The sequence below is a fragment of the Tursiops truncatus genome, chromosome 6, assembly GCF_011762595.2.
Source record: "Tursiops truncatus isolate mTurTru1 chromosome 6, mTurTru1.mat.Y, whole genome shotgun sequence".
NCBI lineage: Eukaryota > Metazoa > Chordata > Mammalia > Artiodactyla > Delphinidae > Tursiops > Tursiops truncatus.
Genome location: NC_047039.1, coordinates 23,953,537 through 24,025,625, shown reverse-complemented (window position 1 = coordinate 24,025,625; position 72,089 = coordinate 23,953,537). Strand labels below are relative to the sequence as shown.

General features: G+C 43.9%; 2 protein-coding genes and 1 pseudogene across 2 annotated transcripts; all 3 read right to left on the bottom strand.

Moving 5' to 3' along the window:
* Positions 1-6,741: 6,741 nt before the first annotated feature.
* On the bottom strand, positions 6,742-11,168 carry LOC101325350 (NUT family member 2F-like; annotated as a pseudogene).
* An 18,090-nt stretch (positions 11,169-29,258) lies between these two features.
* FBXW12 (F-box and WD repeat domain containing 12) lies at positions 29,259-50,157 on the bottom strand. The gene is given in 7 exon segments (XM_073805698.1): positions 29,259-29,368; positions 37,013-37,119; positions 37,509-37,714; positions 40,189-40,307; positions 40,755-40,918; positions 47,472-47,509; positions 50,059-50,157. Coding segments are annotated over 5 exon segments (465 nt in total). The 3' UTR covers positions 29,259-29,368; positions 37,013-37,119; positions 37,509-37,669.
* A 2,865-nt stretch (positions 50,158-53,022) lies between these two features.
* CDK20 (cyclin dependent kinase 20) lies at positions 53,023-60,774 on the bottom strand. Its single transcript, XM_033857751.2, is given in 9 exon segments — positions 53,023-54,020; positions 55,506-55,661; positions 56,107-56,230; positions 56,966-57,028; positions 57,219-57,340; positions 57,590-57,778; positions 59,900-60,019; positions 60,022-60,054; positions 60,376-60,774. Coding segments are annotated over 9 exon segments (1,080 nt in total). The 5' UTR covers positions 60,451-60,774; the 3' UTR covers positions 53,023-53,822.
* Positions 60,775-72,089: the final 11,315 nt, after the last annotated feature.

Below are 72,089 nucleotides of genomic sequence, written 5' to 3'. Positions count from 1 at the left end.
GCACTCACCTGAAAGCCCCCACACATCACCAGGAGCACAGAGAGCACACAGGCCATCAGATACACCTGACCTCAATTTCCTCCTGAGAGAGCACTCAGGGGCCTCCCTGGGATTTGGAGGTGTCAACAATTCACTGCATTGTGGCTTATGCCACAGAGCAATTTTGAACAAAGATTATAGTACCAGTAAACTTTAAGCACTGCTTTAAGTCCAATCACTTTACGTTTAAAGAGAGAGGAATTGGGCCTTCCCTGGTGGTGCAGTGGTTGGGAATCCGCCTGCCAATGCAGGGGACATGGGTTTGATCCCTGGTCTGGGAAGATCCTACATGCCACCGAGCAACTAAGCTCCACAATTACTGAGCCTGTGCTCTAAAGCCCATGAACTACGACTACTGAGCCTGTGTACCACGACTACTGATGCCCGTGCGCCCTGAGCCCCTGCTCCGCAACAAGAGAAGCCACCATAATGAGAAGCCTGCTCACCGCAACTAGAGAAAGCCTGCGCACAGCAACGAAGACCCAACGCACCTAAAAACAAATAAATAAATTAATGAATTTAAAAAAAGAGAGAGAGGAATGGAATATTTTAAACAGAGACATATGAGCCCTTTAAAGGGCAAAAAAATGTTGCTTGCAGCTTTTCAAATGGGAAAGGAAACAAAAAATGACTGGGTTTGCTGTTTTCCTTGAATTTGTCTAGTACTAGCACTAGATAATATTGATGATCTTCATGCTTGATCACAAACAACATGATGCTGTAATATTCAAACTGTTGGTGAAACTTTTTTAATCTCATGATTTACTCTGGAACAATTGTGTTGACATAGGTACTGACGGTGCAAAAGCAAAGGTGGCAGAAGTGCTGGCACCTTAACCCAAATCAAGGAGTGGCACCAAACTGTACTACTTGGGCTTCTATTCACTATCATATACTTGTATTAACAGTGCCAGTTCCAGTTAAGAATGTTCTGTCTTCAACAGTAAAAATGATTTATGTTAGTAAATCTTGACCATTGAAATTGAATATTTTATAGTATATGATGAAATTCAACATACAAACATCACACATCTGTGTATCAAAGTGAATGGGAAAAAGTTAGATCAGATACTGATAAAGAGGAAGTGGACGACATGGATAATAGATGTGAAAAATTAGCTAAAATGTAGCACAGAAAAGAAACGGTCAGAAATTATGAATGAGAAGTTTATGGACCTAGAGTCTGCTGGTGGCTTGATTTTGGACTTTGCAGCCTCCAGAACTGTGAGAAATAAGCCTCTGTTGTTTAAGCCACCCAGTCTGTGGTAGTTTTTTATAGTCCCTTGAGCTAAGACATATTTTGGTACCAAGAAGTAGCAAACATCTAAATATGTGAAAGTGGCCTTGGAATTGGATAGTAGGTAAAGGCTGAAAGAGATTTGAAGTGCATGCTACAAAAAAGCTGAGATCACCATAAATGCCTTTCAGCCCTTACCTATTAAAAGTGATTCTGGCGATGGCTCAGAAAGAAAAGAGGCACACTGGAGAGAAAATCTCCATCTTTGTAGAGAATACAGAAATAATCATGAACAGATAGAAATATGGACGTTAAAGGCTATTCTGGTGAGGTCTCAAACAGAAATGAGGAACACGTTATTAGAAATTGGAGGAGAGGCAATTCTTATTATAAAGTGGCAAAGAACTCGACTGAACTCTGTTTTAGTGTTTTTTGGAAGGTAGACCTTGTGAGTGATTAAACTGAATATTCATCTGAGGAGATCTCTGAACAAAGTTTGGAAGAAGTAGCTTGGTTCCTCATCACCGCTCACAGTAAAACACATCAGGAGAGAGAGAAATTGAAGACCAAATTGTTAAGCAAAATGAAATCAGAACTTAGAGATTTAGAAACTTCTCAGTCTATCCATATTTGAAAGTGAGAAAACTTGTTCTGAAGAAAACTCGAAGGGTGTAGCAGGTGTGCTATTAATTTAATTAGTCATCTCAGCAGAGGCCAGGAATAGAGAAGGATTAAACCAGCAGGGACACTGCCAGTTTGAACTCGCAGGGGACAGAGAAAGCCAGGCAGAATGAGGGAAGGCTGTAAGAATTCTTGGGTTCTACAGAATGGGAGACTAGAGCAATTCGGCTGTGAATGTGTACTCCTCTTGAAGAAAAGGGAAGAAAGACCCCAAAGGTGATTCCGAGGTCATTGGGTCTGTCAATCCCACCACAGGCCCAGGGGGCCTCAGTTTAAAAATGTGATATTGTCGCCCTCACAGAGAGTCATGGTGTAGGTGGAGGCCCTACAGAGAGCTGCAGTGTGGGTGGCACCCTACAAAGCGGAAGGAGTGGGGCTGCCCCACTGAGCTGTGGGGATGATGTTTCCACCCCAGTGGGACTGGGGGGCAAAGCATCAAACCAAAGAGGATTACTCTTATACCTTAAGATCTAATGGGATTGGCCTTGCTAGGCTTTGGACTTGCTTAGAAACTGTCACCCCTTCCTTCTTTCCTATTTCTTCCTTTTCGAGTAGGGATGTCTATTATATGCCAGTCCCACTATCGTATTTGGAAACACTTAACTTGTCTTGGTCACAGATTTACAACTACAGAGGAATTTTGCCTCAGGATGAATACTACCTCCAGTCTCACCCATATATGATTTAGATGGTGTTTAGCTCAGACTTTGGACTTTAAATTTTACAGTTGATGTTGGAATGAGTTAAGGCTTTTGAGGCTGTTGGGATAGAATGAATGTATTTTGTATACAATAAGGAAATGAATTTTGGGTACCAGGGGCAGAATGCTATGGACGTATATCCCCCCCACCAATTCTTATGTTGAAGCCCTAACCTTCAATGTATTTGGGGATAGGGCCTTTGGGAGGTAATTAGGTCATGGGAATGGAGCTTTCATAATGGGTGTAGTGCCCTTAGAAGAAAAGACACAAGAGAGATCCCTCTTTCTCTCTGCCACGTGAGGACACAGTAAGACAACCATCTGAAAAGTAGGAAGAGAGCTCTCACCAGGAACTGAATATGGCACCTTGATCTTGGCCTTCCAACCTTCAGAACTGTTAAGAAATTACATCTGTTTTTCAAGCCACCAGGTCTATGGCATTTTGTTATAGCCGTCCAAGCTGATGAAGACATAGAGAATATATAAGATGGTCTAATATACATATATCCAGGGTTCTAGAAGTAGAGACAGGAGAGAATGAGTAGAAGTAACATTTGAAAAAGATAATATTATGTTCTGGATGAGATGAAGAATGTGTATTATCAGTTAGTGAAGCAAAATAGATTACATGGAGGATAAATTTTTTTAACCTGAAACTAATCACGTGTCAAGAAACTGGAGAACACAAAAGAAAATCTTAAAAAAAACAATTAGCAAAGAAACTGATCACCCACCATGAAACAGTGTACTGATGGCATAATTTGAAAAAACAGTAACAAAAGCCATATTCGATGGAACAAATATTCAAAGTTCTGAAAGGAAAAACTTTTCCTCTGGAACTGATTACCCTGTCACATTATAATTTATAAAAGTTCACCAACAAGGGAACTGATAAATTATTTTTAATGTATGCATACAATGCAAAATTATAAATAATTAAAAAATTAAAGAACATCTAATATATCAATTTTTCTTAAAGTAAGAATGTTAAAAGAAGCCAAAGGCAATATGATTTACATGACAACATATATAACCAAAAATATTATTATTATACATAATTTTGATTATCTACAGCTGTGCTGAAAGCATAAACATTTTTATAAGATGGATATATACCAAGTTCTTGATGGTGGCTATCTTTCTTATTGTTGGTGAGAGTGTAAAATGGGACAATACTTATGGAAAACAATATGATGTTTCCTCAAAAAATTAAAAATATAACTACCATGTGATCCAGCAGTCCCACTTCTGGATTTGTATTCAAAAGAATTCAAAGCAGGATCTCAAACAGATATTTCCACACCCACATTCATCATAACATTATCCAAAATACCCAAGATGTAAAGAAACCCAAATGTCCATCAACAGATGAATGGATAATGGGGTCTATAAATACAGTGAAATATGTCCTTCCTTGAAATAAAAGGAAACCATGTCTCATGTTACAACATGGATAAACCTCTAAGACATTATGCTAAGTGAACTAATCCACTCATAAAAGGACATATCATAGCCACTCACATGAAGTATCTAGAGTAGTTAAAATCATAGAAACATACAAAGGTGATTGTCAAGATCTCAGGGAGGAGGAGGGAGAATTAGGGAGTCTCTGCTGTCCCAACCCCGCCTGGGTCCTGGGGAAGGAATCAGAACTCAGAAGCAGAAGAGGCTTTGGCTAGCAGGGAAGGGGGGGTGAGGCCCCGGGCGGGTTCACAAAGGATCAGAGCATCTGAGTGCATTAGGAGGAAGGAGCTTCAGAGGTGGGCCAGCACAGGCCATGACGGGGGCTGAGCAGACTGGGGGGGGGACAGTTCGGGGAGACAGCAGGGGTCTGCTCCCTGCCCCTCATTGTTTGCTTGTCTCACCCTTATGAGCGGGTCATTTCCCCTGCTCTGATGATTCGAAGTCTCTGCCGGCACCCACAGGACGATGACTGAGGCCTTCACACTCCTCTGCACGGATCCCAGCTCCTACCCAGATCTGGGGCCACAGACACCTCTCCCCCAACCCTGTCTGCCCCTGTGAGCAAGCTGTTCTTGTGAAATGCGGTCATAGTTTGTTAGGAGGAACTGTTTTATATGGGAATACAAATCAGTGTTGATGCCAATACACACACATGTCCAGCCATGGGTGGAAAGGGAAGGGACAGTAGTTCTGGGGTGTCTCTGCACACCCATAGGCCCCTGAGGCCAGTCTCCACAGCCACAGCCAGATGGGTCCTCCTCCCTCAGTTGAATGAGATGCTGCTGCACAGAAATCCCACAAGTTCCACAAAGGGGCCCAACTGTCATTACCCTTATACACACGTTTCACGGGTGCTCCATGAATTTCCCCGCACCCATTCCCCTTGTTGCATCCTCATTGGGATTAAGAGGTAGCTGTGTCCACCACTCTCCACATTGCAATAATCCCAGTGGGACTAGAGGATGCTCCCGCTACGACGAGGCAGACAGTCCTGTCCCCATGGCCAAGACTTTCCCTCTCTGGTCACTCCACCCACACAGGAAACCCTGGATGAGCGGAGGGTCATCCCAGCGTCGTCACCTGGCCACTTCAGGGAAGCAGAGAGAAGCTCCATAATGACAAGGGCTGTCTCCAGGCTCCATCCTAGAAACTGGTGAGTGTCCAGAGGGCTGAAAGGCACAAAAGCAGCTCTGCCTCCCCAGAAGGTTCAGGGATGCAGAAGATGGTACAGAGGCCCCAGAAGGCCCCTAGCCAAGCAGGCTTTAGAGAAGGGGATGATGAGGGGGTCCCTGGGGAAAGTGAGAGCTGTGGGTTCCCAGGGCCAGCCTGAGGAGTCCTTGTCTATGTGGAGGAAAGGTTTGGCCACCTGTAGATCCAGAGCTCCTGTGACCGCCCTCATCCTTCCTTCCTCTCTGGATCAGCTCCCCTCTGTGGAGCAGCTCAACATGAACAAGATGACAGTGGCCTGAGAGCATTTCCCACCAAAACTATCTTTATTCACAATTTATATACATCACTCCAAAGGTCCTGCTCCCACCCACACCTGGCCACACCCACCTCTCCCACCTCCCTAACCTCCCACAATCCCGCTCCCTCCCCCCACCCTGGTGGTCCTGCCCTCCCTCCCTTCCTCCCACATCATCTAGGATCAGCACTGGGATGACAGGGAGCCCCTAGGCTCCCCTGGGAGCCACCCTGGAGGGCCGGCCCAGCTGTTCCCTACTGGCTGCAGTGCTGCTTCTCTTCCTACTCTTCTCTGTGACACACGGGTCACGCTTTCTCTTTCTTGGCTGTGAGGGGAGAGCCGGCCCCAGAGCCAAGGCTGGCCTCCCAGACACCTGCAGGCCAGCCCCGGGGATGGGCAGCTTCTCAGCAGTGGCTGGGTGTCCAAACAGAGCCTGCTTCCTCGACTTGGGTGCGGCTGGTGGAGCTGGGCTGAGGCCTCTTCTCTGAGGGGAGGGGGCATGGGGAGCACTCTGGGCCCCCCAACCTCCAGGGGAGGCCAGGCCTGAGGCATGGGCAGGACTCTGGGACACCCAGCAGAGAGCAGAAGAGGAAGGCCAGGCTGGGGAGCTCCTCCTCGTCCTCACCGGACCCGTCCCTGGGCCCTTGGGCCTCCCGAACAGGAGAGGCCTCTCTGAGCATAGACGCATCCCTGGGTCCCCGTAGAGGGCCAGCGTGCCTTTGACCCTGGGGAGGGGATGGAGAGACCTCCTGACGTCCTCGAGAGGAAACAAAGTCTTTGGGCCTGCACAGGCCAGTGTCTCTTTGGATGAGCCTATGAGGAGCCTCAGAATCAATCTCTGGTGGGCAGGCTTCATCACTGACCCCTAGATGGGGGTCTTGGTCGTGCCTCTGGGCACCTTGGCCAGCGTCGGACTCAGAAGGACTTGAGCCCATTCCAGGTGCACTGTGACTCGGGGCTGCCCGCACACCCTCATCCTCTTTCAAGGCCAGGAGTTGTTTCTGCATCAGCTGGTAGGAGGGAGGAGGACAGTGACGGACAGTGACTCCAGGACTCGAATCCAAATACAGACACTGTGGCATTCCTGCCATCCTCCTGCAACTTATTCCCAGCTTTGTGCCCTTCCCTCCCCTCCCGGCTCCCCATCCTCTCCTTCCTTTCACCCTGCACTGCACCCACCCCAGAACAGGCACTTCCCCATGCCAGACCTCCCAGGCAGGGGAGGGATGGACAGCACCAGGTGACCCTCCTGTTCTGGGGCCCTACCTCTCCCCTGTTCACTGGGGTCCCTCCGTGCCCTGGTCTTCCTGGGTGTCCCTTGTGTCCCCTGTTCTACCGGGGATCCCTCCCTCCTCTGGCCCCCCTGGGACATCTGGGTTCCCCTGTCCCCTGGATCACCTGGGGTCCCCCTCCTGTGGGGTCCCCTGGCTCCCTGAGTGTCCCTCTCCCTCCTCTGGCTCACTTCTTCAGGAGTGAGCCCTTCCTCCTGCTCCAGCTCCTCCACTAGGTCCAAGAGATCCAGCTGTGGGTCTGGGGAAAGCAATTCTGCCAGGAATCAAGGGTGAATGACTGCCTCCACCTCGGACAGAAAGAAGAGGCTGTGAGCATCCTTGGCCAGGAGTGGCCTGTGAGACAAGAAGACCCAGAGGGAAAGTGAAAAGCAGAGACCCACCTCACTCTCCTCCACAAGGCGGGGATGGTCAGCACACACACAAACACACACACACGCACATACACACACAAACATGCACATACACAGTCACACACAAAAGAGCACATATACAGAGGCACATACACAGACACACAAAGGCATACACACAAAGAGACACAAACATGTACACACATACATCTGCGTAAACCTCCCCTAACACCTGGTTCAGGAACAAGGAGCTGAGCTTAAGTCCCAACGGCCTGAGCAGAGCCCAGATCTTGGGTGCTGAGTGTTCCATGCCCTGGCATCTTGTAGACCCCAGGCTCCATGCCTATCCTACCTTGGTGACAAAGTCCTCCTGGGAACACAGCTTGTCAATGTAGCTCAAGAGGCCCGGGTCCGAGTAGGTGCCATCCTCTTCCTGCTTCAGCTCATTTCCGTCCTCTCCACCTTCTGCATCTGACTCGCCTGTGGCTGAGTGGACGGGCCCCACCAGCGCCTCTGTGATGTCCATATACTCCCTCACAGCCTCAGGGGGAATCTCCTTGGGTGCCTTGGGCTCTGGGGGCCGCTGGGACCTGTGTGGCTTTGGGCGGGAGGGCTGGGCCCTGGGGCTGGACATCCTGGGAACACAGGCTGAGACAGAGCAGGAGGAAGGGAAGGAAGGTGAGGGACTCCCGGTCCACCTCCTGACCACCAAGCGCACGTTGGTGAGGGCATTGTTTGGGGGACATTGATGTGGGTGTGGGGGGGGTCAGGACCACCTGAAGCCTCATGCACTGTTGGAGAGGGGAGGTAAGGGGGCATCTAAGAGAGTCACAAGTAAGGAAGTGGGGAATCTCCAATTTTCTAGGGGTCTGCCCATCAAGCCCACTTCCTAGGCAGACTTTTTGTGGGGTCCTTTGACAGGGAGGTGTGAGAGGAGTTACAAAACTGACCAAGTCAATACCCCATAGTGACAAAGGGCAGCTGAGACCCCATGCCCCCACCTCCCGCCTCGGTGGCTGTTTTGGTTGAAAGACCAATGCCCCTGTCTTGAAGGAAAAGGATCCACGTGGGGACAGTAGCCAACCCTAGGCCCCTGTTACCTGTGCCTTCAACTCCAGTGGGAACCTGGGTGCCTGGCTGAAGGCCCACTTTCGGGGCTGGGGGCCCCCGAGGATCCAGCTTCGGTGGGGCTGGAGGAGGCAGGTCCTGCGCACACTGCATCCACTATAACTTCTGAATCTGCATCTCCTCCTTGGCCTCAAATTCCATGAACCTGGGGGGTGACGGAGGCATAGGCCACCCTGAGGAAAAGGCCTGGGTTCTGGAGCCCAACAAAGGCAGCCAAGAATGAGGGATTGGGAGAGGATGTGCCTTGAGGCTGTCAAGGCCCTGTGAGGTGCTGTCCACAGCAGAGAGCTGCTCCTGGAACTGATACAAGATCTGGGACCCTTCCTGCCTCACCAGCACTGGAGGCCATTCAACAGCATAGACCCAGGTCGCTTAATTGAACCAGGTCAACGGGACACGTGGCTGACCCAGGGGGCACCCTCCTCATGCCCCCCGACCCCATCCAGAACCACATGAAGGGCTGACAGCCAGAGGCTGGAACAGGCATGTGTTCCCTACAGCGGTCCTTGCCCGAATCCAGAACCCTGGGCTGGGACTGAGAGTCCTGGAACATAGACCTGGAGACAGGGCCCAGGAGAGGCTGGGCAACGCGGATGCTGGGCTCAGAGGAGAGGCCTTCCTTTCCTCTGAGAGGCGCTCGTTTGTTTGGTTTTGTTTCTTAAACCAAGGGGATTACCATGGAGCAAACACTGCAAGGGCCGTTGACCCTTGGGTTGATGACAGCTGGCTTTCCCAGCCTCTTCAGGGATGCCAGGGTACCCACTCAGGCCACTTTTCATGAGGAGAGGGGGTCCCAAATCTATGTCAGTGGCCGCCAGCCACCCACCACTAAAGAAGCAGCAGGCTGGCGGGTGGAGCTCTTTCCCCGGCCCAGCCCATATGGCCGGAGTTGGACCCCTACTGGACTCACAGCTTCACCCTGCGCCGTCCTGAGACCTTCATGTCAAGGCAAGGGTAGGTCAAAATCAGGGGAGGGCAGAGCTCCTGGTGGAGGAAGGACAGAAGACCCAAACTCTCAAGGTGAGGGAGGGGTTTCTGGAGGACAGTAGGGCCTCTGGGCTGCGGGGCCCCTGTTCTGGGTGACAGCCCTCCTCCTTTGTCCTCTCTGATGAGCACCCCCATGGCCAGACCCTGCCCTTACCCACTCGCCTCACCCTCCATGCAGCCCCTGGGCCCAGGACGCTGACTCACTTTTCCGCCATCTCGTAGTAGATCATCTGGTCAAAGTTGCTTCTGCACTGCCATTCCTGTACAGCCCTGCACAGTGCCTCCTCCAGCGTCATGGTGGGCTTCAAGTGGGCCAGGGATCAAAGCACTGGGCTGTAAGCCCTCGGGGTCAGTCTCCGTGCCCAGCCCAGCCCCCACCTGCCTGACCCCACTGGCCAATGTGGACCACACATCACTCAACGCAGCATGACTGAGCAACAGGAGGGTGAGAGGCAGGTATCTGCGAGGGCAAAGACAAGCCTTCCCGGCTACTGCTGTCACCGCCTCACAGTCACTCGAGGATGACCATCCACTCCCAGGCTACAGCTGGGACACTGTGCCTTGGGGAGCTCTTTTCCTCTTCAAGGTTGCCTTTTCATAATAAAAATCACTATCATCAATAAGGTGTGGCATGTGCCAGGCCATCTATGAAGCTAACACTTCATAGATTAGCCCAAGGAGTTTTCTGCCCAGTCCTCTGAGTGAAGTGTGATTGTCCCCTTTTTACGAGGGACCGGAGGTTTAGGATGGAAATGCCTGCCAGGCTCACAACTCTAGTGGGAGAGAGCCCACACCCTTAGGAGAGCTCTACCATCACCCTGTTCCTAGTGGAATTCTCCACAACAACAAAGTCGAGGCGTGCATTAAGTGCTCTCCTGGGCCCCGCACTCCTCCCCCTCCTGCGAAGTGACCTCTCCTGGCCATGTACATCAAGTCCTGTACGAAAGGAGATCTCACCACAGGAGAGTGCGGCATTCACTCCTTGGCTCCTCACCTTACACCACGACCCTCTCTGACTGCAAGTCTTCAGTCCATATTACCATGAGAATCATGGAAGAGCAAGTTGGCTAGACTCTCAGGGTGGTGGGGTCAGTTGAGATGAGGCACATTTCAGTCATGATGTCATGGACTGGCAGGCTCACCCATATGACCGACAATGTGCCTTCTCATAGCATGGACATCGCCCTCAGACCTTGCTTCCAGTATCCCTAGAAATCTAACCTGCGAGTCCATCCCCAGGTCCTCTTTATCTAAAAGCTCCAATAAGCTCATGACCCCCTGAGCGTTCACTCACATGAGAAAGCAGGAAAGAGCTTCTGCATCAGGACTCTGGGGAAGGTGTCTCCAGGCCAGTGGTTTGAGGCGCTGCCAACGTCGGAAGTTACTGTACACGCTCTGGGGGTTAGAGCAGTCACCGTGCGAGGCGTAGGACTGGTTGGTGGCCAGGCTGCCCTGCCTGGAAGTGCCATGTGGCCAAGGCCCATAGTTCACTGGGCGAATGATAGGGGCCAGCTGGGCAGCTAGTGGTGGAGCTTGAGGAGGAAAGCCTGGGGTCCAGCCTCCCTTGCCAGCCTGAGTAACTCCAACAGCTGGAGCAGTCACAATGGTCTCCATCACAGGGGTTGCTAAGAATATGGATGCAGGACATGCAGCACTCCCGCTGAGGGCCCCTGGAGTACTCCAGGTGAGGGGGCCTTGGGTAACGATAAAGGTCTGAGTCTGGGGGGGCCTCCACTGGACTCCCTTGTGACCTGACTTGGACAGTGAGGTTGCAAGCCCCAGGGGCACTGGGTCCACGGCCACCATTAGCCACCAAAGGCATCGTGGGGAATCAACCTGTCATCCTTGCTGCCATCCTTTCTCCATAGCCAGGGCAATTCCTCTTGATCCACCTCCAATGACCCCTCCTCCCCAGTGCAGTCTCAGGTTTCTTCAGGCTCCCTAGTCTCCCCAGCTGAAATGTGCTTGTGTTCAGTGCTCTCTTCTCCCTCTACTTCAGTCCAACTATGTGCCCACAGTGAAGTGTCACATGTGAACCCGAAGGATGTGAGAGATGGCAGGGTCTCTGAAAACACACCCCCAACCTATAGGCTTACCTTCTTCTGAAGCCATCCTGCAGGCTTGGGCACGGACTACTGCTGCCTGGTAGCCTCAATGAGAAAAGTCAAGACCAGGACCCAGAGAGTGACCTGGTTCAGCAGTTGCTCAGGATCCAAGTAAAGGAGGGACAAGTTTGAATCTAAATAGTAGAATGTGGGCTGAAACTTTCTGCAATGGAGGAGGGGCAGAGGGCACATGGGTCTGGGTGGGGTGGGGTGGGGGGACATTTCACGAGGGCTCTGGCAGGTAGGCAAGAACCAGAAGTTCCTTCCACCTCACACAGTGGCAACACAATTGGCGTGTGCCTCTTCAGGCAGTTTATAAACTGTTTTTTTGATTCATGGCACCGAGGTTGGACATGACGGTCCCTTCCTTTCACGTCTTTATCCATCAACCTAGTTTTGTGTCCCTCAACACATTCTGCTTCCTACCAGGCTCTTGACTTACTTCAACAGAGACTAGACTTTCTGAACAAAATACCCAAGTGTTAGTCTGATAAACACTTGGGTATTTATGGCCACATGGAACTGAGTATTTGAAATTAGGATTGTCTCAGCAGATCCAGTGTCTTTGACTGCTGTATGTACATCACTCCTAAGGAAGTGGTCCTTGTGCTCCAACCAACCTCCAGCAGGACCAGCCTTACTAATGATCCTTTGTGTCGGAAAGCCCCCGTCCATCAAAAAACTGTCATGCAGCCCCCATGTCCAAGAACAGAATTCACTAAATGTCTTTCTCATAGTATTCCATGGTTGTTAAAGATTTAGTTTTTTTACCTTTTAAATGATTTTAGTATAATATTTTAAGCAAGTAACACCTTCTCATGGTTCAAAATTAAATTGTGCAAAATGGAATATGCAGTGGCAAGTCCTCCTCCCACCTCTTTCCCCTGTCAACCCAATCCTCTTTCCCAGAGGAAACCAGTGTTATCTGTTTCATTAAAATCTTTCCAGAGATATGCCATGCAACTAAAAATGAAGGCAATCTATTTTCATTTTTAAAAATGCCTTCATTGTTTTTTCTAGTTGAAAATTCATATATGTTCCAATATATCTGAGGATATTTCCAATGATTGTCTTTGTACGGGTATCGTGGCTCCTCTGTTTCTGCACTAGATTCCTGGAACAAGAATTTCTACAGTCCCTTAAATTTCAAAGTACCTGAAAGAATAGGGTGGCTCGATCTAGCAAAGAAAAATAACAAATGCCTAACTGAATTTGGTTTTTGAACTTCACGTAAACAATGAATTTGTTTTTAGTATAACTGTGTCCCACGCAATATTTTGGACATACTTTTACTGCAAATTCTTTTCCTGTTTATCTGAAATTTACATTGAACTTGAAATCTGTATTTTATCTGGCAACACTACCAAAAAAGTATAACATACCAAGCTATTATTAGTTACTCATCCTTATGAGAAAGAGAACTTGGAGTAAAGAGACTCAAGTGTGCATCCTGGCTCCAACACAAAACACAATTGTAAACATACACAAAATCTGCAGGCTCTTCAGATGAAATGGATTTGGAAGAGCCATCATATAGCATTGAACATCTTGGCTTAGTAGGGGTAAGGACAGAAGTAAGGAACAAGAAGGCGGAAAATCTTCTCTTTCCTTATGTTAAAGGGACTAAACATCCTAGAGCCCTGGTTTTTCTAGGTGTTAAAAATCCACTACCCATGAAATGGATGTGCACCCTGAGACAATGCCAAGAGTTCATCTACCAATTTCCAATCCCCATTCATACAAACTCACTTCCAACTAAATCCTAGCCTGCAAGCCCTGCTTACAAGTTTGTTAATTTCCTGTCTGCATTACATACCCTTGCTCTTTAGAATCTAGGCCTCATCATTGCATATGGTCCCATCTGCATGGGAATCACGGTAGCATTCCTTTTAAAAAACTTGTTTGATTTTTTTTTCAAATTGAGAATCCATGTCAGTCAGTTTACCACTATCAAAATATGAAAGAGTATTTGTGTTTTGTGTTGTGAGAAGAGAGGCCTGTTAGGAAACTTGTCAAGGGAGATGAAGGGTGAAAACCTCAGAGGATTGCAACCCAATATCTTGGGAGACGAGATTCACTGACTGCTGTAGCAGCAGTAGAACTCCTACTGATTGTGGGGTGTTGGGGAGGGAAACAGAGGTTTAGAAGGACTGTTCCACAGTGTGAAAAAGACTCCTGTTGGTGCTTAAGAAGTTCCTTGCCCCTTGTCAGGAGAAATTGACTCAGAAGAAGATGAGAAGATAAGGTGAGAATATTTCAAGCAACATCATGGTGAACTTTATATCTAAAGAAACTCCTGTTGGGGACTGAAAAAAATAAACAATTTGGGAATAACACTCAGTACTGGAGCTTTTATAATGAAGGAAAACTTAAATGATTTTCAACCAATAACTTCATACTAGAGGGATGGTGAGGCAAAATATTGTACCCAGGCACTCGAGGAAGGCAGGCTTCCTTGTTGCTTCCTCCCCTTGTTCAGTCATTGAACCAATTATTTACAAGATTCTCACTCATAATTCTGATACAGTATTTGAAGGAGTCTTCTCAAGGCCACTGATACAAAAATTGCACTGTGCAAAAATTAGCCAGTTCCAATTCTGCAATCACTTTTGTAATACTTCAAAATCCTACACCCCAGAGACAGAGATAATCAAATTAGCCCAAATGTAATTTGGGAAGACCAGTCACAGAAGGGAGTATCTAAAATTCCTTTGGATCATGATCTCTGACTATTCCTGCACAGAGGTTGGGGGCAGGCATTGACTACTGAGAAAAAACATCTCTGGACACGCATCACAAGCCTCAGAAGACAGTTCATTTCCACTCAATCACGAAACATTAAAGAAACGAAGAGATACCATGTTTGTGTCTTTTCAAGTCTGTGCACTTGGAGGCGCATAGTGCTATTAGGTGTGAGGGGTCTTCAGAGGCATCCTGTTGAGTGAGAAATGCTCTAATCTTGAAATTGACCAGAGAGAGGATCTGATGATTGAAGTTTCTTTGGGAAGTATTAAAAAATCAGGTCAGTAAGTTGATCCCGCTACTATTTTTGTTGTTGTTGTTGTTTTTATTGCCAACTGAAATTCTGCAAGATATTACAAAAAAGGAGGGAGGGAAAGTAAAATTGTTCCCATATTACCTGCTGTGTTGAAATTGGCCCAGATTGTCAACTCTTTCTCAAAGTTATTAAAAAAAAGACAAAACCGTACAAAGGAAACACCTGTGAATCAACATTTATTGAAAAACCTCCATGTATTTAATACACTAAGAAAAAAAATTCTATTACTGTAAATGCGTTTGGAAAAAACTCTAGGAACGGAGTCAGGAGACAGTATTTTAAGAGTGTTTCCCAGGTCTGAAATTCTTTCCTAGAATTGTTCTTTAATGGAAACTTCAGGCTTGCTAGGAAAAAGGACCTACTGTTTTTTGAAAGGCATAAACAAGAACCAAGGAACTGATGTCCAAAGGGCTTAAAAGCACTTGCCCCAACTTGAGGCTACTGTGCTTAGAGAGGAGCTCTCCAGAACTCTTTGTATCTAAGTGCATGGGTTTCACGTGTGCAATATAAAAATCACGAGTGCACATCTCACAAGAGCTGGTTTTAAGAAGAGAGCGTCACGAAGGTTCCCGGCGAGGAGCGTCGCCTGAGAAGTTCCGCAGCGTGCCCGACCCTTCACTTCTCTCCTCTCCTGCAGAGACCTTCTGGAACAGATGCCCGCGCGCCCCGCGCCTGCACGCCTGCGCACGCCCACTGGGGCGGGGCTCTCGGGCACGTGGACCGCCGTCCTCCAACTGCTCCCGGCGTCTGTTGGGGCAGTTTGCTCCGGAAGACAGGAGCGCATGCGCGAGCACGGGGGGCGGGGCCCCAACGGCCGTCGGGGGGGCGGGGTGTCTCATGGCGGCCTCTAGAGTCAATTATAGGAATCCTGTGGTAAGGGGTACGGGGACTTTTCACCCCTCAGGTGTCACCGCTATGCGCTGTTGTTCACCCTGTGGGTTATTTGTGCCCTTGTCCATGTAAGGAGACTCCCCCCACACCCCCATAGAGCTCGATTCCCTTGAGGTGTTTACCCCAGGGTTACTGGCACCACTGGGGAGCCGGCTGCATGAAGGGTTCAGTGATTGCGGGACCTACAGTGCGGGATAAATACTGTGTGCGAGCTATTAAACAGGTGCAGTTCTAGTCTGCGCGTTCTGAAGAGTACAAAAGCTAGAGGGAAGTTCTTGCGAGTTGAAAACCCTCATCTGGTTCCAAAGGTGTAGCTCAGGTCACTGGAATATGAGTGAAGAACTAGCGAACATCCTCATAGCTTTACTAGTAACTTTTTTTTTTTTTTTCGGTATGCGGGCCTCTCACTGCTGTGGCCTCTCCCGTTGCAGAGCACAGGCTCTGGACGAGCAGGCTCAGCGGCCATGGCTCACGGGCCTAGCCGCTCCGCGGCATGTGGGATCTTCCCGGACCAGGGCACGAACCCGTGTCCCCTGCATCGGCAGGCGGACTCTCAACCACTGCGCCACCAGGGAAGCCCACTAGTAACTTTTTAACATAAAAATATCAATCAACACTTATGTTCAAACTGTACTCTTTTGTCAATGAGAGGAGTAAATTTGCTGAATCTAACAATAAGCATTTATTCGTAGTCTGATACTCTCAAATCATGACGGAATTGCAAGCCTAGGTTGGCTGGTGATGCAAGAGTTCAGCAAAAATCAACGAAAGCATTAGGTAAGAATCAATTCGGTATATAGAATTTACAGTGAAGAGTAGTGTACATTTTATCTTATTTGTAAATTATGTGCACACATCTATTATATCATTAAAATTAATTATATGGTATATATCTCCACACTTCTTTAGGGAGTGCTGATTCAGGTTATTAAGGCTTTGCTTCATAACACACCACAGCAGGTGCGTATGGGGCTTAAGGTAGTTTATGTTTGTATTCTGGGGTCGTGAAAGTACTGTGTGGGTGTGTTTGTAGTGTGAATTATATATATGTGCGTTTGTGGCTTGTTGGAGTTCAGTGTCTGTATTTAAGGATATTAAGAAGTTACATCCTTGTTTTTGGCAGTTGGGGAGTTGTGGGTGTTTATGTGTATCTGGAAGTGTCATGTTGTATATGTGTATTTGTAGATCTTCCAGGGATTGTAGGACCTCATGGGCAGTGGGTGGTTTTATGTATATCATTATTTGGGAGCCTATTGGGAATGTGTTTCCATGAATTCCTGGCGTAAGGTTTATTTGTGTATTTATGGAGTTGGTGAGAATCTGAGTAGTGTATTTGTATTTGTGGGTTGGTGATGTCTGTGTGGATATTTGGGGTTAAGTGGAAGACATGAGTGTGTTGTTGTGAGAGTGGATGTATTTGAGTTTATGTAGAGGGTTTGAGATGTAATTCAGATGTACTCTAGTTGTTCGGATTATGTATTTGTAGTGTAAGACTTTGGGAATGTGCGTTTATGTGTGTGTTTTCTCCCAGCATGTTATAAATGCGTGTCTGATGGTGGGTTTTGAAGGGTTAGCTGCATGTACATAGTGGAAAAGTTGGAAAAAGTACTTGTGTTTATTATTTTTGGTGTAGGGTTGTGTGTTTTGCTTATTTTTGAAACGTAGAGGGATCATTTGTATCTATTCAGGGCATGCTGTATTATGTGCGTTTCTTTTGGTGGTTTTCAGGAATTGTGTGTTTTGGGGTGTGTGAGGGAAGGTGTATGACTGTTTTATGGGACTGGTGGTATAATGTATATGTGCATATGAATGTGTTGTGTGGTGTGGGGTTTATATGAATCTGTATTCTGGAAGCAGGTGGTGTTATTTCAGTGTGAGTATTTGGGAGTGTGGGATTATGTATATGCAGATAGTGTGAAGCCTCATGTCTATTTTTGGTTATAGGTTGGTACGTTTCCATATTTGTAGTATGCTGAGTAATTGGGGGTATATTTGGGGCTTGTGGTGAGAAACATATATGTTGAGTTTGTGTGTGTATTCAAAGAGCGTAGCAGATTAGATGAATATTTTCTAGAGTATGTGTTTGCATTTTTCACTGGGGGTTATTTGTATCTGGAAGTAAGTATTTTTGTGTTGATATAGTAATGGAGTTATGTGTATACAGGAGAATGGGAGAATTTATTTGTACTGGAAGTATATGATATGGTTCTAAGTAAGTATTTAGGGGTATGGAGGTTTAAGATGTGTAATTTGGGATTTGGAAGGGGTTTTATGTGTATTTATATATGATATGCTGGAGATGTGTCCGTGTCTTAGGAGTGTGTACTGGTTTGTGTGTATATCCATCAGGGCATGGGTGAATTCATAGGGTTTGAGGTAGTCAGAAATGGTTTCCTGGAATGCTGGGATTTTTGTGTTTGGAAATGTTTGGGGATTGTGGTGGTAATGTTGGATTCTGGAAATGTAAGGATGATGTATAGTGTTTTGGGGGATATATATATTTAGAGATTGGGAATATTTGCTGGTGTGTGTGTCCATGTGTGTGTGGGGGTCATGAGTGTATGTAGCTACAGTTGAGGGATTGCTGGTGTTTTTGTGTCTTTTATGTATCTGAGCATGAGGGGTGTATGTTCATGGTTAGTTTATGAGAGTGTGCATAAGGGCTTTGTGTGTGTATTAAAGCATTCAGGGATCCTCTTGTGTCATTTCTGGAATGTACTGGTTGAAGAACTTGGTGGAGTTGCTTATATATGTATTTTCAATGTTTGTGGGATGGTCCTCTATATATTTGGCAAGTTTGGTTGTTTTGTGCCTGTGTGTGTGTGTCTTTAGGTTCATGGGGCTTATGGGGTGTGTATTCTGAGATACGGGAGAGGTTCAGTGTGTGTATTTGGAAACAGAGAGGCTGTGTAGGTTTGTGTTCAGGAATTGTGGAGTATATGTATTTTGAGACTGTGGTATTGTGTGTGGGTATTTTTTGGGTGGTTCATGAAACAACTGTATACTTGGTGTTTTTTGAAAGCCTATGTATCTACAGGTTATTTGTTGTGAATATATGGGTAGTGTGTTGGTTGCATATGTTGGTATTTGAGCGCATTCAAGGTGAGTGGTTTTGTGTAAAAATAAGGTAGTGAGAGGTGTTTTGTATGTACATTCAGGTTTCAGGTAGCAGTTGTATGGGTGTGTTTAGTGTATATTAAAGATTGTATGTTCTGAGATATGTTCTGGAGATATGTAGTGTGGTTTTCTTTGTATATCTGGGGTGAGAGTTCAGGGTGTTACTCAGGGTGCAGTCAGACTGTGTGCACATATTCACATGAAAGGGGATGGGGTGCACTGGAACTGGCTCATACTAGCTTGGTATAGTCAATGGTGCATATCTCTTCCTAGCTCTGTGATGTCAGGTTGAAATTAGTCATGCTGAGAATAGTTACACCAGGTAAGTTGTGAAGCTCCGTAAATCAAAGCTTTCCTACCTACCCTTGGAAAGCATTTTATTAAGCATTCATCAGCATTTATCACTGGTGAGTGTGTGCATGTGTGTGTGTGTGTGTGTGTGTGTATGTGTGTGTGTGTGTGAAGCAAGAATATTCAGGCATCAGTGCGTACGTGTATGGGAGACTCTGAGAATTTTGAGTGGGGCATTCAGGGGTTGTGGGCCTTTGTATGTGTGCCTTGACCCTGGTCGATCAAGTTGGTACATTCTTTTTTTTTTTTCCTTGCCCATGTACTTTTAATGTTACAAGTACATTTTGTTTCAATTCTGACATATTATTTTATGCTATAATTGATATATTTTATTTACAATAAATGTAACAAAATTTTCTTTTATTATTTTATTTGGTTTTTAGATTCTGTTTTGTTCTAAGTACTCTTTATATGTATACCTGTTACAGTGCCCTTAATTTTCCTTTTTCTTAAAAAATCTTTTGCTATCTAGTCTGTCAGTTTTAAATGGTACTCACTGACACTCATATATACAACAGTCAGTTACCTTTTTCAAATTTCACTCTTCTCCCTCTCTTCTCATCCCATTTTTAATGGAATTCTTTCCACATAGTCAGAACATGTAACAATTAAACACTATTCTCTCACCCATTACCCTACTTTTGTGTTAGTATTTGATTTACAATTAAATATATTAAATAATCACCAGCAATCATTTACCAAGGTTTCCTCAGTGTGTGCTGTTTACATGAGCTCATCCTATAGTAGATTCCTCATGAATGACTCACCTGCACAATAGTCCCTGGGTTCTTGCACAGTCGAAACTGTTTACTTATAGACTTGATACGTTAAAGGCAGCTTGGCTGAATATAAAAACCTTGGGTGACTTTTGTTCTATGGAATATTTTGAAAATGCTGTTCCACTGTTGCTTTGCATTGTATGTTGCTCTTGAGAGGCTGGTGCTAGACTAATATTCTTCTCATTATAGGTAATTTGATTATTTTGTTTAGAGGACCTGATGATTTTTTTCCTTAGAGTTGTTTTACTAACGTATTTCTCAAAGTGATTTGTTTTTGAATCATTTTCCCAGGTACAAGGTAGGCCCTCTCAACATGTAAATTTAAGTTATCTTTTATTTCCAGATAGTTTTCTTGCCTTACAGATTTAAATATCAATATTTATTTCTGTTGTGTTTCTTTTTCTTTTCTAGTAACTCTAATTATATAAAGATCAGATTTTTTTTTCTTGCCTGCCTGGCATTTCATCCACTTTCTCCTTAAACTTTTTTACTCTTTGTTGTCTTCCTGCCTTTCCTCAAAGTCCCTTATTAAAATTTTGTTCCAATCTGTACTCTCTTGGGCACCCTATAATTTGCTCTTCCTTCCCTGGTGGACTTTGTCTTTTTCTTCTATTCCTTTTCTGAACTTGATTGACTTTCATTGAATTTTTTGTGTGTTTTGTCCTTTTTTGTCATTAGTTTTTAAAATTGCTGATTCAATGCATGCATTCAATGTTAAAAAACTTATTGTTTTAAAACTAATTGCTTGTTTATGAATACTTAATTCAATTTAGAAGTTTGTTACAGTATTCTGCTCCCTTATTAATTTTTGGAAAGAATATCTATCACAGGAAATATTTTAATTTGAATTTTCTATTTACTTTTTGTATAATTTATGTTGAATTGAGTTAATTTTTTTTCAGTCCTAGGCCTTTTGTTGATAATTTTCCTGGCGTTAGAGTGCCCTTTTCTACCAGTATTTTAAAATGCATTTAAAATTTTTGATTATGTTGGTAACGGTTGGGATGGTGGCAGAAAGAGAGGAGAGGTGGCATGACATGTTTGTCTTTGGTTTCTGTAGGATCCTTAACTTTTACTTCTTCCTTTTTCTTCCTTCTTTCTTTTCACTACCACCACTTCTCCATTTGGCAGATTCTCCCCCCAGAAGCAATGCATCCCAAAGGCTAATACCTATAGTTCTGCTTACTTTCAAGCCCAATTATTATAGCTGATGCCAGGAATTGACAATTCTTCAACTTGTGTTTAGCATTTTGACACTTACTGTTGTAATTTCACTTTCTGGAAGTGATTTTGTCTATCTTTATCTGCATCTTCTGTTCCACTCTTCTTTTTCACAGAATCTCTTAAGTTCACCTTCCCTCATTCTTCATGCCTGTAGACTTTTACCAGCCATGATGATACTGACCAGGGTTCTTGGCCTTCCTCAATAAATAGAAATTGACTAGAGGCCAGACAAGGAATTCAGGCAAGGCTTTATTGGAGCCCCTGCTGCAGCAGTGGGGGGCCAGAACAAGTTACAGGTTCCCTTGCTCACTTGCTCCCTTGGTGGGGGGGTAAGTGAGCTGGTTCTTTATATGGGGTGAGCGTAGGGGGTGTCCAGGGGTTGGGCCAGAGGGGTGGCTTAAGTGTTTTGTACACCCCTCTGGTGGTGTTGAGTGCAGGGGGCGTGTTCAGTACCCTGCTTTTGCTCCGGACACCCTGTTTTTTTGTTCCCAGGTCTTCAGAAGTGACAGTAGGGAGGTTTTTTGTTCTTTTTGTATCTTTTGTCCATAATTTGTCCCAACAGCGCATGCACGCAGTTATTTTTAGTCCCTTATAGTTTCTTTGTACTTTTTTGCTTGAGGAGAGGTTTGTCCAGGTGCAAGCATTGCAGCACTGCAGCAAAAGGTCCCAGGTCCCAGGCCTATCTCAATGAGAGCCTGTTGAAATTTGTTTTTCATTTCTCTACTTGTAAATAATTAGAAGTTCATGGTGTTCTCTGCACCCTAGTATATCTAAAGCATGGCCAATAGTAATTTTATTAGTGTTCTTTATTTGTGTTGTTTTACTTGTCATTGTTGATCTTCTGGTTTGGAAGGTTGAAGAGATTCAGATTCAGGTGGTCACCATTACAATCTGTAGCTGGACACTTTCCCAGGCAAGGTTTTAAACAAGAAAATGGCAGTTTTAGAAGCTGAGCAGAGGCACTACTGCAGGATTGAAAGAGTGGAACTGGGGATCACAGTAATTGTTCTGGTTGGTGAAGTGACTCACAATAAGAAAGTGGCAGTGGAATTTAGAAGTGAGGATGGATTCAAATTGCACTCAAAACAATAAGGACTAATTGTCAATTTCTTAAATAAATTGTCTCGGGACTTCCCTGGTGGTCCAGTGGTTAAGACTCTACGCTCCCAATACAGGGGGCCCAGGTTCGATCCCTGGTCAGGGAACTAGATCCCACATGCCGAGACTAAAAGATTCCCACATGCCGAAACTAAAAGATTCCCACATGCCACAACTAAAGATCCTGCATGCCGCAACGAAGATCCTGCACACAGCAACTAAGACCTGGCACAGCCAAACAAACAAATAAATAAATATTTAAAAAATAAATTTCTCTTTTTAAAAAATGTATGTATGGACTAAATGTAATGTATGGACTAAATTTTCTATTCATTGATAGCAAAATAATCAGTTCATGGGTTAAGATAGCCTCCTGCCAATGCACAGTAAAGATACCCACTGGTCATTGACCTTCAGGAAAATTCCAAAGGAAGCATTATATATTTTTTTATTGAAGTATAGTTGATTTACAATGTTGTGTTAGTTTCAGGTGTACAGCAAAGTGATTCTTTTCAGATTCTTTTCCCTTACAGGTTAGTACAAAATATTGATTATAGTTCCCTGTGCCATACGGTAGGTCCTTGTTGATTATCTATTATATATATAGTAGTGTGTATATGTTAATTCTGAACTCCTAATTTATACCTCCCCTCCTTTCCCTTTTGGTTCCATAAGTTTGTTTTCTATGTCTGTGGATCTATTTCTGTTTCATAAATAAGTTCATTTGTATCTTTTTTTTTAGATTCCACATATAAGTGATATCAAATGATATTTATCTTTCTCTGTTTGACTTACTTCACTTAGTATGATAATCTCTCGGTCCATCCATGTTGCTGCAAATGGCATTATTTCATTCTCTTTTTATGACTGAGTAATATTCCATTGCATATAAATAGCACATCTTCTTTATCCATTCATCTGTTGATGGACACTTACGTTGTTTCCATGTCTTGGTGTTGTTAATAGTGCTACTATGAACATTGGAGTGCATGTATCTTTTCAAATTAGACTTTTCTCTGGATATATGCCCAGGAGTGGGATTGCAGGATCACATGGTAACTCTATTTTTAGAGTTGGTCCATTCTCTAGGGCCAAAGAATACCCATAAATGTTGGTGATTTCTGGCTCCTCTTCATGCAGATGGGTTCAGGGTGTCTGTACCTAGGCAGGTTCACACTCCTTCAGCATTTGTGTGGTCCTGGCATATGGGTCTTGAGATGAGTGAGCCTGGTGGACAAACAGCCATGTAGAGCAGCAGCAGTGTATTAATCAAGTTTTCATTTTCTGTATTTTGTGATGTTTTGACATCTTAAAAAGCTGTCTGGCCAGGGAGAGACTGCCCCACACTGGGCTAGCAAAGGGCTCTCTGGGAGCTTGTCTTTCATATGCAAATCAACCAACCAATCTGGAGTCTAGAGCCTCAATTACCCCGTTTATCTAACTTACACACTAAGCCAATATTTCCCCTGACCTAAAATGTCCCAGGGTCAGGTACCAGGCAACTAGAGACCACACCTATAGCCTAAAACCCACCAGAATTATTCAAACTAAGCAATCCTAAATTGTTTACTCTGCCCTCCCTTACATTTTCTGTCAAAATTCCAATAAACACTCTGGCATAGGCTTTCTCCTTGTTCCTGCTTGTGCCTCCTGACCAAACCTGGTACTTACCCACTAGCCCTGTGTGGTGTTGCATGTCCCCTTCTTTCAGGAAATGTAACTAATGAGTTTCAGAGGCATTGGATTCTCTGTATCATCACTTGGTCACCTCCATAAATTAAATCCTGGACATAATTTTAGAACAGTTGGCACAGTGAGCAGAATGACTCAAGTGTTCAATGGAGGGGCCTACCTCTGGGCTGCTCTTGGCTTTCTAACTGATTTTACCACACAGCAAGTTCTGCCTAAGAAGGTACTGTTAGTTCCTGGTGCGTTTGCACTTTGGCTGCTGCCACTTTGTGCTGTGTCTACCATATGCTGTATTCCAACTTAAATTGTTATAGGATCTTGAAGGAGTAGTCCTTAAGGTCCTTTGCAGCTCCTTCTGTAGCTTAAAGGTGCTATAGTATAGGTCTGAAAGGACTATAATTCACTAGTTGGCACCTTAGCCAGGATAGATTCATCTCATCAGTCTCTTTTTGTCTGAGATCAATATACTGCTTTTCAGGCTGGTGACCTTAGGAGTGACTAGAACAACTAGTTAACATACAAGGCAGAGGCTACTCCCAAAAGTGAGTGAGGAGAGGCTTCCTCCAATAGACTGTGTTGGGATGCCAGTCTGATCAACTAAGCCAACAATGGTGGACTGCAGTTTTGTTTTGTATTCCATATTCATTGAGAAATAATTAACATATAACATGGAGTGAGTTTAAGGTATACAGTGTGATGATTTGCTACAAATACATAATTGCAAAATGATTACCACAGTAGGGGTAGTTAACTTTTCCATTCCTTCACACAGTTACCTTTGTGTGTGTGTGGTTAAGCCATTTAAGATCTACTCTCTTAGCAACTTTAAAGTATATAATACAATATAGTTAACTGCAGTCACCATGCTGTATGTTAGATGCCCAGAACTTATTCATCTTATAACTGGAAGTTTCCACCATTTGATCAACATCTCCCCATTTCCCCCAATTCCTAGACCTTGGCAACTACCATCCTACTCTGTTTCTGTGAGTTTCAGCTTTGTTACATTCCATGTATAAGTGATAGCACACAGTATTTGTCTTTCTGATTTATTTCACGTAGCATAATGTCCTCATGGTCAATCCATGTTGCTCAAAAGGCAAGATTTCATTCTTTTTCTTGGCTAAATAATATTCCATTGTGTGTATATCTATATATGTAGATATATTTGTCACATCTTCTTTAACCATTCTTCTGTTGATGGACACTAAGGTTGTTTCCATACCTTGGCTATTGTGAATAATGCTTCAGTGAATATGGGAGTGCAGATATTTCTTTGAGATAGTAATTTTATTCCATTTCCTTTGGCTATATACCCAGAAGTGGGATTCCTGGATCATATGGTAGTTCTCTTTTTAATTTTTTGAGCATACTGTTTTGCATAATGGCTGCACCAATTTATATTCCCACCAACAGTGTACAGGCATTCCTTTCCTCCACTTTTATCTTTTTCTTTTTTATGATAGCCATTCTAATAGGTTTGAAGTGATATCTTATTGTGGTTTTGATTTGTGTTTAATGATTGTTGATGTTGAGCATCTGTTCATACACCTGTTGGTCATTTATATGTGTTCTTCAGAAAACTGTCTGTTTAGATCATCTGTCCATTTTTTAATTGAATTGCTTGGTTTTTTGCTGTTGAGTTAAATGAATTTCTTATGTAGTTTGGATATTAACCCCTTATTAGTTTGTTTACAAATATTACTCTCATTCCATATGTTGCCTTTTCATTTTGTGAATTGTTTCTTTGCTGTACAGGTTTTTAGTTTGATGTAGTCCCATTTTTTAAATTTTGCTTTTGTTGTTTGTGCTTTTGATGTCATATCCAAAAAATACTAAGACAAATGTCAAGGAGCTTCTACCCTATGTTCTCTTCTAGGAGTTTTACAGTTTCAGGTCTTATGTTTATGTCTTTAATCTATTTTAAGTTAATTTTTGTGAGTGGTGTAAATTAAGAGTCCAGCTTCATCTTCTACATGTGATATCCAGTTTTCCTAACACCATTATTTGAAGAGACTATCCTTTCCCCAGTAGGTATGCTTGGCTCCCTTATCAAATAATAATTAACTGTATATGTGTGGGTTTATTTCTGGACTGTCAACTCTGTTCCATTGTTTTATGTGTCTGTTTTTATGCCATATTCTTTTGATTACTATAACTTTGTAATAAGGTTTGAAAACAGGAAGTGTGGTAACTCCAGCTTTGTTTATTCTTTGTCAAGATTGCTTTGGTTTTTTGTGGTCTTTGTTGTTCCATTCGAATCTTAGGATTGTTTTTTCTATTTACATGAAAAATGCCATTGGAATTTTGATAGGAATGACATTGAATCTGTAGATGGCCTTGGGTAATGTGGATATTTTAACAATGTTAATTCTTCTGATCCATGAACATGGGGTATCTTTCCATTTATTTGTGTCTTTGTCAAATTCTTTCATCAAGGTCTCATAGTTTGCAGTGTACAGATCTTTTGCCTCCTTGGTTAAATTTGTTCCTAAGTATTTAATTGTTTTGGATGCTATTATAAATAAGATTGTTTTCTTTATTTCTTTTTCAGATATTGGGTTGCTAGTGTATAGAAATGAAATTGATATCTGGATGTTGATTTTTGTATCCTGGAACTTCACTGAATTTTAAAAATTAGTGCTAACAGTTTTTGATGGAGTCTTCAGGATTTTTTATCTATGAGACCATAAACCTGAAAACAGTTTTACTCCTTTCTTTCTGATTTGCATGCCTTTTGTTTCTTATTTTTGCCTAACTTCTCTGGTTGGGACTTCTGGTATCATGTTGAATATGTGTGGTGCCACTCTGGGTACCCTTGTCTTGTTTCCTTGTTTCTGATCTTAGAGGAAAAGCTTTCACCCTTTCACTCTTGAGTGTGATTTTAGCTATAGGATTGTTGAATATGACCTGTATTCTATACTCAATTTGTGAAGTTTTTTTTTATCATGAAAGGATATTTTGTTTCATCAAATGCTTTCCCCATCTATTGCAGTGATTATATTTTTATCTTTCATTTTATTAGTGTGATGTATCACATTTATTGATTTGCATATGTTGAACCATCCTTGCAGCACAGGGATAAATTCCACTTGATCATGGTGTATGATCCTTTTAATGTGCTGTTCGATTTTTTTCTATTGTTTTTCTGGTCTCTATTTCATTGATTCTGCTCCGATTTTTGTTGTTTCCTTTCCTCTGCTAACTTTGGATGTAGTTTGTTCTTTTCTTTAAATTTTTTGATGTGTGAAGTTAGGTTGTTTATTTGAGATATTTATTTTCTCTTAACGTAGTCATATATTGTTACAAACTTCTGTTAGAACTGCTTTTGCTGCTTCCCATAAGTTTTAGTGTGTTGTGTTTCCATTTTCATTTGTTTTAAGATATTTCATTTCTGTTTTGATTTGTTCTTTGACCCACTGGTTGTTGAGGAGTGTGCTGTTTAATTTCCACATATTTCTGAGTTTTTCAGTTTTTCTCCTGTTAATTGATTTCTAGTTTCATACCATCATGGTTTGAAAAGTTGTTCGGTATCAATTCAGTCTTCTTAAACTTGCTGAGAATTGTTTTGTGAGCTAGCATATGATCTAACCTGGAGAATATTCCATGTGCACTGGAGAAGAATATGTATTCCACTGCTCTTGGATGGAATATTCTGCATATGTCTGTTAGGTCCATTTGGCCTAAAGTATAGTTTGAGTCCAGTGTTTCCTTATTGATTTTCTGTCTATATGGTCTGTTCATTGTTAAAAGTGGGATAGTAAAGTCTTCTACTATTATTGTATTGTTGTCTATTTCTGCCTTCTTCACTGTTAATATATCTGGGTGCTCCAATGTTGGGTGCATATGAATTTACGATTGTTATATTCTCTTGGTGAATCAACCCCTTTATCATTATGTAATGATCTTCTTTGTCTCTTGTTACAGTGTTTGAGTTAAAGTCTCTTTGTCAAAGATGCAGACATAGAGAATGGACTTGAGGACATGGGGAGGGGGAACGGTAAGCTGGGAAGAAGTTAGAGAGTGGCATGGACATATATACATTACCAAATGTAAAATAGATAGCTAGTGGGAAGCAGGAACATAGCACAGAGAGATCAGCTCGGTGCTTTGTGTCCATCTAGAGGGGTGGGATAAAGGAGGGTGGGAGGGAGATGCAAGAGGGAGGAGATCTGGGGATGTATGTATATGTATAGCTGATTCACTTTGTTATACAGCAGAAACTACCACACCATTATAAAGCAATTATACTTCAATAAAAATGTTAAAAAGTTAAATAAAATTTGTCTGATATAAGTATACCTATCCATGGTCTCATGTTGTTTGCATTTTCAGGAAATATTTTTTTCCCCTTCACTTTCAGTCTGTATGTGTCTTTGAACCTGAAGTGAGTTTTCTGTAGGGAGCATTTCGTTGGATCTTTTTTTAAAAAAATCCAGCTCCTCTGCCTTTTGACTGGAGAATTTAATCCATTATATTTAAAATAACTGTTGATGGGTAAGGACTTACTAATGCCATCTTATTAATATTTTTCTGACTCTTGTAGTTCCATTGTTCTTTCTTCCTCTCTTGCTTTCTTTGTGAATTTATGCTTTTCTGTAATGTAAGCTTTGATTCTTTTCTCTTTAACTGTTATGTATCTATTGTAGGTTTTTGCTATGTGGTTACCATGAACCTTACATAAAACATAGATGTAACAGTTTATTTTAAGTTGATGACAACTTAACTTCAATTGCATACAAAAATGCTACCCTTTTACTCCCCCACCCCACATTTTATGTTTTTGATGTCAAAATTTACCTCTTTGTATATTGTATATTTTTACACATTATTATTATTGTCATTTTAAATAATTTTATCCTTTAACCTTTATACTAAAGTGATTAACACAACACTGTATTACAATATTACAATATTCTGAATTTGTCTATATACATACCTTTACCAGAATGTTTTATATTTTCATACGTTCTCATGTTAGTAATTACCGTCATTTCCTTTCAGCTTGAAGAAATCCTATCAGCATTTTTTGTGAGGCAGGTCTAGTGTAGAATAGCTCCCTCAGCTTTTATTTGAGAACAAACATCTCTTCTTCATTTTTGAAAGATAGCTTTGCTGGGTAAACTTCTTTGGCAGTGTTTCTCTTTCTGCGCTTTGAATTTTTCATCCCACTCTCTCCTCGCTTGCAAGGTTTCCACTGAGTATCCGTTGATAGACTTATTGGGGGTTCCTTTATTATGTGAGGGTTTGTTTTTCTCTTGACAGTTTTAAAAATTCTTTCTTTGTCTTTGATTTTACACAGTTTTTTAATAGTGTGTCTTTGAGAAGATCATTTTGGGTTGATATTTGGTGTTGACCTATTAGCTTCATGAACTTGTATGTCCAAATCTTCTCTCCCCAGATTGGGAGGTTATCAGCCATTCTTTCTTTCTTTTTTGGCTTAAAAGAGCAGAAATTTATTTTCTCACAGTTTTGGAGGCCAGAAGTCCAAAATCAAGGTGTTTGCAGGGCCATGATCTCTCCAGAGACTCTAGAAAAGATTCCTTTCCTTGCAATTTCCAACTTCAGTGAATGGCTGTTGGCATTCCTTGGCTTGTGGCTGCTCACTCCAATCTCTGCCTCCATTTTCACATGGTCTTTCTCCTCCTTTCTGTCGGTGTCTTCTCCTCTTATTATAAGGACACTTGTCATTAGATTTCGAGCCCACCTGGATAATCTAGAATGATTGCAAATAAGTTTTTGATATAATTACATATGCAAAGACCCTTTTCCAAAATAATGTCACACTAACAGGTTCCAGGGATTAGAACATGGACATATTCAGTGGGGGCACCATTTAATTCATTATACCCAATGTGAGGTGCCCTTCCAAGTGGCAGGGAAGCATTTGTCATTGACACATTGAACTTTCCTACAGGTGCCCACATCCTATTCTCAAACTTGCCAAGTATCCAGATGGGTTTCTGTGATGCCAGCAAACCCAGACAGGATGCAGAGTGGGACCCAGACACAGCTTTGTTTCATGTTAGCTTTCAGTGATGTCTCTTTTTTTTCTTTTTTAAACTTTCTTTTTTTTTTTTTTTTTTTTTTTTTTTGTGGTACATGGGCCTCTCACTGTTGTGGCCTCTTCCGTTGCGGAGCACAGGCTCCGGACATGCAGGCTCAGCAGCCATGGCTCATGGGCCCAGCCGCTCCGCAGCATGTGGGACCTTCCCGGACCAGGGCACGAACCCGTGTCCCCTGCATCGGCAGGCAGACTCTCAACCACTGCACCACCAGAGAAGCCCTAACCTTTCTTTTTTATTGAGTTAAAATATATGTAACATAAAGTTTACCATATTAATAATTTGTAAGCATTCAGTTCAGTGGTACTAAATACATTCACATTGTTGTGCAGCCATCTCCACCATCCATCCTCATAACTCTTTTCATTGTAAATCTGAAACTGTATACCTATTAAACAACTCAACTTCTCCATTCCCCCAGCCTCTGGCAACCACCATTATATGTTCTGTCTTTTTGATTTTGACTACTGTAAATGCCTCATATCACTGGACTTATACAGTTTTTGTCTTTTTGTTCCTGGTTTATTTCACTTAACATAATGTATTCAAGGTTTGACTATGTTGTAGCATATTGCAGAATTTCCTTCCTAAACATGAAGTTTTTAGAATAAAACAATGAAATATTCCATTGTAAGTATATAACACATCTTGCTTATTCATTCATCATTTGATGGGCACTTGAGTTACATCCTTGTTTTAAATAATATGAATAATGCTGCTAGGAATGTGAGTGTACAAATATCTCTTCAAGACCCTACTTTGTTTTTGGTATATATCCAGAAGTGGAATTTCTAGGTAATATGGTAATTCTACTTTTAATTTATTAAGGAACCTCCATACTTTTTTCCAATTGTAGCTGTACCATTTTAAATTCCCACTGACAGTGCACAAGGATGCCAAATTCACCATATCATTGTCAGTACTCACTGTTTTCTAAGAAGTCATTACCAAATCAAATATTATGAAGCTTTTGTCTTGTGTTTTCTTCTAAGAGTTTTGTTGTTTTAGGTCTTATATTTATGTCATTGATCCATTTTGAGTCAATTCTGTATATGGTGTAAGGTAAGGATCAAATGTCATTCTTTTCTATGCAGATATCCATTTTCGACAGCACCATTTGTTGGAAAGACTACCCTTTAGAGTTGAGGAAGATGGCGGAAGAGTAAGACAGAGATCACCTTCCTCCCCACAGATACATCGGAAATACATCTACACGTAGAACTGCTCCTATAGAACACCAACTGAATGCTGGCAGAAGACCTCAGACCTCCCAAAAGGCAAGAAACTCCCCACGTACTTGGGTAGGACAAAAGAAAAAAGAAAAAACAGACACAAAAGAATAGGGATGGGACCTGCACCAGTGAGAGGGAGCTGTGAAGGAGGAAATGTTTCCACACACTAGGCAGCCCCTTTGCGGGCAGAGACTGCGGGTGGCAGAGGGGGGAAGCTTCAGAGCTGCGGAGGAGAGCGCAGCAACAGGGATGCGGAGGGCAAAGTAGAGAGATTTATGCACAGAGGATTGGTGCCGACCAGCAGTCACCAGCCCGAGACACTTGTCTGCTCACCCACCGGGGCAGGCGGGGGCTGGGAGCTGAGGCTCGGGCTTCAGTCGGATCGCAGGGAGAGGACTGGGGTTGGCAGCGTGAACACAGCCTGAAGGGGTTAGTGCACCACGGCTAGCAGGGAGGGAGTCCAGGAAAAAGTCTGCACCTGCCGAAGAGGCAAGAGACTTTTTCTTCCCTCTTTGTTTCCTGGTGCTCGAGGAGAGGTAATTAAGAGAGCTGCTTAAAGGAGCTCCAGAGATGGGCGCGAGCCGCGGTAACAGCGCGGACCCCCACGGTAACAGCGCGGACCCCAGAAACATGCAGGAGATGCTAAGGCTGCTGCTGCCACCAAGAAGCCTGTGTGCAAGCACAGGTCACTATCCACACCTCCCCTCCCGCGAGCCTGTGCAGCCTGCCACTGCCAGGGTCCCGTGATCCAGGGACAACTTCCCCAGGAGAGGGCACGGCGTGCCTCAGGCTGCTGCAACGTCACACTGGCCTTTGCCGCCGCAGCCTCACCAAGCATCCGTACCCCTCCCACCCCCAGCCTGAGTGAGCCAGAGCCCCCGAATCAGCTGTTCAACCCTGTCCTGTCTGAGCGAAGAACAGACGCCCTCAGGCCACCTACATGCAGAGGTGGGGCCAAATCAAAAGCTGAACGCTGGGAGCTGTGCGAACAAAGAAGAGAAAGAGAAACCCTCCCAGCAGCCTCAGGAGCAGCGGATTAAATCTCCACAGACAACAAATCATCCCAAATCGAGGAGGTGGAGTTTGGGAGCAAGATATATTATTTTTTCCCCTTTTCCTTTTTGTGAGTGTGTATGTGTATGCTTCTGTGTAAGATTTTGTCGGTATGGCTTTGCATTCACCATTTGCCCTAGGGTTCTGTCAGTCCGTTTTCTTTTTATTTTTCAAAAAATTTTTTTCTTAATAATTATTTTTTATTTTAATAACTTTATTTTATTTTATCTTTATTTTATCCTCTTTCTTTCTTTCTTTCTATTTTTTCTCCCTTTTATTCTGAGCCATGTGGATGAAAGGCTCTTGGTGCTCCTGTGCCTCTGAGGTGGGAGAGCCAACTTCAGCTGACTTCAGGTCCACAAGAGACCTCCCAGCTCCGCATAATGTCAAACGGTGAAAATCTCCCAGAGATGTCCACCTCAACACGAACACCCAGCTTCACTCAATGACTAGCAAGCTACAATGCTGGACACCCTATGCCAAACAACTACCAAGACAGGAAGACAACCCCACCCATTAGCAGAGATGCTGCTTAAAATCATAATAAGGCCACAGACACCCCAAAACATACCACCAGATGTGGACCTGCCCACCAGAAAGATAAGATCCAGCCTCATCCACCAGAACACAGGCACTAATCCCCTCCACCAGGAAGCCTACACAACCCACTGAACCAACCTTAGCCACTGGGGACAGACATCTAAAACAACAGGAACTACGAACCTGCAGCCTGCAAAAAGGAGACGCCAAACACAGTAAGATAAGCAAAATGAGAAGACAGAGAAACACACAGCAGATGAAGGAGCAAGGTAAAAGCCCACCAGACCTATCAAATGAAGAGGAAATAGGCAGTCTACCGAAAAAACATTCAGAATAACGATAGTAAAGATGACCCAAATCTTAGAAATAGAATAGAGAAAATGCAAGAAACATTTAACAAGGACCTAGAAGAACTAAAGAGGAAACAAGCAACGATGAACAACACAATAAATGAAATTAAAAATACTTTAGAAGGGATCAATAGCAGAATAACTGAGGCAGAAGAACGGATAAGTGACCTGGAAGATAAAGTAGTGGAAATAACTAGTGCAGAGCAGAATAAAGAAAAAAGAATGAAAAGAACTGAGGACACTCTCAGAGACCTCTGGGAAAACATTACATGCACCAACATGCGAATTATAGGGGTCGCAGAAGAAGAAGAGGAAAAGAAAGGGACTGAGAAAATATTTGAAGAGATTATAGTTGAAAACTTCCCTAATATGGGAAAGGAAATAGTCAATCAAGTCCAGGAAGCACAGAGAGTCCCATACAGGATAAATCCAAGGAGAAACATGCCAAGACACATATTAATCAAACTATCAAAAATTAAATACAAAGAAAACATATTAAAAGCAGCAAAGGAAAAGCAGCACATAACACACAAGGGAATCCCCATAAGGTTAACAGCTGATCTTTCAGCAGAAACTCTGCAAGCCAGAAGGGAGTGGCAGGACATATTTAAAGTGATGAAGGAGAAAAACCTGCAACCAAGATTACTCTTCCCAGCAAAGATCTCATTCAGATTTGATGGAGAAATGAAGACCTTTACAGACAAGCAAAAGCTGAGAGAGTTCAGCACCACCAAAACAGCTTTACAACAAATGCTAAAGGAACTTCTCTAGGCAAGAAACACAAGAGAAGGAAAAGACCTACAATAACAAACCCAAAACAATTAAGATAATGGGAATAGGAACATACATATTGATAATTACCTTAAATGTAAATGGATTAAATGCTCCCACCAACAGACACAGAGTGGCTGAATGGATACAAAAACAAGACCCATATATACGCTGTCTACAAGAGACCCACTTCAGACCTAGGGACACATACAGACTTAAAGTGAGGGGACGGCAAAAGATATTCCATGCAAATGGAAATCAAAAGAAAGCTGGAGTAGCAATTCTCATATCAGACAAAATAGACTTTAAAATAAAGATTATTAGAAGAGACAAAGAAGGACACTACATAATGATCAAGGGATCGATCCAAGAAGAAGATATAACAATTATAAATATTTCTGCACCCAACACAGGAGCATCTCAATACATAAGGCAAATACTAACAGCCATAAAAGGGGAAATCGACAGTAACACAATCATAGTAGGGGACTTTACCACCCCACTTTCACCAATGGACAGATCATCCAAAATGAAAATAAATAAGGAAACACAAGCTTTAAATGATACATTAAACAAGGTGGACTTAATTGATATTTATAGGACATTCCATCCAAAAACAACAGAATACACATTTTTCTCAAGTGCTCATGGAACATTCTCCAGGATAGATCATATCTTGGGTCACAAATCAAGCCTTGGTAAATTTAAGAAAATTGAAATCGTATCAAGTATCTTTTCTGACTACAGCACTATGAGACTAGATATCAATTACAGGTAAAGATCTGTAAAAAATACAAACACATGGAGGCTAAACAATACACTACTTAATAACCAAGTGATCACTGAAGAAATCAAAGAGGAAATCAAAAAATACCTAGAAACAAATAACAATGGAGACACGACGACCCAAAACCTATGGGATGCGGCAAAAGCAGTTCTAAGTGGGAAGTTTATAGCAATACAATCCTACCTTAAGAAACAGGAAACATCTCAAATAAACAACCTAACCTTGCACCTAAAGCAGTTAGAGAACAAAGAACAAAAAATCCCCAAAGTTAGCAGAAGGAAAGAAATCATAAAGATCAGATCACAAATAAATGAAAAAGAAATGAAGGAAACGATAGCAAAGATCAATAAAACTAAAAGCTGGTTCTTTGAGCAGATAAACAAAAAAGATAAACCATTAGCCAGACTCATCACAAAAAAAAGGGATAAGCCTCAAATCAATAGATTTAGAAATGAAAAAGGAGAAGTAACAACTGACACTGTAGAAATACAAAGGATGGTGAGAGATTACTACAAGCAACTTTATGCCAATAAAATGGACAACCTGAAAGAAATGAACTAATTCTTAGAAATGCACAACCTGCCAAGACTGAACCAGGAAGAAATAGAAAATATGAACAGACTAATCACAAGCACTGAAATTGAAACTGTGATTAAAAATCTTCCAACAAACAAAAGCCCAGGACCAGATGGCTTCACAGGTGAATTCTGTCAAACATTTAGAGAAGAGCTAACACCTATCCTTCTCAAACTCTTCCAAAATATAGCAGAGGGAGGAACACTCCCAAACTCATTCTAAGAGGCCACCATCACCCTGATACCAAAACCAGACAAGGATGTCACAAAGAAAGAAAACTACAGGCCAATATCACTGATGAACCTAGATGCAAAAGTCCTCAACAAAATACTAGCAAACAGAATCCAACAGCACATTAAAAGGATCATACACCATGATCAAGTGGGGTTTCTTCCAGGAATGCAAGGATTCTTCAACATACGCAAATCAATCAACGTGATACACCATATTAACCAATTGAAGGAGAAAAACCTTATGATCATCTCAATAGATGCAGAGAAAGCTTTCGACAAAATTCAACACCCCAAAATAAAAAAATTCAACACCCATTTATCATAAAAACCCTGCAGAAAGTAGGCATAGAGGGAACTTTCCTCAACATAATAAAGGCCATATATGACAAACCCACAGCCAACATCGTCCTCAATGGTGAAAAACTGAAAGCATTTCCACTAAGATCAGGAAAAAGACAAGGTTGCCCACTCTCACCTCTATTACTCAACATAGTTTTGGAAGTTTTTGCCACAGCAATCAGAAAAGAAAAAGAAATAAAAGGAATCCAAATCGGAAAAGAAGAAGTAAAGCTGTCACTGTTTGCAGATGACATGATACTATACATAGAGAATCCCAAAGATGCTACCAGAAAACTGCTAGAGCTAATCAATGAATTTGGTAAAGTAGCAGGATACATACTCTCTTGATTAATGTAGCTTTTTAGTATAGTCTGAAGTCAGGGAGTCTGATTCCTCCAGCTCCATTTTTCTTTCTCAAGATTGCTTTGGCTATTCGGGGTCTTTTGTGTTTCCATATAATTAAAAAATTTTTTTGCTCTAGTTCTGTGAAAAATGCCAATGGTAGTTTGATAGGGATTGCACTGAATCTGTAGATTGCCTTGGGTAGTTCTTATCATCTTACCTCATGTGCCTACTTATCTCTAAGTGAGTCCTGCACACTGTATTTGAAAAGAGAGGCCTTGGGAGTTGTTAACCTTCTCCAGAAAAGATTTTCATTTACTCCCACCCAGTAACTGGGCAGCTGCAGCCAGTGCAGGGACTGTTTACTTTCAGACCACCCTCACTCTTAGGTTGCAACTTGATAACCCACCCCAATGTAAGAGGATTCACAGGGCTCCATTCCTTGGTGGACCTGCAGTCCAACTTTTGTCTACTTGGCTATTAAAGCTCTGCTCAGCCCCTTAGCTTTGTAGTAAACATCTCCAGGGCAAAAGCAGCCCCATTTTTGGCTTAGCACTTTGATTTCTGCCATCTTCTGAATCTTGGCCTAGAAACCGTTTGCTCTTTTTAGCTCTCTTACTTGATATATTTTCTAATTTTTCTAATTGTCCTTCACTGACAACTATGTGTGAATCATGTGCTCTACCATTCCCAAGAGAGAACCTTAGTGGATTCCTCTTCTTCTATACAATATATTCTCAAATTGCTCTGGAGATGTTAATTACACTTATTCCAAAGTCTTCTTTAAACAACTAGAGTTGTTTATGTGAAATCTGTTTCATCAGGTTTTACCTTTTTGTTTACAAGCTTAGTTCTTTTACAGAATTAGTTCTGTTTACATATGAAACTGTTCCCGGATGTCTGCTCATCTTGATATTTGCGATGCCAGTTTGCCCATGCTTTCAAAGACCTCCTTCCCTCCAGGAGGAGGATACTCCCCCCAGGTGAGAGCCACTTCCTCAATCTGCCGGCTAACACCCCCTTTTGCCATTTCTCTCTGGCCAAATGCTCCCTCCCAAGGCCCAAGAATCACCTCTAAAACAAATGTCCTGGCAACAGAAGGCCTTCATCATCTGAAGCAAATGCTTGCATTCTGTCGAATATGCCTCAGTTTTCCTTTCAGTTGGGCCCTTGTGGAGACTTGAAAAGGGGGAAAGAAGGGTGAGAATGCAGTAGTGAGAAGGAACTGCAAGGAGAAGAAAGACTATGAGTAGGACAAGGAGACAGGAAAGCAGGGGCCCGTGGACAAGAAAACACAGGCAGCCCACAGGGCTGGACCTCTGAGAGGGTGAGAGGCTGCAGAGATGGGGCCAGGGAACAGGCTGTGGCACACTAGAGCCGAAGGGGGATGAGGAGTCTGCCCTCCATGTGGCAGGCAAGGAGGACCTTGGGGGACTGAGCAGAATTACGTGGTCACTTGGTCTGCCATGTGGAGGGCCTGGCTTGAAGTGCCACCTGGCACAGTGGTCTGGTGCCAGGTCCACAGACCCTGGGAAACAGCAGAGGTTCCTGAGAGCTGGGTCACTCACCAGCAGGAGGGGGCCTTCTGGAAAGTCACAGGCCTCCAATGAAGACGAGTATGTAGGCAGGCAGGAGGCTTGCTTACACCCGTTCTCTGCTTTGCATACTTTGATCAGTCCCCGCTCATCCACGGTGACAGCCAGTTGCAGCCGAGGGTAAGTCACCAAATTCACCAGAGCTGCAGGCTGTAGAGGGCTCGACAGAGCTCTGTGCCCTAGGCAACAACAAAATTAATGTAACAACTCACATAGGGCCCATTTATTTCCTAAACGCTTATTATTTTCATTCATTTGACCATCACCCAGTGCACACTGGGGACATGCAGGTGTAAAGGATGTGATCCCCATCCTCACAGGCTGCACAGCATGGTAGGGAACACAACACAGGAGCAATGTTCTACCACAGAGGAGACAGGTGTGTCCTGGAGGAGAGCAGTGGCTGAGCATGGGTGTTGAGACTGCCTGGGGTTGGTGCCATTGCAGGGGGACTGAGGGTGGGGTCCTTCATGTGCACTGGGCACAGGATGTCTGAAGCACTCCCAGTGGTTACCTATGGCTCAACTAAAGAAGGCTGGGCAGGGAGGCAGGACCCAACACTACCCACCCTGCCCAGGATCTGGGCTGTGCTTGGGACCCAGGCTGTGCTGGGGACCTGGGCTGTACTCAGGACCTGGGCTGTGCAGGGCTGCATAAAGAGAACTTCCACGTGGAGCATCTCACTTGGTCCCCAAGGAACCCAGGTTTACAGATAAGCTAATTCAGCCTTGTAGTTGTAAACAGTTTCTGTTGCATATCTACAACTGCCCTGCTCAGAACATGCCCTTCCCAGTGGTGTGCCCAGCAGTGCCACCACAGGCTGGGCCTGGCGAAGGCCATTAGCACAGAGGAAAATGACTGGTCCGAGATGGGCTGATTCCCAGATACATGGTCTCTCCCACGATTCTGAAAGCTAGAACAGCGAGGTAAGAGCCCGGGTCCAGCAGGCCCACAGCACATTAGGACCGGGCATCAGAGAACCAATCCTCTAATTGCTGTTTCTGAGTTTCTCAGAGTTGCCACATGGGGTTTGTTTCCAATTTGGAGTTATTACGGTTCTTTTTCTATCAAGTGTTATCATGTTAGCATGATCTTTTTCCAATCATGATATCCCAGTATTCTTCCATTCTTTTTTTTCTTCCCCCTCACATCAGCAAATCAACAGTTGATTTCTGTTGCTTAAACAGCTAACAAGACTATTACTAGTAGGGACTCAGCACCGGTGACTGGCTCATGTCAACTAGGTCTCGGAGAATACACATTATTCGCCAGTGGCTAGTAGTATGGAAGTGGGTAAAGAAGCAGTGAAACTCCCCTTCCCATTTCAGAATAGGAAGTAGCAACCAGGGAAACAGAGTTCAGAAACAGGCTACATAATGCATGACTCCAACAAAATGATTGAGCTTTTTAAAAATAAAATAAGATTGGAGATGTATTCACAAAGAGGATTAAGGTTGGGAAGCCAGGCAGAATAGGTGCCGAGGGGTCTAGCCCTGTCTAACAGTCCCACACTGTGACCAATGGACCACACTAGAGTTCAACAAACCATGGCCTGCAGCCAAACCCAGCCCACTGACCATTTTTGTATTTTCGTTAAAAAAAAATCAAAGAATATTTCACGACACATGAAAAAAACAAGAAACTCACATGTGAGTGTCCATAAGTACAGTTTTATTGGAACACAGCCACTCCCTTTTTGTTTACTTGTATACAGCTGCTTCTGCATTTCAGCCACATAGTTAAGTAGTTGCAACAGGACCACGTGGTCTGCAAAGCCTAAAATATTTGCTCTCTGGCCCTTTACAGAAAAGGTCTGCCACCCCAGCACCAAAGCTCTTTATGTTCAAGTCAAGACCTTTTTGTTTTGGCAACTATGGAACCTCCCAGCCTTCAGGTCTTCTTCCTGCCCGAGAGCCCCTCATCGAAGCCTGTGTGGTCTCATGTCCACAGCCTAAGGTGGGTCAGGGCAACACAACTGCAATGAAACAGAAACCAGCCACCTGCACCCATCAGTCACCAGAGACCTTCACTCGAAATTATAATGTCAAACATCACAATGTATATGAGGAAAATAAAGCACGTGGAAGAGAAAAAAAACATAAACAAATGAAAAAACTGACCATGGAGGAAAGACATATGAGGCAAATAACTGTATCCTTTAAACGACAAAAAAGAGCAATCAGAGAATATGAAAATGGATAGGAAAGCTTTTAACAATTAGTACCAACCAAGTTATCGAGGTTTTAACACTTAAGTTTGCAAGTGGGGTGAGTAAAATCTGCATTATCTGGGAAAAACCACCCAGAGGCAGGCATTGGCTCCAATGTGGACAGCACAGAACTGGGCATGGCAGCTGTCAATCCCCTTGCATAAACAGCCTCCATCAGGCACTGCAAAAATGCCCATCTCCCTGAGGCAGGACAGCAGAAAGTCAAGGGCATTTGCGATCAATCAGACTCAAGTCTGAAGTGTGACCTGGCACAGCGACTGAGCCTCCTGCAGCTCAGATTTCTCATCTGTACAATGGGGCTCCCACTACTCACCTCACAAGTTGGCTGTGATGATAAAGAATAAAGGCAAAGGGCCTTGCTAAGACTGAGGACATAGCAGCATCTGGTCACTTCTCATCCTGGCCCCCTCCTGAACAGCTCACCTCTTGCAGATCCCAGGCACACACGGTGCCATCTGATGACACGGCGCACACCACGGACTTCTCCCGCCCATCAAACCAGTACTCTTTGGTTGAGATGTAGGCCAGCTCATCTATCTCTCCTGAAAGAGAACACAGACTTGCCTTAAGCACAAACATGGATGCCTAGAATGTGAACATTCAACTTAGTGAAGGGGAGGCAGGCAAGTCATTCCTCTTCTCTCTCAGGAGCATGACAGGTGCTGATTCTGGGGACAGCAGTGGACAGAAAGAGCTGGGACTTCAGACTTACAATTTGGGTATCATGCCCAGGACTGCCTACCACCCACCAGCCATGTTACTGTGAACAACAGTTACAACATCCTTATCTCTTAGTTTCTGTTTCTTTCTACTCTGAAATAGATATAATGATCTCTGTTAGGATCAAATGATAACAGAGGTATAGAACATAGCAGGGTATGTCCTCATTATGTGGCATTTTCCAACTAATTGGCTGAAAAACTAAATCCCTGGAGATCTGACCAGGGAAAGAGTGGGAATGCACAGTTACCACCTTCCCCACCCCATACCTTTGTGCCCAGCAATGGCTTTGCAGATAAAATCCTTCTCTGGCCACCCAGATTCCATTTGGAACTCCAGCTCGGATCAGCAGAGATAGTACTGTTTCCATGTCTGTGTGCCCAGGGTCATCTGGGAGGCTTTACAGGAGGACCAGCGTCTCAGACACAGCTGCCTGAAACAAAGACCCCACAGTCCCAGGCAGAACAGGAGTCATTAGAAGGTGTTTTGGCATCAGTAGGCCTAGCTTTGATTCCCAGCTTCACCGTCTACTAGCTTGGACAACTCACTTTGCCTATGTAGGCCTCAGTTTCCTCCACCGTTAAATGGGGATAATGATATGACACTGAACGAGTGCTCACCACATGTCAGGAATAGGTGCTTTTTGTGTTTCCAGTCAATCTATATAACAACCCCATGAAGTAGGTCCTCATCTCCATTTTAGATATGAGAGAGGGGTTAAACAACTAACCCAGGGTCATGCAGCCTTGGTCATGCAACTGCAACTCAAGAGTCTGCATTTTTTTGAAGCCTCCAACTATTGTTGAACTGTCTATTTCTCCCTTCAATTTTGTCAGCCCTTCATGCATTTTGTTGCTTTGTTATTAGGTCCATATACATTTATAATTTTTTAGATCTTCTTGATGGATTGATCTGTTTATTATTATAAAATATCCTTCTTTGTCCCTAGTAACACTTTTTGTCTTAAAGTCTATTTTGTCTGTTATTAGCATGGTCATTCTAGCTCTCTCTTGGTTGCTGTTTGCATGGTATATGTTTCCATTCTATAATTTTCAACCTGTATCTTTGAATCTAAAATGTGTCTATTGTAAAGAGCATATACTTGGATATTTTTAATCCCTTCTGCCAATCTTTGCCTTTTCAATGGAGTGTTTAATCCATATATATTTAATACAACTGATAAGATAGGATTTACATATGTCATTTTGCTTATTTCTATGCATTTTTCCTTCTATTCCTCTGGTACTGCCTTCTTTTGTATTAAGTATTTTCTTATGTCCTATTCCCTTGTCATTTCTTCAACTGTATATTCTTTTAATTCTTAGTGGTTGCCTTGGGGATTACCGGATAAAATCTTAATTTATGACAATCTAGTTTTGATTAATATCAACTTAATAGTATCAAAAAACTTAGCTCCTGTGTAGCTCCATTTTATGCCCCTCTCATTCATGCTGTTATTGTCATACAAATTACTTCTTCATACATTATGTACCCAATGGAGAGTCACAATTATTGTTTTATGCAGTTGTCCTTTAAATCACGTAGGAAAAAAGGAGTTACAAACAATTCATTTATGTTGCCTTTTATATACACCTATGTGGCTACTTTACTGGTGCTACTTCTTCACATGGATTCAAGTTCCTGTCTAATGTCCTTTCATATCAATCTGAAAGACTCTCTTTAGTATTTTTTGTAGGGCACATCTACTAGCAACAAATTCTCAGAGCTTTTGTTAATCTAGGAATGTCTTAATTTTCTCCTTCATTTTGCTAGATATAGAATTCTTGATGACAATCTTTTTCTTCCCACACCTTCAATACATCAGCCCACTCCTTTTTGGGCTCCATGGTTTTTTATGAGAAATCAACCATTAATCTCATTGGGGTTGTCCTGTACATGATGAGTTGCTTCTCTCTTGATGCTTTCAAGATTCTGTCTTTGGCTTTCAAGTTGGATTATAAAGTGTCTCGAAATGGAACTCTTTTGACTTTATCCTACTTGCAGCTCACTGAGCTTCTGGATGTGTAAATTAACATTTTCCATCAAATTTGGGAAGTTTTCAGCCATATCTTTAAATACTTTCTACTTTCTTTCTCCTCTCATCTGGAACTCCCTATTATTTGTTGCTTGCATGCTTGATGGTGTCCCACAGGTCTCTTAGGCACTATTCATTTTTCTTCATCTTTAGCTTCATTGCGTTCCTCAGACTGGATAATCTCAACTGACCTATATTCCAGTTTACTGATTCTTTCTTCCGCCTGCTCAAATCTGCTCTTGAATTTTTAATTTGATATTGTACTTTCCTACTCCATAATTTCTGTTTAGTTATTTTTTATAATTTCTCTTTATTAATATTCTCTATTAATGAGACACTGTTCTCATACTTCCCTTTAGTTCTTTTCACATGGTTTCCTCTAGTTCTTTGCACATACTGAAATAGTTGATTTAAAGTCTTTGTCTAGTAAGTCTGATGCCTGGGCTTCCTTGGGGACAGTCTCTATTGTTTGCTTTGTTTCCTGCATATTAGCCACACTTTATATCTTTGCATGACTTATAACTTCTGTTGAAAACTGAACATTTTAAATAACATAATGCAGAACTCTGGAAATCTGATTCCACCCCACCCCTGTTTTATTATAGCTGTTATTATTTTTTGTTTGTTTAGTGGAGTAACTCTGAAAAGTTTCTGAACTCTGAAAGTCTGTATTCTTTGTTATGTAGGGCCACTTATGTCTCTGTTCAGTTAAATTAATGTGCAGTAATGAGAGTACAGATATTTCCTAAATTTCTGGAACCACTAAATTTCCTAGTGATTGCCAAACGCTCTATGTGCAGGTTGGGGCATGTGTTCAACACTCAGCCAGGCAGTTGACTTCTCTGTCTTAGTCTTCACTTCCTGCTTCCATGGAACCTCAAGGTTAACCAGAGGTAAAAGTCTGGAGCCCTTTTATATCTTCCCTGAGTTAGCACACAGCCCTGAATAAGCACTTGGCCTTCTAGATTCCTAGGAATGTGTTGGAGCTTTCCAAAATCCCTAAGGACATCACATTCCCAGTTTTCCTTTTAAACTCTTTGGTTGGCCTATTGTTTCCTTAACTATCATTCATCAACTCTGATTAAAGACTAATTAAAAAGTTAATCAGGGCTTCCCTGGTGGTGCAGTGGTTAAGAGTCTGCCTGCCAATGCAGGGGACATGGGTTCATGCCCCGGTCCGGGAAGATCCCACATGCCGCAGAGCAGCTGGGCCCGTGAGCCATGGCCGCTGAGCCTGCGCGTCTGGAGCCTGTGCTCCACAATGGAAGGGGCCACAACAGTGAAAGGCCTGCGTACCACAAAAAAAAAAAAAAAAAAAAAAAAAAAGTAAATCAATTCTCTTTAGTTGTCTTGACAGATGCCCCAAAGTAAAGGTTTTTCACATTGGGTGAACTTCAAGCAAGGTAAAATAAAGACAGCTTACATGTGAGCTCTTCCAGGAAACACCAGACAGGTTGAACAATGACAATTCTCTGGGAATAAGGCTTTGAAGAATCTTACCCATTCTTACCCTTCCAGTGACTGCAGCTCCTGGTTTCACTGTGATTGTGAACTGTTGGTATTCAAGACTAACACAAAGCTGGAAGGTTGTTATGGGAACAGAGCAAGTGAACACTTGCTGCTCTTACTGAGAATAAGCCATTTTTTTCTTGAATAAACACTTCCCAGACTACTGTAAGTCTCTGGTTAATTTCCAGAGTTCTGTAAAAGTTGATTTTGACAATTTATGCCAGTTTTCTCATTGCTTTTATGGAACAGAAAATTTTCAGAAGTCATTAATCCACCAATTTCCAAGAGTCTGCATCCTTAACTTGTATGTATCAATAACTACTGTCAATTCTATGATAGCAACTCGCTTATAAGGCTGTTGAAGATAAAACATTAGCTCATCCACACTATGGAGAATACTGAATCCCCACCTAGTCTGTGGACCCCAAAGTGAGTGAGACATGGCCCTTGCCCTATGAGTACTCTCAGCTGGTGGTTAGGAGGATAAGTAAAACTAAAATTCTGGAGAGAAATGCTAAGTTTCAGAAGGGGCAGCCTATAGTGCCATGGGAGTAAAACACAAGGAGAGTGAACATCTGGGAGAGGATTAGGGAGGCCCCATGGACAAAGGCTTTCAAAATTTACAGTCACCAGAGTTGATACAGCATCAGAGGACTCCAGTCATATCTCACAGAGGAGAAAAATAAGGCTGGGTGGGAAATAAGTAGCTCACAGCCCATGGTCCCAATAAGTACAACGCAAAGAGTTTCTCTCCATTCAAAGCCTGTACACTCACTGAGCACCTATGTGTCAGGCTCTGTACTAGGCACTAGTGACCTCTAACACACTGGGAAGGATCCAGTGCTTATGTCGGATATGGGTTTTCCTGTCCTCACTGAAACCCTGTTCCTTCTACGAGAAGTAGCATACTCACAGCCTGCAGGCAGAATGGGCATCCAGATTACCTTGTCTGGCCTGCATAGGATTGGCCTACTTGAACTAGCTGTCAATACTTAAAAATCAAGAGATTTCACATACAAATTAGGTAAAAGAAGAAGATATCTAGCTATACTGAAATCAAATTCTCACCTGGAAAAATTTATCTGGGGCCACACAGAACGGTACTCCTCAGACAAGAATGAGCTTTCAGGGAATTCCCTGGTGGTCCAGTGGTTAGGACTATGCTTTAACTGATGAGGGCCTGGGTTCGATCCCTGGTTGGGGAGCTAGGATCCTGCAAGCCACATGGCACAGCCAAAAAAAAAAGAATGAGCTTTTAGCTCCACCATGGCCTTCACCATCCCTTTTATCTCTTGGACTAAGAGGCTGAGTATCAGCTGCCTCACATCATCATTCTTATGTTGTTGACTTTCTTTTAGTTGAAATAAACAGAAAGGGAAATTTCTTGTACCCATATCTCAACCTAAACAGTGTGAAAATAAAAGCTAGACTAAGAAGATAATGTAGTTTAAGAAAAAGGGGGGATAACATTTCTTTGTGGAAGTGAAATCTATTTCTACATATTTAAGGCCATTATACATCATAAGTAGGAACCATAACCAATATTCAGAAGAAATAAAACCAAGTGATTTGACCAAGAAAAGGGCAGACTGTCAACAAGGCTGAAGTGTGCACATGAGTAAAGTATGAGATAAGCCTCTGAAATACAAGGATGTATCAAGTGAAAAAACACCATGGCACCAAAACCTTTCAGAAAGCAATTAACAGCAAAACAATCTACTGTACACAAACAAAAAGAAATATTTTTTTTTTGCTTAAACAAAAGCAAATATTTGCAATTTTAACCAAAAATCTAACGCATAGTGTGTTAAAGAGATGGCAGAATTTAAAAGGTCATGAAGCATTTTAAAGAAGTAACTTGCAGTGTTTTAAATTAGAATTATAGAGTACATATTAAAAACATACGACCGGTTAACCATGTTCATTACTGTGTCTGTAAGAGTTTCTATGGGCCTGGAGAGTTTTGGGGCCTAGTACCCATGACAGATACAACATTAGAAATGACACGTGCATGTGACGATGCTCCTGGAATGCTGCTGCAGTTGTCCCAGTTCCAGAAGTATATTTTATATGAACATAGGTCAAGGATACCATACCAAAGAATGACTGTAGGCTAAAAAGAGTTTAGCACCAAAAACTATAAAATAGTAATGAACCGAAAACCCATTCATGACTTGGCTTGCAGACAGCTGAAGAATCTGCTTGAGGAACCTGGAGGTACACACAATATGGTAACACATGCAAACATGTGGGGGTTAGGTGATAAGCTGCTCAAGAGATTTTATGAACTGCTGAAAGAAATATATTACTTATGTTACTCAAAGGGAAATTCCTACCCCAGCTTATCAGTAAAGATGAGAACAAAGACTAGGGTTTAGGGTTGGCATCCTACCCATTTCAACTGTGAGAATTGCCCTCCAAGGGCTTCCACAAATAGTTACACCAATCTATGAGTCAACTCATTTATTTCTAGTGACACAGTGTCTTTGAGAATCACATTTGGCAAGACATTCTCTTGTCCACTTATCTACAGAGAAATAAATTTCCAGAATTGAATGTTCTATGTAGAGTACATTCCCCAAATTGTAGAGATAAAGACTGAAATCCAGTAAAAGTTCCCTTACTTTAAAATTGACTAGAGATTAACATCATTTTTCTAATTAGTATGATTAGCAATAAAAAAATGAATAAAAAGCAACAAACAGAACAGTGCTGTATGATACTGAAAACTAAATATGGCAAGATTGGCATTCCACAATTCTCAAATTTATCAATTCACAGTTATTCTAAAAATAAAAACCATTAAGCAGAGATTCCCTCCATGTTTGGAGGAAACTTCATGTGAACAGTTGTTTTCCATAAGGAAAGACTAAAACTAAATGTAGCTCCTAGTTGATAGTCAAGGCTATATAGTCTGTCCTATATACTACAAGAGGCAGAAGATCTGACACTTACCCCTTGGGACAAAAGAAAAGATGTCAGGTTCCAAAGGAGGAATGAACAGAAAAGAAAAATTTAATAATTTAATGATTAAAATATTTTTTATTTTCTACTTTTAATTTTTTGAATTTTATTTAAGTTCTAATATCAAACATGCTTATATAACTATGTTGTTACACCAAAGTTGAAATCAAATAAAAGTGGTTCATTTGTCTATTGATTTGTCTATCAGCCAGCTGCATTCAAGTTGCTGTACATTTCTGCCCCTGAGTTTGGCACCCCCACCTACATCAACCTCCACTTGATTAACAAAATCGCTTATATTTCAATACACTGTAAAAAAAGTCTCACACCCCCAACTAGGGAGGAGTTTCCTGCTGGTAAGGGCTGTGGATTGTCCCTTCTTGTCTACTTAGCAGAAACGCAGTGAGTGCTGAAAAGTACACCCCTCTCTCCTTTGAGGGATACTCTCCTGAGCAGGCCTGGCTCTTCCTCCACTCACCTCCACAGTTCCTTGGTCCTTGAAGCCTCATTCCAGACCTAGAAGAGTATCTGGTCAGTCAACATGCAATTAGTGCCTAGCCTGCCAGGCCCTGTGGAGGGGACAGAGAGCTAAATGAGACCCAGTGCTTGCACTCAAGAACACTCACCCTGGGGAGTTAGAGACAAATTCAGACAATCAAATAAAACACACCAAATAATGAATGACAAAGGAGAGAATGACCAACTCAGTTGGAGCCAAGGGGTTCAGAAGTAATTACTGATCAACTCCTGAAGGATGAGCAGTTATCCTCTAAGAAAATGGCTGAAGTATTTCAGGGAGAGAAAGATCCACTTGGGCAAAGATTCAGAAGTATGAAAAAGATGATGAGTAAGTTGCCTTAATCATAACATAGAGAAAGGAGCTGGAGACAGGCTTAGACCAACTCTTGGAAGTCAGAAGGGCAAAAACAGTGAGAACTGTGAATGGAAAAGTGGCAAGTCAAACTGTGTTTTAGGCTTCTATGAGAAGGAAGGATTTGGAGACTTCCCTGGTGGTCCAATGGTTAAGAATCTGCCTTCCAATGCAGGGGGCACGGGTTGGATACCTAGTCGGGGAACTAAGATCCCACATGCTGGGGCAACTAAGCCCATGAGCGCTCTAGAGCCTGTGTGCCACAACTAGAGAGCCCGTGCACCGCAACGAAAGATCCCACGTGCCACAACAAAGATCCCGTGTGCTGCAAATAAGACCCGATGCAGCAAAATAAATAAATAAATATTAAAAAAAAAAAAAAGACTCTGAGCTTCCACTGTAAGGGGCATGGGTTGGATCCCTGGTTGGGGAAGTAAGATCCTGTAAGCCATGTGGTAGGGCCAATTAAAAAAAAAAAGAGAGAAGGAAGGACTGGAAACGAGGGCAGAGCAGCAGGACCCATAAGAAGGCTGCTGCAATGGAGTAAATTAAGGCTCTGGCTAAAGGGATGTCCCAGAGATGCCAAGGTGAAGGAACAGAACTGCTACCTGGGGAGGGCACACAGGCCCTATTCCCACAAACTGCTCTCTGCAGAAGTATCTGGAAGAGATTCAGGTGGCCCTGGGAAGGGATCAGAGTACCCTGCCTCCCCCTCCCTCAGGCCCACACCTGCATCCTGGAACTTCTTGGCCTCTCCAGCTGGGCCACCCTGGATTCTGGAGCCTATACAGCTTCAGTAGAAACCACTCTGGAGCTTTCTGTGGCCCAGACCTACTGAGGGTCCCATCCAGATACGTGGCTTTCCAGGCCCTGGCAGAAATAACAACCACCCTGTCTGAGCCCAGATTCCTACTTCCACAGCCCTCACTCACCCGAAATCAAAGTTTCTCAGTCCTTAAGAAATCTTTTTGGCTAGTAGGAATGTAAAATTGATATTTTGCAATAATCAAACCAAGTAAGAAGATTTCCGCATTCTGTTTTTCTATAGTTCCCGGTTCAAAACCCAACTGAGATGTTCTTACTTCCCTAACATAAAATTATAGTATGTAATATAACCTGCAAAATGGGTGTTACCCACCTTGGAGAATGCCTCTGTTAGATGCTGATCTTCATGATGACACTGTAAGGCAGGGTTTATTGACCTCATTTTACCTAACAGGGAAACCAGAACCTGGAGAAGTTGCTGCTATCAAAGGGTAAACGGCACCTCCCTTTCAAAATCTGCTGGGAGACTACCTGGGTGACCTCAGCCAATGCACTCACGGCACGATACTCACTTTCCCTATTGGTAAAAATGGGGATAACAACGCAGTATTTTACTTGATACATTTAAGTTATAATTACACAATTCAGGTAAGGGTCTGTTTATTAATCTTTTTGTAAAATGATATAATAATGTATTTTAAAAGTAAAGATTCATTTACTCAACAAACATTTACTTAGAGTACACGAAATATCAAGCCATACGCTGAGTGTATACACACAGTGATCATACAGTGGTTATATACACAGCGATGCAAGAGAGAAAAGAATGAGTCTAGCGGGGGTCGGGGGTGGGGGGGAAGCAAACATTTAACAAGTACACTATGTGATCATTTAGTTACAGTTGTGCTGCGTAAGAGCACAGAGGAGGAAGAGCTCGGAACACAACAGGGGCAGAAGCGCAGATCAGACTAATGCACTAAACAGGCACTTAGGGCGCACAGCCAGTACAGTTCGACTGGCTGGGAAGGGACAGGCGGAGCCCGCAGGAGGAGGTGCCACTCACGGGGAGAGCACGGCTTTCCAGGCAGGCCTCAGAAGGGAAATTCCAGAATATGCCAGAAGAGGTGGGGATCCCTAAGCCAATCTTAGGGGTGAACCCTGTTCACAGGTGCCCGGTGCAAGCCAACCGCGCAGGAGCTCTGGACACACCGACAGACGGAGGGACGGAGGGACGGAGGGATAAGAGGCTTTCAGAGAGACCCCTTCATAGGTCGCCGAGGTCGCCACCCCGGGGGCCAAAAGCGCCCTCTGCAGATCGCGGATTCAGGGCCGTCCGACGCCCCCTCCCAGATTTGGGAAACTGAGGCTCCGAGGGGACGGGCCGACCACGAGCCCAGCCCTGCCTCCCGCCTGGGACAGGACGCGCTACCCTGTCCACCTGGGCGACGCAGAGCATGTCTTGGGCCTCCAAAAACACATGCAGCAGCTGGTGCACACCCATCTGCGGCTCCACGGTGCCCGCCCCCATGGCTGCCTGGGTCGGGCTACGCCTTTGCTGCGCTTCCGCCCCCGCAGGCCGAGCCCCGCCCCCTCGCTTAATCCTCGCCCAGCCTCCGCGCTTCCTTTCGGAACACCCACTTCTACTAATCCGCTCACCAGCCCCACTTCTACTTGGCCTCAGACTGGCTTCTGCCCTTGTCCTGACATTCGCTGAGACCCTTGCCCACCCCCTTATACTGACATTCATCCTCGTTCTGACCTTCGCCCTGACCCTCACGCGGGACCTTGTGGTGCCCCTGAACCCAGCACCTCCCGAGCCCTTGCCCTGGTGCCGGCCCTTATCCAGACCTTGACCCTCTTCCTCAACCTCGCCCTAATCATCACCCTTGACTTCATTAGCATCTGACATCTACCATACTCCTGTTCCTACCCTCACCTGACCCTGACTCACCCTAGTACACACCTTCATCCTGAGCTTTGCCCTAGCCCCGACCCTGGCCTTCACAATCACATTCAGAATGACCCTCAGCCTCCGTCTTACACTAGCACTGGCCCTTGCCCAAGCCCTGGCCCTAACCTGGTACCTCCCTCATCATGGCTCCTGCCCAGCCTCTCACCCTACCTAGCCTTAGCCCCGACCCTGGTTTTGGTCGTGGCCCTGACCAAGATCAGATCAGAGTTAGTGTAAGGGTGAAGGTCACGATCAAGCTCAATGTCACAGCAGCCAGGGTCACAGTCAGGATGAGGGTAAGATCAGGGACAGAGTGATTAAGATCAGAATCAGAGTGAGGGTGAGTGTCCAATTCAAGGTAAAATTCTACGTCAGGTTAAGGATCAAGATAAGAGAATGGTCAGGGTCATGGTGCCAGAATCAGGTTCAAGGACAAGGTCACTATAAGGGAAATTTTAGATCCAGGGTTCAGTTCAAGATCAGTGTGAGAGCCAAGGTTAGGATCAGGTTGAGGCTCCATTAGAGAGGATCAGTGAGAGGATGAATGTCAGGATTAGGGTGATGGTTATTGTCAGGGTGAAAGTAAGATTGAAAGTTGGATTCAAGTTGACAGTGGATGTCCAGTTCCGTGTAGGATTCAGGGTCAAGGTGAGGGTGAGGTTGATGTTCAGGATTAGAGTCAGTGTCAGGTTCAGGGTCAAGATCAATGTGAGGTAATGTCAGGGTCAGGGTGAGCATGATGTTCATTGTGAAGGTCAAGGTCAATTAAAAGTCAAGGTGGGTTCCTTTTCTATTGCTGCTGGAAGGAATTAAGTCCTCCTCCTCCAACTCTCCCTCCCCCCAACCCCATTACATTGGCCCAATCTGCATAATCCAGGATACTCTTTCCATCTCAAAGTCTGTACCCTTAAATCACATTTGCAAAGTCCCTTTTGTGTGTAAGGCAATGTATTCACAGGTTAGGACATGGGCATCTTTGCGGGAGGGGCACATTATTCTGCTTACCACAGAGGGTCAGAGTTTGGTTTATAGTCAAAATCAAGTTCAAGGTTAAGTTTCAAAGTGAGGATGGGTCAAGATGAAGGTGACGATCAGGCTGAGGATGAGTCTTCATAATAATGAAAGTCAGTGTCAGTGTGAAGTTCAATTTCAGGGTCAGGGTCTAGATCAGGTTCAAGGTCATGATGGGATTAGGGTGTCAACGGTGACAGCCAAGTGTGAGTCCATGTTCTGTGTGAGGCTCAGCATTAGGATGAGGACCCAGGTCAGGGTGAAATGGAGGTCTAGGTCAAGATGAGTGTCAGGATCAGGATCATGGTCAGGCTTGGGGTGCAGACTAGTTTCAGGTTGAGTGTACAATGTAGTTCAGCATCAAGGCGCAAGTTCAAGGGCAGGGTGGGTCAGTATGATGGTCCTTGTCAAGGTGAGGATTCAGTCTAGGGGCAGAGTGAAGTTGAAGGTCAGAATCAGATTGAAGGTGGTGAGTATCTCATTTATCACAGTATTCACAATCAGTGTGAGAGAAGCTGTCATTGTCAAAGATAAGTCAAGTTCAGGGCAAGTGTGAGGGACATGTTAACGATCAGGATCATAATGAGCATCAAGGTAAGAGGAATGTCAATTAGAGACTCAGGGTTAAGGTGAAGATGAGAGCCAAGTTCATGGACAAGGTTTAGTTCTAAGTCAAACGGGGTCAGAGTTTGGGTGACGGTCAGAGTCAATGCCAAGATCAAAGCCAGGCATGGGTGGGGAAGGGGCTGGCAAAGAATTGAGGGTGAGAGTCAGTGTCTATGTCAGGGTCAGGGTGATAGGGTCAGGTTAAGTGTAAGGTTTATGGTCAAGGTGAGGGTCAATGTCAGGGTGGAGTAAGCTTTAGTCTTTGCGAGTGGAACTGGCTGAGGGTCAGTGGTCAGGGTTTGGGTACAAACTTGCATTCATACGGAGGTAAGAGACACCAGAAACTGAGCTAGACTGAAGCTTAGAGTCTACAGATGTGGTTGGACAGGCAGAGGCCAGATCCTTAAAACACCTCTAAAGACATATGAGACACTCAGACTCTTCCCTGAAAGCAACAACTGGAGTTTACTGTGCTTTGCCCTCTAAGAGCTTGGAGGGCAGTGACTGTGGCACTGTTAGTCACCTCTGTGACTGCAGTGCTTACAGAATTCTATCCACATGAGCACAAAATGAATATTTTAAGAATAAAAGATTGCTAAGAATAAGTTTCTCTGATTTATCTGTTTTTATCTATCTGTGAACCAATACCACATTGCTTATTTATTACAGCCCTATAATAGTCTTGGTATCTGATAGGGTAAGTCCTTTCATCATTTTTTTTTTTTTTGCCTTTTCTTCTGCTTCTGCCTCCTCTTAACCCTTTCATTTCCACATATATTTTAGAATTGGCTTACCAAATTATTTAATAAGAAAAACAAGAGCCAGTTCAGATTGTATTGGGATTTACTGAATTAACAAATGAGTTCCAGGAATGTCTGTCTTCTTATTTGCCCAGTATCTCTGAGTAAAGAGGAGGCCCATGTGGTCCAGGCTCACCTGTATCCTGAGGGTGATGTTGGTAAACCAGCTTAAGGTGTGGAGGGTCACTTATTGGGTCCCCAACTTGAGCCATTCCTGGGTCCTGATTTCTGCCAACTCACCTCCAAAAGGGAGCTCTGTCACATGAAGCACCTAGCAATCCCCCAAGAGTAAAGTAGCCATGAATGGGGCCACTTTCCCATTGACCACAGAGAAAGCAAGGGCCAGGGGATGATGCTACCTCAGCCACTTCCCTCAACTGGAAAGGAAGAGGGGCATACATCACGTAGAACTACCGGGGGGTTTTATAATAAATCTCAAAAGTGAACTAGTGTTTAATGTCTCTGAGAACAAAATCAACCCAAACTTTCCTTCCCACTTGGATTTCCGACATGAGGACATCCTAAACTCAGCGCTCCCCCAAATGGCTCTACCAGGACTGACCCTGACCAGGAAGGCAGCAACTAGAGAACCAGCCCCATGGCAGGCATGACAGCGGAACTCACTGCCTCCTTCTGATGGATCTGTTACCAGCACACAGATGGGAGGCCGACAGCACAGGCCGAGGGTCCCCTCTGCTGAGGCTGGATGGCCTGGCCAGGAGCAGGACCACTGTGGTCGAATCAGGCCAGAGCAGAAGAACAAGAGGCCTGGCTTGTCCTGGGGAGGGAAGGGGGGGACACGCCGGTGGGGCCTGGCCCAACGTCTCAGCCCTCCAGGATGAAGGGCCGAATCAGCTCTGGGTTCAACAGCGACTCCTCGAGAGGCCGGTCCACGTGGAAGTCATGGATGTGGGGGGGTCCTGGGGGGGCCTTGAGGGCAGGTCCCCCTGGGCGCTGAGGAATCGGCAGCTCCGAGGGGTGGGCAGGCAGGGGAGCTGTGAAGAAGTACTGGTGCAGGAGGGCCTGAGGGTAGCAAGCAAGGGGCAGCAAAAGGAAACTGGTCACCTCCCCGTCCCAGCTTCAGCCACTTCCCGCCGAGGAGGAGATGTGAATATTGCCCTGAAGAGTATTTTTCCTTCATCTGCTCATCGTTCAGGTGACTCCAACACCTCTGAGTGCTCACTGTTTGAGCACTGCTCCAGACACAGGAGATGCAGCGGTAAACAGAACAAAGAGCTCTGCCTTCAAGTTTTCCACAAAGTGAGGGGTGGGGGTAATAAACACGATAAAGAAGTAAGACAAACAGTGCATCAAATGATTAGTGCTGTGGGAAAGAGAAAAGTATGGGGGGGGATGAGGAATACTGGAGGGGCTGCAGGCCTGAAGAATGGTGAGGGGAGGCCCTTGGGAGGTGGCGTTCAAGCAGAGACCTGAAAGGTGAATGAGTGAGGCCTAGGGACAGAAATGCACAGACCCCCAGAACATGAAGGAGCCCTGGGGCCCGAGGGGAATGAGCAAGGGGAATGGGAGCTGGCAGAGTCACAGAGGTGATGGCCCCAAATGTGTGATGCCTGTGGGCCACTAGGACCTGGCTTCTCCTCTGAGGGAGCCCCAGGAGGGCCCTGCAGGTGAGGATACGACAGCCTACCTGGACAAGGTCCCTCTCTCTGCCACGTGGAGGAGAGACTAAATGGGCAGGAGAAGCAGATTCTGGGAGGCGATGGGGGGGTGGTGGTGCTTAGACTGGGGGCAGCAGCAGGGGGCTGAGAGGTGGTCAGTTGGCCTCAGTACACTCTGAAGGTGCTGCTGACATGGGAACTCGCCAGGGCCATGTGTAAACACACGCTGCTAGTGCCGAGGGCAGGGAGGGGAGGCTGCCATGAGGCCAGATGGCCAGGTACACCCGACAGAGGCCCTCACACCATCAGCCATCAGCCCATGGTCCTCCTCTCCTCCCCTGCCTTCCAGCCACAACCCACCCCTCCTGGGTCCTCCTCTCCAGGCTTCTGCTCATCATTTCTCTTGGGAAAACAGCTCCCCATGCTTAAACTTGCCCTTCTCCAGGAAGCCTTGCATGACCCCAAAGTCAGTCCCAACAACCCTCCCCTCGGCTCCCACAGACTGACAGCCCTGCCTCACCACAGGGTGGAGACCCCACAGGCACAAGTCATGTCTGTTCACTCTGGATCAGGGTCCAGGACAATGCTCAGCATGTGCAGCTGCTAGTAAATTCTTGTTGAAGGAATGAAGGGATGAAGAAGCGAGTCACCAATAACCCGAGACTCGCTCTTCTGCGAGGTGTGCATGCCCTTCTAATGGGACACCCCTGGCCACCTGCCCTCTAGGGTCCCCTCTAGGATCCACTCAGGAGAGGCACACCTGCCCTGCACCCTCCTACCCCTGGCTCCAGGGGTTCTGGTCCCAGCCCATCACATGTTCTGAGAATCTCAACCTGCTGGGTCAAAAGGGCACAGACGAGGAGGGTCAGGGCAATGGGTGTCACCCTACCTGGGAGGCTGCAATGCGCTGGCGTGGAGGGTAGAGGAGGAAATGCCCCAGCAGGTCCAAGGCCTGGGGAGAGGCATCGGGCAGCACCTCCTCCAGGGGCACGGGAGCCTGCTCCTTGAAGGAGATCTTGTTGTAGTCAGGCAGGTCCTTGATCTCCTGGAGGAGAAGGGGGTCCATCAGGGCCGGCACCCACACCGCCAGCCCCCTTAGGTGTCAGTTCTTGCTCCCTGTCACCTACCTGCTCCCATTCACTCATCACTCCCCCATCCACGCACCCCTGCTCACATGTCACTCATGACATCACGTGCTCACTCAGTCCTTCAGTCCTTCCTCCACATCTCAGGCGCCTACTCCATGCCCAGCTCGGTCTGGATGCGTGTGTGCTGGGGATGGGTGAGAAGGGATAGGGCTTGGGCCCTGGCCCTCCCACCTCCAGCAGGGCAGGGGTGGAGGAGATCCCACGCTGGGCCAGGACCGAGGTCCGGGAAGTCAAGGAGGCATGGGACCACGAGAGAGAAGGTGCAGGTCAGGGGAGTCACTAGCTATTGGGGTAATAGAAGCCACCCGCCCCCACCCCTCCCCACTGTAGGCCCCTGCAAACCGGCCAGACTTGAGGACTGGGGGTGCCCAAGATTCGAAGCACACAGCAAAGCTGTTCAATGTCATTCTCCCCTGGGAAAAGGGGGGACCCGTTCAACAGCTCCCCCAGGATGCAGCCCACAGCCCTGCAGATACAGAACCCAAACAACTCAGAGATCTCATACCATGGAAACAGATCTCCCCACACCAGCACCCACACCTCACACTGCGGTCAAGATACCCACAAAGTAGACTTCAGGCTTCATAGCTAAGGATACAGATCCCCAAACAGTCAAAGACTTCAAGCCTAGAACACAGAGCATATCCCCCTCTCTAAACAGCTCTCAGGCCTCAACTCTGGAACACACATCAACCCCTCAACAGTTCTAAGACTTCTCAGAGCCTCACATTCTGGGACACACTGCCACCTCCTCCCATTCTGGGGCAGACTCCAAAACGGCCCCCAAATCTCAAACTCTTAGGCATACACAAACCATCCTACCCCAAATAAAGGTTCAGGGCCTTCATATCCAGGGACCCAGGCCTCTAGATAGCTCAGGAATATTGCAACCTGGGATATCACCCCGTGCATAGCAGCTTAGATGCCCCATGCCTCAGACCACCTCCCCGACCTCAGCCCAGAAGCTTCCTACTGGGACAACCACTCTGATCCCACTTGACCCCTCCCAGCTCAAAACTGTCATGGGGAAGAACACTGATCCCAAACTCCTCAGAGATACTCTAACCAGGGGAGACACCTCCATGGCAACCTAGAGCTCACGGCAGGAAAACCCCCAAATGGCTTAGAGACCTCAATGCCCAGGAGGAAAAGGTGACCCAACAACCCACATTTCCCCTTGCCCAGCCCATAGGAGTCTCACCACAGGTCGACACCCTGATCATACTGGCGGGCACCATACAGGAGCTCAGGGGCTCGGTACCACCTGTGAGAGGAGGGCAGGTGGTCACAGCCAGGTCACCGGTCTGTCAGGAAGCTGCCTCGGAAGGTCATCCTGGCCCCCACACCAGCCCCAAGAGTACTGTTTGGACAGAAGGTCCAGAAGCACCTCTTCCTAGCAGGAGGGTTGGGGCCTGTCTATTGCTAGGTCCTGCTTGGGAACTGGTCCTCCCTACCTGGTGGCCACCTGGTGCGTGTAGAGACGGCTGCCATCTGGGGAAAAGACCCGGGCAAGGCCAAAGTCCGCTATCTTGAGCTGGCCCGAGGCACTGATAAGCAGGTTGGCTGGTTTCAGGTCCTGAGAGCACCAAAAGAGGCATCAGTTCCTCCAGAGCCCCCACAGGACCTCGGGTTAGGAGGGCTTGGCAGGCTGGGCACCCAGGTCAGCGCAAGACCAGACCTCCTCCAGGGCCCCAGCCCTGGCCTCGTACCCATAGGCCCTGCCCCCTCTGTCCCTTTTCTAACCATGCCCTTCATCAAGGGCTGGCCTACCCACAGCCCAGCCACCACCACCCCAGGTCCCACCCCAGCCCATGCTGGAACTGACTCGATGCACAATGTTGTTGGCATGGCAGAAGGCGACCCCCTTGAGCAGCATCTGCAGGTAGCTCTTGACCTGCGCCTGGGCCAGCGGCCTCTGGGCGTGGCGCACCACCTCAGCCAGATCTGACAGCATGAACTCGAAGGCCAGCACGAAGCCTGCGCCATGCGGGAACACGGCCTTCAGCTGTACCACCTGCAAGCGGGGCATCCCATCAGCCACCAGCCTCACATGGCTCAGACTCTCTCTGGGACCCTCAGCCCTTGCACCAACAGAGGACCAGGCAGGCAGAGATGGTGGCATGAGATCTGAGCTCAGAATCAGGGAGCTTGGTGATCTCTTGCTTCCCTCTCCCAGGAGAAGGCAAGTCCCTACTCTAATGCTCCAGTAAACACTCAGGGAAAAGGAGGTCTAAGAAAGGCGACTTAGGGCAGTGTCTGGTCCCCCACCCAGCCCACGAACTGGAAAATCACCTGGAAACACACACACACAGGTGATCACAACTCCCAGCAGTGGGAGAGCAGGAGACATGTCATATATACTTCCTGAGGGCCCACAAGGTCACAAGGGCAGGCTGCACAGTAGTGAACAGGAGCAAGGGCTGGTGGGTCCTGAAGGACTTTAAGGAGTTCAGGGGACAAATGACTGACAAATGACCAAACAATAAACATATAGGGTATTTTGATGAAGATTCTGATGAAGAAAGAAGAGAAGGCATCTGGGAAGGAGCTCTGGGCCAGGGGACAGCAAACACAAGGCCCAGAGGCAAGAACAGGAAGGAGGCTCCTCTGTTCTGCACTCCTGGAGCCTAGACAGTGCTTATCATGGGAGAGACACTTAAGAAGTTGTGAATGAATGAAAAAAGAGGCTGGAGTCGGGTGGAAGCAGATGGTGACAGTTCTTTCAGATTGAAGAGAAGCCTCTGGAGCTTTTCAAGCCAGGGAGTGGATGATTTTATGTACATTTTTTGACTGTGGAGTGGAGGCAGTGGCGGGGGGGCGGGGGGGCAGGGGAGCCTGCTGTAGTTGTTCTGATGAGAGGTGAGGATGGCCTGGGCCAGGGTAAGATCTGGAGTGTTTTAAAGATAGACTCTTCAGGACTGCTGATGCACAGGAAATGGGACCATATCACCAGCTTCCTATGGGCCCTCCACCTCTCCCACACACAAGCTGTCAGCAAAGCCCTTTTACTTTCCTCAAAAAACAAGAATGGCCATATTGCTGTTTTTCTGATGTTGAGGGTAGTAGACACTCATTTTACAGATTGGGACAAACAAATACATTCAGATAATACCCAAAATTATAATGAAAAAAACAGCAAAAGAAAAACCCTATCACCTATAGTCAACCTTAGGAGTCTATTCAACCAGACTTTACAAGAGACATGGCACACACAGACATGTATTCATATATATATACAAAATATTTTCATGCAAAACCAAGATGACACATGCAGTTTTATAACATGCTTGTGTTACCCAATATATCAAGGACATCTCCAGAGAATAAGAAACAAGTCAGAGTATCACCCACCCTTAGGTGGGTGGACCTACCCTTGTCACTCCCCAGGAAGTTAAGCACATCCTCTACTCAGGACATGGACAAGAAAGAATACCACAAAGAGAATGAAACTGGGTGTGTGAGGTGTCTCTCCTCGTGTGCGCACAGCCCCTCCCAGGCCTGTCACAGCACAAACCACGCCAGATGGGCGCTGTAGCCTTTGTCCATCTCCCCTACCACACTTCAGTTCTCAAGAGCAGGGTAGGGGCTGGTTTCTGTGTTGCCAGTGGCCAGTAGAGGGTAGAATCTATGGGAGGCTCCAATGTTAAACCGTCCTGATTCTGCGATCAGACCTGGGCCAAAGCCTCCACAGACAAGTGGAAAAAGCTGAGCACCCATAAGCTGGTGGCTGTGCCTCCTCCCCTGGCCTGAGATAGGGAGAGCCTGAATGTGCCTTGCGGAGCAGAGGACAAAACTCAGAAGGACAATATACATAAAGCAGTTAACCTGGCATGCAGAACATAACAGGAGCTCAATAGGTGGCAATTATTATCTTCAGAAATCACTAAGTGTTTTGAGAAAAAAAAGGATAAGTTAGTGAATGAGCGAAGGAGTACGCGAAGAAATAAGTGAGTGAACGAGAGGGAATGAATGAGTGAAGTAATTGGGTGAATAAGGGTGAACAACAAGTGGAGAAGAAAGGGAGTGAGTGAGGGGTGAGGAAGCAAATGAGTGAACAGAGTGACTGCAGGACCTCAGAGTGGGAGTGAATGGAGGAGGGCGGGAACCAGCACCTCAGAACACCAGCCCCACTCACATACTGACTGTCCTCGATCTCCTGCAAGGCCTTGATCTCCCGCAGGGCCTGGCTGGGGATGCCATCCTCCAGCCGCCGCAGGGCCACCTTCTTGAGGGCAACGATCTCTCCAGTCTGTTTGGGACAGGACGCAGACACTGCAGCCCCATCCCCGGCTGGAAAAGGGGATGCGACGCTGAGGCCTGAGGCCCTCGTGGGGGTGGGACGCGCCCCCCACCCCGTGCTGGAAGGAAATCAGGGCTAGCAGGCGCAGCGCTGAGCAAACAGCTCAGAGACATCCACGCCACGCTCCTAGGAGGCACTCTCCGGAAGAAAGCACCGCTGGTAGCTGGCCGCAACCTGTACGCCCTCCACTCAAGAGAGCAAAAGAGGGGGGAGCACGCCACGAAAAGCTGCGGGGAGGCAGGAGCCCAAGCGTGGGTCGGGAAAACAGGTAGATCTCAATGGAACCGAAGGAGGAAGGGCTGGGTGCTCACCTCCACGTGCTTGGCCTTGAAGACGATGCCGTGCGCGCCCTCCCCAATGCGGCCCAGGATGCAGTACTGCTCCATAGCCCTCTGCCAGACACCCGGACCCTCCGCAATCACAGCCCCTCCCCGGCACCCGTACCTTTCCGCATTAGCCCGCCCTGCCTCCCGCGCCCAGAGGCGGCTGCCTAGCAACGGCGCAGGAAAGCGCGCAGAGGCCGGGAGGCCGAGGGCAGCTACAGGCGGCGTCCGGGCCTGTCTGCGCCTTCCCCTAGGCCCTCGCCATCACGCCTCAGTGAGCTTCATTCGGCGGAAATCATCCCTGCGCAGACCGTGGCAGCGGGAGCGACACCCATCGCCTACCCCTCGCAGCACTGCCGGACGTCACGTGACGAGTGACGCCAGGTTACGCAGAGGGGCGGGGGCATGCAGCCTGGGAGCAAGGCGGAACAGCCTTGGGAGCGGGCTACCTAGGCGGGAGGGTGGAGCCGCTCTCCGGGGTGGAGGCGAGGCACTCAGCGAGATGGGCGGGGCAATCAGCTGGGCGAGCGGGGGCACGGGGCGGGGCCGCACAGCCGAGGGCGGGACCACGGCGCCGGGGGCGTGGCCGAAAGGTGACGGGGCGGGGTCGCTCCTCGGGCAGGCCAGGGTACCCTCGGCCCCATACGTAGAGGTGCAAGTTTCTACCTGTGAGAACCTACGGGTGCCATTTCCACCTATGAGCCCCAAAGCCAATGATTGAAGCGAGACGGGTTCGGATCTGCATTGTGGAGGGAGCATCAGTTGGCAACATGTAAAGACAACGTTTAAAAAGTACAAACTCTGACCCGGAAAGTCCATGTCTAAGGGCTTCTCATGAGGAAATATTTGGAGGAATTTGCAGCCTGAGTGATTTTTAAGAAGTTCATGCCATGAAAGGATGTTGACAAAAAACACAATTAGTTTTTTTTTTTTTTTTTTGCGGTACGCGGGCCTCTCACTGTTGTGGCCTCTCCCGTTGCAGAGCACAGGCTCCGGACGCGCAGGCTCAGCGACCATGGCTCACAGGCCCAGCCGCTCCGTGGCATGTGGGATCTTCCCAGACTGGAGCACGAACCCGTGTCCCCTGCATCGGCAGGCGGACTCTCAACCACTGCGCCACCAGGGAAGCCCACAGTTAGCTTTTTAAACTTCTGAAAAGGTGCTCAATCTCATACACAATGAGATAAATGGAAAATAATCTACAATTTTCCATCTTTGGGATAGCTAAAGATCTCAGATCTAACAGTCCATTTAATCTTGAAGAGGCAGCAGTGAGTGGTGGCGTGAAGCAAGATCTTAATTCCCTGCCCAGGAATTGAACCTGGGTAGCCTGGATGAAAACCAGGAATCCTAGCAACCACACCCCTTGGCTCTTGCCCCCTGTGAAAAATGCATTTCTCATGGAGGCAAAACTGTAAAAACAGGTACAAAGTTTATTATTAGAGACACAGCACAACAACAACAAGTGGGAGAGCACACAGAGAAACAGTTTGTTTAGTTAAGACAGGAGCAAGGCAGAAATGCACACCTGGGCACAAATGGTGTGGGCGTCCTCCCTAATGAGGAGGAGCACAGTAAAGAGGAGGTTAAGTCATTTATATAAGGCAGTTCTTCTGGGTCTTTGTGTACCTTTGGCCAATTATCTGGTTTCTTTTTCCACACCTGACCTGCCCTAGGACCCTCCCCAACATGCGTGCGCAACTTTTTTCTAAGATGGATTTCAGCCCAGAGGCCTGTGGGATGGCCTTAGCATCACATATTATGGGGTGGTGCCCCCTCCCTTTTGACCCCCAACGAGACTTTCTGCACATGTGCCCCAAGGGTGGGAAATGTATGACCCCTTGATGTTTTAACAGGGTTTAGTCCCACTCTGTCCCTGCAATAAAAATGTCCAGTGTCCGGTTATTTACCCTATTTCTGTTGCTGGTTTTTATACTGCGGTGCAGATCTCAAAATATAGACAGGAGTCCAGTCATAAATATGTAGTCCTGGAGCCCATTTATCTCTTGCTTCAGGAAATGTAAACAGGGGGCTGGTTATGAATGCCCGGCCTGGAGCACATCTTCTTCTCACCCCAGGAAGGGCAAACAGGAGGCCAGCTGTAAATGTCTAGCCTGGAGCCCATCTATCTCCTGCCTCACATTGGCCATGCTGTGGGAAAACAGGAGCTTTCATATATTTCTGAAGCGTTGGCAATGCTCATCAAATTACAACTGCATATCCCCTTGGACCCAGCAAGGTCTCTTCTAGAAGTACCTCCAACAGATATATTGCGCACAGCGAAATGATATGTTCAAAGTTACTCATTGAAGCATAGTTTGAATAGCAAAAGATTAGAAACACCATAGATGCCAATCAATAGGAGACTGTCTAAATTCTGATACACCCATCAAATGGAAAATTATGCTCACTACCTTAAAAATGAATAAGGATGCTTTTTTTATTACAGTAATAGGAAGATTTCTAAGATGTTTTGTTAATTTAGAAAAGCAAGATGAACAACAGAGCATATAGAGTACCACTAGCCGCATAAAAAGAAAAGAAGAAAAGAATATAAAGAATGAATTTTTGTGCATTGCAGGATATCTGGAAAATACTCAAGATTTCATGACTGTGCTTACTTGTTGAAGGGACTGGGAGGGTTGCGGACAGGGTAGGAGACAGATGTTTCACTGGGACTCTTCATATTCTTTGAGATGTGAACTGTATAATTTACTAATTCTTAAAATATGTAAGAATTTTCAGGCTCAGAAATTCTACTTTGTTCTAACAACTTCAGAAGAAGGCCTTAATGTCCATACAAAGATGTTCACCCTGTTTGATGATGGCAGAGGCCAGACAATAACCCAAATATCCCATGGAAGAGTGGCTGAATAAGTTATGAGAGTAACTTAGAATGACATGCTTTACAGCTATTATAAATGGTGAGGGTAGACACAGTGGTGGAATTCAAAAGGATGGTCTTCAAAAAATAGTACGGGTCATTTGAAAAGTCATATGAGGAAGAAGTGTCTATTGACCCAAATCTCAAATCATAAACGAAAATTGATTCCAGATGGACTGCATACCTAAATATAAAAGGTAAACAATGAAGCTCTTAGAAGAAAACATGATATCTTAATGACTTTGGGTTAGGTAAGGATTTTCTAAATGAGGTTACAGAAAATACTAAAAGGGAAATAAAAATTAGAAGTCGGACTTCATCATTAGTAAGAACATCTGTTCATCAAAAGAAACCATTTAGAGTGAAAAGCAAAGCCACAAAAAGGGACGTGGTATTGTAACACATGTATCTGACAAAGCACTCATATCCAGAACTTATAAAGAACTCTTACAAAATCATAAAGAAGAAGCAAACCTTCAGAAAAATTGGCAAAACCTGTGATAGACACTTCACAAAAGGTGACACCCAAATGGCCCATAACCATTTGAAAAGGTCTGTGCTAACTCCACTAGTCATCAGGAAATTTCAAATCAAAACCATAATACAATATTACTATAATCACCAGAATCATTCCACTCCTAGGAATTTAACTTGGCAGAAATGTGTAAATATATATATATATATATATATATATATATATATATATTTTCACCAGAAACACAAAAGAATATTCATAGCAGCACTCTTTTTAATAGTCCAAACCTGGAAACAACCCCAAAGTCTATAGTAGAATAAATAAATAAATTGTGGGATTTTTACCTAATGGAGTGCTACACGGTAATGAGAATAAACAAAGCATAACTACTAGCAACAACATGGATGAATCCCAAACACAATGTTCAGCAAAGAAACTTGACACAAAATAATGTAAAATGGTGCTTCTGCTATGGAAAAAAATATAGCAGTTACTCACAAATTAAAAATAGAATTACTCTTTGATCCAGTAATTCCACTTCTGGGTATATATCAAAAGAATTAATAGCAGGATCTTGAAGAGGTATTTGCACACCCATTTTCATAGTAACACTGTTCACAATAGGCAAGAGGAGGAAGCAACCCAAGTGTCCATAGACAGAGAAATGAATAAACAAAATGCAGTATATACATGCAATGGAATACTGTTCATTCTTAAAAAGGAAGAAAATTCTGACACATTCTACAACGTGAATGAACCTTGAGGACATTATGCTAAGTGAAATAAGCAGGTCACAAAAAGAAAAATACTGTATGATTCCACTTATATGAAATATGTAGAGAAGTCAAATTTATATCAACAGAAATTAGATTGATGGTTGCTGGGGCCTGGAGGGAGGACGAAATGAGGTGCTGTTTTTTAATGAGTACAGAGTTTCAGTTTTACAAGATGAAAACTTCTGGATATTGGTTGCACAATACTGTAAATATACTTAACACTGTTGAACTGTACACTTAGAAATAGTTCAAATGGTAAATTTTATATGTGTTCTTTTCCACAATTAAAACTATTTAAATAAAAAAGTTAAAAATAAACAGAATATGAAGGGCTGGTAGGAAAATAACAGTAGATCTAACATTTAGGAGAGGAGGAAAAGGGCAAGGCTGAAAAATAATATTTGAATAAATAATGACTGGAAGCTTCACAAATTTGGGGAAAGGCATAACCTACAGATTCAAGAAGCTGAGTAAGAATAAGCCCCCAAAGATCATAATGTCCAGAAACAGCATAATCAAATTACTGAAAACTAAAGGGAAAAAAAGCAAAAAAAAAAACCCAAACCAAAAAAAAACCTTCCTGAATGCATCCATAGAGAGATGACACATTGCCTCCTGGAGCAGAATGTCTCTAATTCCTGTGATTTCTCATTAGAAGCCATGGAGGCCAGAAGGAAATAGCACAACATTTTTCAAGTGCTAAGAGAAAGGAGCTGTGAACAGAATTCTATATCCAGGGAGAATATCCTACAGAAATGAAAGTGAAATGAAGACACTCTCAGATGAAGGAAAACTGAGTGAATTTGTTGCCAGCAGACTTAATTTGAAAATTGCTAAAGGAAGTTCTTGAGACAGAAGGGGAATGATAACAGAAGGAAGCAGGGAATGTCAAGAGTGAAAAAGAAGAATAGAAAGGGTTAATATTTGGTGAGGATACTAGATTATTCTCCACTGAGGTTTTAAAAATTGCTTGATACTGAAAAACAAAAATAAATTATAGCGTTGTTTGAAGTAGTTCTCAGTGTATTCAGATAACATTTAAAACAAACAATATTTAAAACAGAAAGCAAGAAACTGCTAAAAAATCAGGATACAAAATTAATGCAGAGATTTCTTGCATTCCTATATGCTAATGATGAAAACACTGAAAGAGAAATTAAGGAAACACTCCCATTTACCATTGCAACAAAAAGAATAAAATACCTAGGAATAAACCTACCTAAGGAGACAAAAGACCTGTATGCAGAAAACTATAAGACACTGATGAAAGAAATTAAAGATGATACAAACAGAGGGAGAGATATACCATGTCCTTGGATTAGAAGAATCAACATTGTGAAAATGACTATACTACCCAAAACAATCTACACATTCAATGCAATCCATGTCAAACTACCAATGGCATTTTTCACAGAACTAGAACAAAAAAATTCACAATTTGTACGTAAACACAAAAGATCCTGAATAGCCAAAGTAATCTTGAGACAGAAAAACGGAGCTGGACCAGCCCCTCCCATCAGGAAACTTGCACAAACCTCATAGATAATCTCATCCACCAGCGGCAGACAGCAGAAGGAAGAAAAACTACAATCCTGCAGCCTGTGGAACAAAAACCACATTCACAGAAAGGTAGACAACATGAAAAGTCAGAGGGCTATGTACCAGATGAAGGAACAAGATAAAACCCCAGGAAAACAACTAAATGAAGTGGAAATAGGCAACCTTCCAGAAAAAGAATTCAGAATAATGACAGTGAAGATGATCAAGGACCTTGGAAAAAGAATGGAGGCAAAGATTGAGAAGATGCAAGAGATGTTTAACAAAGACCTAGAAGAATTAAAGGACAAACAAACAGAGATGAACAATGCAGTAACTGAAATGAAAAATACACTAGAAGGAATCAATAGCAGAAAAACTGAGGCAGAAAAACGGTGAGTGACCTGGAAGACAGAATGGTGGAATTCACTGCTGTGGAACAGAATAAAGAATAAAGAATGAAAAGAAATGAAGACAGCCTAAGAGGCCTCTGGGACAACATTAAATGCAACAATATTCGCATTATAGGGGTTGCAGAAGGAGAAGAGAGAGAGAAGAGACCTGAGAAAATATTTGAAGAGATTATAGACGAAAACTTCCCTAACGTGGGAAAGGAAAATAGTCACCCACGTCCAGGAAGCACAGAGAGTCCCATACAGGATAAACCCAAGGAGAAACATGCCGAGACGCATAGTAATCAAACTGGCAAAAATTAAAGACAAAGAAAAGTATTGAAAGCAGCAAGGGAAGAATGACAAATAACATACAAGGGTATTCCCATAAGGTTAACAGCTGATTTCTCAGCAGAAACTCTACAAGTCAGAAGGGAGTGGCATGACATATTTAAAGTGATGAAAGGAAAGAACCTACAACCGGGATTACTCTACCCAGCAAGGATCTCATTCAGATTCGATGGAGAAATGAAAAGCTTTACAGACAAGCAAAAGCTAAGAGAATTCAGAACCACCAAACCAGCTCTACAAGAAATGTTAAAAGAACTCTCTAAGTGGGAAACAGAAGAGAATAAAAGGACCTGCAAAAACAAACCCAAAACAATTAATAAAATGGTAATAGGAATATACATATCGATAATTACCTTAAGTGTGAATGGATTAAATGCTCCAGCCAAAAGACACAGGCTTGCGGAATGGATGCAAAAACAAGACACATATATATGCTGTCTACAAGAGACCCACTTCAGACCTAGGACACATACACACTGAAAGTGAGGGGATGGAAAAAGATATTCCATGCAAATGGAAATCAAAAGAAAGCTGGAGTAGAAATACTCATATCAGATAAAATGGACTTTAAATAAAGAATGTTACAAGAGACAAGGAAGGACACTACATAATGATCAAGGGATCAGTCCAAGAAGAAGATATAACAATTATAAATATATATGCACCCAACATAGGAGGACCTCAATACAGAAGGCAACTGCTAACAGCTATAGAAGATGAAATCAACAGTAACACAATAATAGTGAGGGACTTTAACACCTCACTTACACCAATGGACAGATCATCCAAACAGAAAATTAATAAGGAAACACAAGTTTTAATGACACAATAGACCAGATAGGTTTAATTGATATTTACAGGACATTCCATACAAAAACAGCAGATTACACTTTCTTCCCAAGTGCGCACGGAACATTCTCCAGGATAGATCACATCATTTGCCAATGAATTAACTGACAAAGGATTAATCTCCAAAATATATAAACAGCTCATGCAGCTCAATATTAAAAAAACAAGCTACCCAATCCAAAATGGGCAGAAGACCTAAATAGACATTTCTCCAAAGAAGACATACAGATGGCCAAGAAGCATATGAAAAACTGCTCAACATCACTAATTATTAGAGAAATGCAAATCAAAACTACAGTGAGGTGTCACCTCACACCAGTTAGAAAGGGCATCACCAGAAAATCTACAAACAAAAAATGCTGGAGAGGGTGTGGAGAAAAGGGAACCCTCTTGTACTGTTGGTGGAAATGTAAATTGATACAGCCACTATGGAGGACAGTATGGAGGTTCCTTAAAAAACTAAACATAGAATTACCATATGACCCAGCAATCCCACTACTGAGCATATACCCATAGAAAACCATAATTCAAAAAGACACATGCACCCCAATGTTCATTGCAGCACTATTTACAATAGCCAGGTCATGGAAGCAACCTAAATGCCATCAACAGACAAATGGATAAAGAAGATGTGGTCCATATATACAATGGAATATTACTCTGCCATAAAAAGGAACGAAATTGGGTCATATGTAGAGACATGGATGTATCTAGAGACTGTCATATAGAGTGAAGTAAGTCAGAAAGAGAAAAACAAATATCATATATAAGCACATATATGTGGAACCTAGAAAAATGGTACAGATGAACCAGTTTGCAGGGCAGAAATTGAGACACAGATGTACAGAACACACGTATGGCCACCAAGGGGCAGAGCGGCAGGGGTTGTGGGGGTGGTGTCATGAATTGGGAGATTGGAATTGATATATATATATATATATATATATATATATATATATACTAATATGTATAAAATGGATAACTAATAAGAATCTGCTGTATAAAAATATAAATTAAATAAAATTCAAAAATTCAAGAAAAAGAAAAGAAAATCTGAACTGGAGGAATCAGGCTCTTGGACTTCAGACTATACTACAAAGTTACAGTAATCAAGACAGTGTGGTACTGGCACCAAAACAGAAATTTAGATCAATGTAACAGGATAGAAAGCCAAGAGATAAACCCAAGTGCATATGGTCACTTTATTTTTGATAAAGGAGGCAAGAGTATACAATGTAGAAAAGACAGCCTCTTCAATAAGTGATGCTGGGAAAACTGGACAGCTACATGTAAAAGAATGAAATTAGAACACTCCCTAACACCATACAAAAAAATAAACTCAAAATGGATTCGAGACCTAAAAGTAAGACTGGACACTATAAAAGTCTTAGAGGAAAACACAGGCAGAACACTCTACGACATAAATCACAGCAAGATCCTTTTTGACCCACCTCCTAGAGAAATGGAAATAAAAACAAAAATAAACAAATGGGAACTAGTGAAACTTAAAAGCTTTGGCACAGCAATGGAAACCATAAACCAGATGAAAAGACAACCCTCAGAATGGGAGAAAGTATTTGCAATGAAGCAAGTGATAAAGGATTAATCTCCAAAATTTACAAGCAGCTCATGCAGCTCAATACCAAAAAACAAACAACTGAATCCAAAAATGGACAGAAGACCTAAATAGACGTTTCTCCAATGACGATATACAGATTGCCAATAAACACACGAAAAGATGCTCAACCATCACTAACCATTAGGGAAATGCAAATCAAAACTACAGTGAGGTATCATCTCACACTGGTCAGAATGGCCATCATCAAAAATCTACAAACCATAAATGCTGGAGAGGGTGCAGAGTAAAGGGAACTCTCTTGCACTGTTGGTGGGAATATAAATTGGTACAGCCACTATGGAGAACAGTATAGAGGTTCCTAAAAAACTAAAAATAGAACTACCATATGACCCAGCAATCCCCCTACTGGACATATACCCTGAGAAAACCATAATTCAAAAAGAGTCATGTACCACAATATTCATTGCAGCTCTATTTACAGTAAGCAGGACATGGAAGCAACCTAAGTGTCCATCGACCGATGAATGGATAAAGAAGATGTGGCACATATATACAATGGAATATTACTCAGCCATAAAAAGAAATGAAATTGAGTTATTTGTAGTGAGATGGATGGACCTAGAGTCTGTCATACAGAGTGAAGTAAGTCAGAAAGAGAAAAACAAATACTGTATGCTAACACATATATATACAGAATCTAAAAAAAAAAAAAGTTCTGAAAAACCTAGGGGCACGACAGGAATAAAGACGCAGATGTAGAGGATGGACTTGAGGACATGGGGAGGGGCAAGGGTAAGCTAGGATGAAGTGAGAGAGTGACATGGACATATATACACTACCAAATGTAAAATAGATAGCTAGTGGAAAGCAGCCACATAGCACAGGGAGATCAGCTTGGTGCTTTGTGACCACCTAGAGGGGTTGGATGGTGAGGGTGTGAGGGAGATGCAAGAGGGAGGATGTATGGGGATATAGGTATATGTACAGCTGATTCACTTTGTTATAAAGCAGAAAACTAACATCATTATTGGAGTAAAGCAATTATACTCCAATAAAGATTTTTTTTAAAAAAAGGAAAAATAAATATATAAAATATTAAGACAGACTTTCAAAAAAATAAAAAGAAACTTCTAAATAAATAAATAAGGTCTACATGAGCCAACAAAAGAGCTTCCAATGGCTAAAGCTGAAGCAATTTGACCAAGAAAATAAATAATGTAGTATTGGGTTATAACCCAAAGAATAAAATAAATATCCATGAATCCATATTAATAAATAAATGAGAAAGAAAAAAGAAAGAAAGAAAGGAAGGAAGGAAGGAAGGATAATAGAAAGTATCCTTTACAGAAGAATTCCAAATAACCTATATAGGTACTCTGCTCTCAGGAGGTGCAGTATAACTCCCCACTTTTTAACTGTGGGCTGTACATTGTGTCATACTGTCAAAGAGGACAATATGGAAAGGGAATAAACAGACTATACAGTGAAGAAATTTGACAGGAGTCCACCTCAGCCAGGAGGCTAAGGTCAACATCACTAAGGATAAGTCATGTTGATAGTATGTACCATTGATACGTGAAGAGATGGCACTTTACATCTGTGGTCTTCCTCCCCAAATCCTATAACTTCCATCTAATCATGAGGAAACATCAGGCAAATCCCAAATAGGGTACATTCTACAAAATAGGTGACCAACACTCCTCAATACTGTCAAGGTCTTCAAAACCAAGGAAAGTCTGAGAAACAGTTCAGCCAAGAGGAGCCTAAGGAGACTAAATGTAACTTGTATCTTAGACGGAATACTAGAAACAGAAAAAACACTTTAGGTAAAAACTAAGGAAATCTAGGGACTTCCCTGGTGGTGCAGTTGTTGGGAGTCCGCCTGCCAGTGTGGGGGATAAGGGTTCAAGCCCTGGTCCAGGAAGATCCCACATGCTGCGGGGGTAGCTGGGCCTGTGTGCCACGGCTACTGAGCCTGTGCTCTAGAGCCCATGAGCCACAACTGTTGAGTCCGTGTGCCACAACTACTGAAGCCCGTGTGCTTGGGGCCTGTGTTCCACAACAAGAGAAACCACCGCAATGAGAAGCCCACACGCTGCAATGAAGAGTAGCCCCCGCTCACTGCAACTAGAGGAAGCCTGTGCACAGCAACGGGGACCCAATGCAGTCAAAAATAATAAATAAATAATAAATTAATTAATTTTTAAAAACGAAGGAAATCTGAATAAAGTGTGGACTTTAGTCAATAATAATGTATTAATATTCATTTATTGTCATAAATTTGCCATACTAATACAAAATGTTAATAGAAGAAACTAGATGTGAGGTATATGCAAGCTGTATTATCTTTGCAATTTTTCTGTAAATCTAAAACTATTCTAAATTTTAAAGTTTCCTCTAAAAATATATCATTAAAACAGTAATATCATTATTGTGATTTCTGTGATTAATATCATTAATCACAGAAAGCCGGAGTGGTTATATTAACGTGAGACAAAATGGACTTCAGAACAAAGAAAATTACCAGCGTCAAAGAGAGAGATGATAATGATGAAAGGGTCGATTCACTAAGAAAATATAATCCAAAATGTGTATGCACCAAAAAACAGAACTGATAGGACTGAAAAGAGAAGCAGACACATGTTCAATTATAGGCAGGGATTTTGACACTCATCTCACAGTCATCGATAGAACCACCAGATAAAAGCAGCAAGGGTATGGAAGAACGACACTATCAACAAAATACCTACAGTATTTTGTGTAGATGTCTATAGACTGATTATCAGATTTTGTGGGAAGGCAAAGAAACTGGAACAGTTATTTTTAAAAGTTTTGAAAATGAAGAATAAAGTTTGAAGAA